At 37.1% G+C, this 72,089-nt stretch overlaps 2 long non-coding RNA genes across 2 annotated transcripts; both read right to left on the bottom strand.

Moving 5' to 3' along the window:
- Nucleotides 1-14,249: 14,249 nt before the first annotated feature.
- Nucleotides 14,250-18,184, bottom strand: LOC147000079 (uncharacterized). Its single transcript, XR_015046261.1, has 3 exons — nucleotides 18,071-18,184; nucleotides 17,144-17,242; nucleotides 14,250-14,427 (listed from the first exon to the last, which is right to left on the bottom strand). It is a non-coding gene; the product is annotated as an uncharacterized LOC147000079 (long non-coding RNA).
- Nucleotides 18,185-31,438: 13,254 nt separating this feature from the next.
- LOC147000078 (uncharacterized) lies at nucleotides 31,439-45,250 on the bottom strand. The gene is made up of 3 exons (XR_015046266.1): nucleotides 45,206-45,250; nucleotides 43,621-43,755; nucleotides 31,439-31,502 (listed from the first exon to the last, which is right to left on the bottom strand). It is a non-coding gene; the product is annotated as an uncharacterized LOC147000078 (long non-coding RNA).
- Between the last annotated feature and the right edge of the window lie 26,839 nt (nucleotides 45,251-72,089).

The following is a 72,089-nucleotide window of genomic DNA, read 5'->3' as shown; positions in this document are numbered from 1 at the left end:
TTTAAGGCTTTTAGTATCTGTTTAGTGTTTTTTTTTTTTTTTTCTTTGTTTATTAAGAATTTTAGGATTTTTTCTTGATTTTTGGTTCTTATTAGAGTTTAGTTCATGTTTTTAATGTTTTACTGTTTTATGATTTTTTGTGTGTGTCTGTGTGTGTGTGTGTTCTTGAATATTTAAAAAATAAAATAAAATTTATTTTGTAGTTTAAGAATTTTATTGTTGCCAGTCTGTGGTGACCCATGCCTTTTATCCAAGCATTTTACAGGCAGAGGTCTTGGATTTCTGAATTCATGGTCAGGCTAGTCTACAATGTGAGTTCCAGGACAGCCAAGGATACAAAGAGAACCCCTGTCTAAAAAACTTAAGAAAAAAAAAACTAAGAGAGGGAGAGAGAGAGAGAGAGAGAGAGAGAGAGAGAGAGAGAGAGATAAAGTTAGAAAGAAAGAAAACAATTACAGAAAAGAAAGAAAGAAAAAAGAAAGAGTAGGAAGAAAGATAGAAAGGAAGAAAGGATAGAAGGAAGACTGTAAGTAAAAAACTTATTGTATGGAAATTTTTGCGTTCTTTTTTATTATGTTTTTTATATTATTAGGTTTTTTATTTTTTAAGTGTTCTTACAAGACTGTTGTACAGTTTTTGTTTTTGTTTATGATTGTTGGATTTTAGTGTATGTTTAGTTTTTTAAATATTTTAGAGAGTTTTTTTGGGGGGCCTTTATGGATATATTTTAGGGTTTTACTTGTGTGTGCTCTTGAGCATTTTTCAAAAAAAAAAAAAAGTAAGGTTTTATTTTGAGGTTTAAGGATTTTAAGGTTGCCTGACAGTGGTGATCCATATCTTTTATACCAGCCTTTTGAGACAGAGGTCTTGGATTCTTAGTTCATTATCAGGCTAGTCTACATAGTGAATTTCTGGACCTCCAAGGATACATAGAGAAACAGTGTCTCCAAGAACTAAAAAAAAAAAAAAAAAAGGTAATTTTTGGATTCCTCATTATGTATGTATATATATATATATACATATATATGTATATGTATATAATATATATATGTATATGTATATATAATACATATACATACTCTCTCACACACACATATTTTATAAGCACATACATATACACAAACATATACACATACACAAACATACACATACATATACATACATATACATATATTTATGTGTGTGTGTATATATATGTATGTGTATGTGTGTATATATATGTATGTATGTTTGTATATATATGTGTGTGTGTGTGTGTGTGTGTGTGTAGGGTGTTTAGAACAGCATTTTAGAGATTTTTGGCATTAAATGTTTTAGAATCTGTTTAGTTCTTATCGTGGGAATTTATTAAGATTTTAGGGCTTTTTCTTGATTTTTGGTTCTTATTACGGGTTAGTTCATTTTTTTAAAGATCTGCTGTTTTACTTCTCTGTGTGTGTCTGTGTGTTCTTGATTTTTTTTTTTTAGTTGTTGTTGTTTTGTGTTTTTGTGTTTTTTGTTTGTTTTGTTTTGTTTTAATTTGTTTTGTTTTAATTTTTAGTCTTAATTTTCAGTTTTAAGAGTTTTAGTGTTTCCAGGCAATAGTGACCGATGCCTTCAATCCTACACTTGGTAGGCAGAAGCAGGCAGATTTCTAAGTTGAAGGCTTGCCTGGTCTACAGAGTGATTTCCATGACTGCCAATGTAAACACAAAGAATTCTAGTCTCCAAAACACACACACACACACACACACACACACACACACACACACTCACCCAAAAAAAAAAAAAAAAACAAGAAAGAGAAAAAGAAAGAGTGAAAGAAAGAAAGAAAGTGAAAGTGTGTTTAGTTCATTTTTCAATATTTTACTGTTTTATTGATTTTGTGTGTATGTTTCTTTGCACTTAAGTATTTTTTTCTTTTAATTTTTAGGGGTATATTTTTGGGGGTTTAAAAATTTTAGTGTTGCCACTGCATTGTTCTCCATGCCTTCTATCACACACTTGGTTAGGAACAGGCAGGTGGATTTCTGAGTTCAAGGCCAGATGGGTCTAAAGACTGGTTTCCATGACTTCAAGGGTATACACAGAGAAACCCAGCCTCACACAAAGAAAACAAACAAACAAACAAGAAAGACAGAAGGAAAGAAAGAAAGAATGAATGAATGAAAGAAAGAAAAAAAAGGAAGAAAGAAAGAAAGAAACTTACAAACAAATAAATAAAAAAACAGAAAAAAGAAAGAAATTTATACATAAATGTATTTTATCGACATTATTGGCTTTATTTTTTTTAGAATAGGGATTTTTAAAAAATGGTTTTTATTGTTTTTAGAAGAGTGTTTTAGAATATTGGTTTTCCTGTATTTTTTTGTTTTTTGTCTTTTAGATTTTTCAGGGATTTAGTGTATGTTTAGAAATTTTTAAAGCTTTTTAGTCTGTTTTTTTTTCTTTTTTTTTTTTTGATTTAGGGTTATATTTTATGGTTTTACTATTTTTGTCTGCATGTGTCTGTGTGTGAATGTTTTTTAATAGATTTAAAAAAAATTAAGGTTTTATTTTTGGGTTTGAGAATTTTAGGGTTGCCAGTCAGGGGTGATCCACACGTTTTTTCTCAACTTTTTAGTGAAAGAGGTCTTGGATTTCTGAGTTCATGGTCAGTCAGGTCTGCAAAGTGCATTCCAGGACAGCCAATGATACATAGAGAAACCCTTTCTAAAAAACTAAAAAAACAAAACAAAACAAAAAGCAAAAAAAAAAAAAAGGAAGGTCAGAGCGAGAAAGAAGTTAAAAAGAAAGTAACAGTGACAGAAAAGAAAGGAAGAAACAAAGAGAGAGAGAGAGAAAAGAAAGAAAGGAAGTAAGGAAGAAAAAGAGAAAGGAAGGAAGGAAGGAGGAAGGAAGGAAAAAGAAAGAAAAGAAAGAACGAAAGAGAGAGAAAGAATGAAAGAAAGAAAGAGAGGAAGAAAGAAAGTAAGTAAGAAACAAAGAAACAAAGAAACAAAGAAAAAAGAAAGAAATTTTAAAATTACAGTATTTTATCGACAGTTTTGACTTCTTTTTATTTATTTATTTTTTTTTTTAGAATAGTAGGGATTTTTTAAAATGTTTCTTAGTTTTTTTAGAAGAGTGTTTTAGAGTTTTTTTGTTGTTTTGTTTGTTTTGTTTTGTTCTGTTTATTTGTTTTTGTCTTTTTAGGTTTTCAGGGTTTTAGTGTATGTCTAGGATTTTTTTGTTTTCTTTTTTTTTTATTAGGTATTTTCCTCATTTACATTTCCAATGCTAACCCAAAAGTCCCCTATTCGCTACCCCCCACTCACCTACCCCCCACTTCCTATTCATGGCCCTGGCTTTCCCCTGTACTGGGGCAAATAAAGTTTGCAAGAACAATGGGGCTCTCTTTCCAGTGATGGCCAACTAGGCCATCTTTTGATACATATGCAGCTAGAGTAAGAGCTCCGGGGAACTGGTTAGTTCATAATGTTGTTCCACCTATAGGGTTGCAGATCCCTTTAGCTCCTTTCCTATTTTCTCTAGCTCCTCCATTTGGGGCTCTGTGATCCATCCAATAGCTGACTGTGAGCATCCACTTCTGTGTTTGCTAGGCCCCAGTGTAGTCTCACTAGAGACAGCTATATCAAGGTCCTGTCAGCAAAATCTTGCTAGTGTATGCAATGGTGTCAGCATTTGGAGGCTGAGTATGGGATGGATCCCTGGATATGGCAGTCACTAAATGGTCCATCCTTTTGTCTCAGCTCCATACTTTGTCTCTGTAACTCCTTCCATGGATGTTTTGTTCCCAATTCTAAGAAGGGGCAAAGTATCCACAATTTGGTCTTCGTTCTTCTTGAGTTTCATGTGTTCTGCAAATTGTATCTTATATCTATGGTATTATAAGTTTCTGGGCTAATATCCACTTATTAGTGAGTACATATCATTTGAGTTCTTTTGTGATTGGGTTACCTCACTCAGGATAATTTCCTCCAGGTCCAACCTTTTGCCTAGGAATTTCATAAATTCATTCATTTTAATAGCTGTGTAGTACTCCATTGTGTAAATGTATCACATTTTTGGTATCCATTCCTCTATTGAGCAGCATCTGGGTTCGTTCCAGGTTCTGGCTATTATAAATAAGGCTGCTATAAACATAGTGGAGCATATTTCTTTCTTACTAGTTGGAACACCTTCTGGATATATGCCCAGGAGAGGTATTGCAGTATCCTCTGGTAGTACCATGTCCAATTTTCTAAAAACCGCCAGACTGATTTCCAGAGTGATTGTACAAGCTTGCAATTCCAAAACAATGGAGGAGTGTTCCTCTTTCTCCAAATCCTTGCCAGCATCTGCTGTCACCTGAATTTTTTATCTCAGCCATTTTGACTGGTGTGAGATGGACTGTCGGGGTTGTTCTGATTTGCTTTTCCCTGATCATTAAGGATGCTGAACATTTTTTCAGGTGCTTCTCAGCCATTCGGTATTCCTCAGGTGAGAATTCTTTGTTTAGCTCTGATCCCCATTTTTTAATGAGCTTATTTGACTTTAGTGTTGTGAAAAAATTGCCCAACTGCAGTTTCCTGCCAGGAATCAACTATTCACAAACTGATTGTATGCGGGTCTAATCTATGCATAAAGACAAACATAGCTAGATAACTCTGTCTAAGTTTTGTATGAAGTATTAGCACAATTATAGGATGATTACTCTTGTAATAATCTTAATTAACAATATATGGGTGAGTAGAAAATCTTAAATTTGCAATCAAACTGCAAGCTGCAGTCAATGGAACACTGGCAGTTTTAACCATAATTTTCAAGTCTCTTTTGCAACGTTAGGATAATATCTACAAACTTGGGAAAACAAAACCCACGTTTAAAACAATTTATCATCTTTAAAATCAATAATATTAGAAGCATTACTATCATATTACTAAGTTTGGCTGCCAATTAATACCTATGAATATATGTAAGCTTTACTGCTTTAATAAAGAGCCATTGCTTTAAACCTTATCTTAAATTTTAGTTTTTAGAATAGAAACCACATTCATTAATATTTAAACTAGAAATATCTTTAGAGACCCTGTCTCTTGGCCTTCCTTATGTCACATGTTAGAAGAACTCTGAAGTTGAGTTATGAAATTTAAGACTATCTTTAGCAATGTAACAATTATTAATCTTAACCAACAACTTTTGAGCTGATTGTGAAAACACACAGAACACATTTCCAATAAAAAAGCACCAAATGAAGCAGTTATATTTAGACCAATCAGAGAATATTGATTTTTGTAGCTACAATCATAGAATAAAGAGCACTTTATAATTTGTCAAATTCATTAATCACGAACTATTTATCAGCTTTTTTACCCTGAAACTAAGAGATTGTAGACTCGCCCTTTTTTCCTAAAACGAACAGTTTTCCAGCAGGGACCCTCCTGCCATATGACTAATTCCTGGTTGAGGCACGTGGCAGCTCTTGGCTTTGCAGATAAAATTTTTTATACCATTATTATTATCCAACATAAAATATAGAACATTCATTCATACAGACTGGACACAAACATACATGAATTGAACCTGAGAACAGATTGGTGCACCAGACATTAGACAACACACAAAAGGGGCCAGAGTACTTTTGTTATAAGGCCCAGAGAGAACAAATCATGGCACTCCTGAAATTAACTGTGCTTTTTAGGACATTTTCCTCCCTCCTCATGATGCAGTTTTTTTATTTTTTATTTATTTATTTATTTTTTTGACTGTGGCTTATTCACCTGAACATTAATTCCATTTTTAATAAATCCTTTCTTTTCTAATGCCTAAAAATTTAGCTTCTGGGAGCTATGTCTAATTGCCTAACAGTTCCTAGTCCCTGATAAACTTCACTGCTGAAACTAAGTAAATTAGCATTTGGGTTAATGCTCTTTCAACTTAGCCCATACCGACCTTCTCCGGTATAAATTTCCTTTAATTATTTTCTTCTTTTATGGATATCCAAACCAGCAGTGCTTCTTCCAAATGTCCTCTGCCGTTTCTCAGTCCTGTGTTGGTTTGCCAAATGTTGTCTCCACCCACATGACCATATGTGTGGGTTCTAGGCTGGAAATGCACCTTAAAAACCTGGAAGAGAAGAAGGGCTAGAGAGTATGAGATAAAAATGGACCTAAGACAGTCATCCTGATGAAAGCTCAATTTTACTATTCTGCACGCAGTTATGGAGCAGGGGAAGTGGGCCCAATTCCTGCCAAATAATAATCTTGGGGTCCAGTAACAGGGAGACCACGTGACGGCTTTGGAAGAGCAAATCAGCAAGCTCCAGCAGTGGGCTAGGCAGAATAATTGAGCAGCACACTCCACCACTGAGCATGCAGGTTTCAGGCTTGGGGACGGGAGACTACAGTTGTTGTTTTGTACTTGATTTTTTTCTAAAAAAACATTAAAGGTTTTATATTTGTGATTTGATCATTTGGGTTTGCCAGGCAAAGTTGGTCCAAGACTTTAATCCCAGCAATTCTGAGACAAAGGTAGGTGTTTTTTTTTTTTTTTTTTTTTTTTTTTTTTAAGTATAATTCAGGAAGGTCTCCACAGGTCTCCACAGGGAGGTAGAAGACAGCCATTGATACACAGAGAAACGCAGTCTCCAAAACTCAAAGACAGAGAGACAGAGAGAGACAGAGAGAGACAGAGAGAGATAGAGAGAGAGAGGTGAGAGAGAGGAAAGGAGGGAGGGAGGGACAAAGAGAGTGAGAGAGAGAGAGAGAAAGAGAGAGAGAGAGAGAGAGAGAGAGAGAGAGAGAGAGAGAGAGAGAGAGAAAGAGAGAAATAAACAAAAAACCAAAAAATGAAAGAAGAAAGAAAGTAAGGAGGGAGGAAGGGAGGGAGGAAATGAGGTAGGGATGTAGGGAGGGAGAGAGGGAAAGAAGAAAGAAAGAAAGAAAGAAAGAAAGAAAGAAAGAAAGAAAGAAAGAAAGAAAGAAAAGAAAAAAAGGAAGGAAGGGAAAAAGAGAAAGAGACAGATAAAAACATAGTTAAAAAGACACAATTCATAAAATATCCAAAATTAATTAAAAATTAATGAACAAACAAACAAACAAATGTTTTAGGGATTTTTTGTCTTCATGTGTATTCTTTTTAGATTTTTATGTTATTTTAAAAAAAAATTGTTGGGTTCTTAGAAAAGCGATTTAGAGTTGTTTTTTTTTCAGGCTTCTATTGTATTTTTAATTTTTTTTTCTTTTTATTGAGTTTAGTGTATTTAAATGTTTGAGTTTTAATTTAAGCTTTAATTGACTTCAGCCTTTTCCAGGGTGATCAGATGAAATGCATGGGATTATTTCAAAATATTTATATCTGTTGAGAAATTGAGAGAAAGTAATAAAAAAGGAACAAATAAACAATAAAAAGAAAAAAAAGACAGAGAGAGTGAGAGAGTGTGATAGGAAGGAAGGAAGGAAGGAAAAAATGAAGTGAGGAAGGAAGGGAGAGTGAGGAAAAGATAGAAAAATAGGAAAAAACAAATAAAGACAAGAAATAAAGAAAGAGGGAGACAGAGAGATAAAGTAAGGAAGGAAGAAGTAAAGGGAAACAAAGAAAGAAAGAAAGAAAGAAAGAAAGAAAGAAAGAAAGAAAGAAAGAAAGCAAGCAAGAAAGAAAAAACAAAGAAAGGAAGGAAGATAGAAAAAAGGAAGAAAGATAGAAAGACAGAATGTATAAAATAAATAATTATAAATAAATAAATAAATGAATGAATAAATAAATGAATAAATAAATAAATAAATAAATAAATAAATAAATAAATAAATAAATATATATTTCGGGTTCTTGTGTATTCTTTTCTGATTTCTAGGGTATTTCAAAGTTTTGTAGAGTCTTTAGTGATTTAGAGTTTCTTGGATTTCAAGCTTGTAGTGTACTTGTATTGTTTTTTATTATTATTTTTTAATGTTGTTAGTGCATTTTAGTGTTTCAGTTTAAATGAATACTTTAACTTTTTTACCATTTTAGTATATTTATTATGGTTTTGTTGTTGTTCTAATTCTTGTTGTAATTATTGTTGTTTCTTTTTTTCCAAAAATATTAGGGTTTTATAATTGTGTTTTCATTGTTTTGGTTTTGCCAGTCAGTGTTGACCATGCCTTTAATTCCAGCTCTTGAGAGGCAGATGTAAGTGATTTTTTTTTTTTTTTTATTTAGAGTTCAGCATGATATCTACAGGAATCTGGAGGACAGTAAGAGATACACAGAAAATCCCAATCTAAAAAACTAATAAATAAATAAATAAATAAATAAATAAACAGAGGAAGGGAGAGAAAGGAGAGAGACAGAGAGAGAGAGAGAGAAAGTAATACACACACACACACACACACACAGAGAAACAAAAAAAAACAAGGAATGAAAAAGAAAAAAGAAAGAGAGGGAGAGAGAAAGGAAGGCAGGATGGTAGGAAGGAAGGAAGGAAAGAATGAAGGAACGAAGGAAGGAACAAAGGAAGGAAGAAAGGATGGAAGAGAGAGAGAAGGAAAGAAAGAAAGAAAAAAGAAAGAGAGAAAGAGAGAGAGAGAGGAAGGGATAAAGATAGTAAGATTCAGAAATAGAAACTTAGGGAGAAAGAGATAATTTAAAAAATATACAAAATTTATTTAAAATAAATAAATGAATGAATGAATAAACAAACAAACAAACAAATAAATAAACAAACAAATAAGTAAATAAATAAGCAAGCAATTATTTTAGGGATATTTCGGCTTCATGTGTATTCATTTTAGATTCTTATGGTATTTTAAAAGAATTTGTAGAATTTTTAGAAAAGTGATTTATAGTTTCTTCATTTTGAAGCTTCTATTGCATTTTTAGTGTTTTCTATATTTTTTTAAAAAATGATTTTATTGTATTTAAGTGTTTGATGTTTAATTTAAGCTTTAATTGACTTCAGTCTTGTCCTGGTGATCAGATAGGATGCATGCGATCATTTAGTTATATTTATATCTGTTGAGAGATTTAGAGAAAGTAATACAGAAAGAAACAAAGAAATAAAGAAATGAATGAAAGAGGAATAGAGTGAGAGGGAGTGAGAGGAAGGAAGGAAAGAAGGAAGGAAGGAAGGATTGGAGCAATGATGAAGGAAGAAAGAAAGAAGGAAGGAATGAGAGGAGAGTGAGAAAATGATAGAAAGAAAGAAAAAACAAAGACAAAATATAAAGAGAGACAGAGAGATAAATTTAGGATGGAAGGAGGAAAGGGAAACAAAGAAATAAAGAAAGAAAGATAGAGAGAAAAAGAAAGAAAGAAAGAAAGAAAGAAAGAAAGAAAGAAAGAAAGAAAGAGGAAAGAAAGGATGGAAGAAAGATTGAAAGAAAAGAAGAAAGATAGAAAGACAGAATGTATAAAATAAATAAGCAATCATAAATAAATAAATAATTAAATAGATAGATAAATAAATATATAAATAAATGAATAAATAAATAAATAAATATTTTAGGCATATTTCGGATTCTTGTGTACTCTTTTCTGATTTCTAGAGTATTTCAAAATCTTGTAGAGTCTTTAGTGATTTAGAGTTTCTTGGATTTCAAGCTTGCAGTGTACTTTTATTGTTTTTCATTATTATTTTTTAATTATGTTAGTGTATTTTAGTGTTTCCGTTTTAATGCATACTTTAATTAACTTTTTTTTTTACCATTTTAGTATATTTATTATAGTTTTGTTGTTCTAATTCTTATTTTAATTTTTTTTGTTTCTTTTTTTCCAAAAATATTAGGGTTTTATATTTGTGTTTTTAATGTTTTGGTTTTGCCAGTCAGTGTTGACCATGCCTTTAATTCCAGCTATTGAGAGGCAGATGTAAGTGATTTTTTTTTTTATTTATTTAGAGTTCAGCATGATCTCTACAGGAATCTGGAGGACACTAAGAGATACACAGAAAATCCCAATCTAAAAACTCAAAAAAAAAAAAAAATAAACAGAGGAAGTGAGAGAGAGGAGAGATTTTTTAGTTGGCAGCTAGCTTGGTCTTCAGAATAAATTCCAGAACAGTGAGGGATACACAGAGAAACCCACTCTCCAAGAAATTACAAATAGATCAATGAAAGAAACAGAGGAAGAGATAGAGAGAGAGAGAAAGAGAGAGACAGAGACAGACAGAGAGAGAGAGAGACAGACAGACAGAGAGACAGACAGAAAGACAAACAAACTTACAGACAGACAGATAGATACAGAGACAGAGACACAGAGAGAGAGAGAGAGACAGACAGAGAGACAGAGAGAGAGACAGAGAAAAATAAAGGGGGAGAGGAAGGAAGAATGAAAAAGAGAGAGCGAGAGCGAGGAAGAGAGAGAAGGAGGGATGAAGGGGTGAGGGATGAAGGAAGGATCAAAGGAAATAAGGAATGAAGGAAAGAATAAAGAAAAAAGGAAAAAAAAAGAATTGTGATACAGGGTCATTTTTGGTCTCATGTGCACTTTTTTTTATTTTTAGATGTTTTATTTAAGATTTTGAAGTGTTTTTAAAGGATGTTTCAGAGAGTTTTTTTGTTTTCAGAATTTTAGTGTATTTTTCATATATTTTTTTTTAATTTTTAGTGTTTTGTAATTTTCAGGTTTCATTTAGACTTCAAGGATTTATTCATTTTAATATTTCATTGTTTTCTTTATGTTCTTTTTTGTGGGTGTATTCTTGAATATTTATTTAAAAATTGAGGGTTTTTATTTTAGTGGTGCATAATTTTAGAGTTGGTAGGCAATGGCTGCCCCTTTCATAAAAATGCTAGCCCTAAGGTGAACTGGTAGTGGATCTTTTATTTGGAGGCTATCCTGATCTTGAGATTGATCTCCCAGAAAGCCAGGGATAAACAGAGAAACACAGTTTATAAAAATTAAAAAAATATAGAAAATAAAAGGGAGAGAGAGAGAGAGAGAGACAGAGACAGAGAGACAGAGAGAAATAGAGACAGAGATACAGAGACAGAGACAGAGACAGAGACAGAGACAGAGTGAAAAGATAGATAGATACATAGAGAGAGAGAGAGAGAGAAGGAAAAGGAAAAAAAAGGGAAGGACGGAAGGAAGGAAGGAAGGAAGGAAGGAAGGAAGGAAGGAAGGAAGGAAGAAAAAGAAAGAAAGAAAGAAAGAAAGAAAGAAAGAAAGAAAGAAAAAAGAAAGAAAGAAAGAAAGAAAGAAAGAAAGAAAGAAAGAAAGAAAGAAAGAAAGAAAGATAAAGAAAGGATAGTTCTTTAAGTTCTTTAACTTCATTTGATTTCCCGGATTTTTAGAAGAGTGCTTTTGAGGGTTTTTTGTTTTCAGATGTCCAGTGTCTTTTTTTGTTGTTGTTGTTTTTTTTTTTTTTTAGTTTTTTAAACAATTTTACTGTGTTTTAAGATTTGGGGGTATTATTTTCCCTTCAGCAATTTATTTTTTATTTATTATTTTTTTTATTTTAATTCACATTGGGATTGTGTGTGTGTATGTGTGTTATTGAATATTTATTTAAAATTTGTGGGATTTAACTTGGTTTTTCATGGTTTTAACGTTGCCAGGCAATGAGGGTCATTGTCTATAAAACCTAGCCCTAGGGATGAACAACTAAGGAATTTTTAAGATGGAGGCTAGTTTATTGCATGGAGTGACACCCAGGATGGCAAGGAAAGACAGAGAAAGTCATTTTCCAAAATTCAAAAAGAAAGAAAAAGAGAAAGAGGGGGGGGGGCGGAAGGAAGGAAGGAAGGAAGAAGAAGGAAAGAAAGAAGGTAGGAAGAAAGGAAGAAATTAAGAAAGGAAGATAGCAAGAAAGCAAGAAAGGAAGAAAGGAAGAAAAGAAGAAAGAAAGAGATAGAAAGAAAGAAAAAACGAATAAATAAATAAATAAATACATAAATACATAACAAATAAACAAATAAACAAATAACTTTTTGGACATTTTGGACATTTTTGTCTAAGTGTGTTTTTTTTTGGTTTTGTTTAAAACCAAATTTCTATATGTTTGCTGAACATCGAAATAGAAGACATCCTTGATCATTTATGTTTGAAGACCCATGTGAAGTATCCTTAATGATTAGGTAAGTTTAGGTGTAATTTATCTGAAGGCCAATCCAAATGAAATGATGTTTTGATGCTTTTATGAGAATACAAAAATCCATGTCTCAAACAAAAATTTATAGATTTTGTCAGTTGCATTTAATGTGTTAGTGTTATGAACTATAACATGGCAAAGGAATACCTTTGGTGGGCTTATGCAAGTGTTGCCCTTGAGAAATTACACCATGCAACAGACCTACTATGAAGGGATTTATTGGGAGACGGTAGAGGAGTGAGGAACTGGGAGAGGTACAAAGGCATACAGACAAAAGCAAAATCATTAGGTCAGAAAAAAGTGGAGCAGAGAATAGATAGATGGGAAGCTGGGAACAAAGAGAGAGCCAGAGAGCTACAGAAACAATAAAAATGGGCATAGAGAGGCTGGGCCTGGAACAGAGAGAGGGGGCTAATCAGTTCTTTTATTCTGTCCCACAGTTAGTAGTTTAGTTTGTTTCAAGAAAGAAATATAATTTCTTTCAATGAATTTTGTAAGTAATCAGAAAATATTTTCATCTCTCAGAGCTGGTGGTGTTAATTTTATAGTTTTTATAAGTTTTTTTTGTTGTTGTTTTTGTTGTTGTTTTGTTTTGATTTTTTGTTGTGTTTTTTTTTTGGTGGGACTAATTTCTTAAGAACAATATAAGCCAGGTATGTTGTCACATACCTGTAATAACACCTACATGCAATGGTGAGATCACTTTGGCCCTAAATATTCTAGACCTCCCTGGACAATACACAACATACTAAGTGCCTATCTCAAAAATGAAATAAATCAATCCAATTTATCTTCTATATTTGTATCTTGTACCTTTGGAAACTAATAAGATAATGAATCAAAAACAAATTTCAATTATCTGTATGATTAAAAACAATAAGAAATGTTAAGAAGTTTAAAAAAAAAACACGGCAGTGATGGGGAGGGAGGAGCCTGGGTGGGAAAGTGGACAAGAAGGTGAAGAAAGGAACATGATCAGGTATTGGGGTGTTGAACAGGACTGAAGCACTGAGGACAAGCACAAAGAATGGAAACAGGCAACTTTGTCAGATAGGAGGTGAAAAAACCCTCTAGAATATATCAGAGACCTGGGAGGTGAGAGACCCTAAGGACATGGAGGAGGGATCTAAGAGGAAATGCCCTACAAGGGGGAGAGGGAACTTGTAGAGTCCTCCTCCAGTGGAGGTACAGGACATCAAGTTGAGAGATGGGATTATCATCCCAAAGTTAAAAGTTCTAACACAGAATTGTTTCTGTCTGAAAGAACTGTAGGGGAAAAAAATGGAGAAAAGCCTAAAGAAAAGGAGATCCAGTGAATGGACCAAATTGAAATCCAGCTCAAGGAGAGGCATCAAGGCCTGACACTATTACTTATGCTATCATATGCTCACAAAAAATGAGCTTATCATGACTGCCCTCTGAAAGACCAAACCAACAGGCGAAAGAGTCAGATGCTGAAATTTATATGCAACCAATGGACAGAAGCTGGGAACACCTGTGGATGAATTGGGGAAAAAAGCTGGAAGAATCTGAGGAAGAGGCCTACCCAGTAGTAGGACCAACAGTCTCAGATTTCCCAGGATCACTCAGACACTGAGCCAGCACCTAGGCATCATACACCAGCTGATATGAAGCCCACAATAAATATACAGCATAAGACTGCCGGGTCTGGACTCAGTCAGATAAGGTACATCCAATCCTCAAGGGAAAGGAGGCCCCAGGGAGAAGGGAGGTCTGGTGAGGTAGAGGCTGGATGGTGGGGACATACTCTTGGAGATGGGGTGTGGGGGCTTGGGGGCATGGGGGTATGGGGGCATATGGGAAGGGGGTATGGGATTTGTAACAGTCAGAGGGTGGACTAGGGGGGCGATAAAGTCTGGACTTAGAAGAAAGATTAAAGAATAAATTATAAATAACTCACTACAATAGTGTGGGGAAGTTTGGTCCAACGGGCTATTTTCAATTCACATATTCTTTTAGATTTTATTTGGAAGTTAATATAAATATGCTCTTATAATTAAACAAGAAAATGATTAGAGATGTTAAAAAATAAAGGAGTTGTATTTTGACTCTAAAGGTATACCTCCTAGTTAACTTTGTAATCACATCATTGAGATTTAACTTCCTTCAGAGAAGCACCAGAATAACAAGGATGAAAGAACCTTTCAAACTCTGTTTTATAGGAGACAAAAAAGTTAGCAATTTTTTTTTAATTTGGTTACAAATGTACAAGCAAGTGAAAAATGTGCATGCTTCATTAGTTTGAAGATTGGAAATTAGAAAAGTACTTCAGAGTATTCTACATGATGTCTCTTTTAAACACAGACATTTTTTCTCCATTCACCATCTGTATCAAAAAGCATATCTTAGTTGTTGGTCCCCAAGTTCATCAAACCCTAAAACAGAAAAGAACTTCATTAAATAAACTCCCAAGAATACAAATATGAAAGATTCTGTGAAAATGATTTATAGGGTAAGGGTTAGGTAGGGTTGGGATTAGGGTTAGTGTTAGGGTTAGGATTAGGATTAGGGTTACTTTCAATGCTTGTTTTTCTTTTTGATAATTGTTCTACAAAGGTAAAAGGAAAACATTACTATAACAATTCTGTTTATTTTTGGTGTTACTGCCATGCAGCATGAATGCTAAGCTAACAATCAAGCAGTTATGTATCTCCAATAATAAAATATATACATGAGCAAAAATAATTCCATATGAAACATAAAAGGAATAATCTTCCAACTGACTTAAATTTTTGACAACGATTATGTCTAAATATACTTATATTTTTAAAATAACATGAAATAAAATTATGCTACCAATTGTGGGGTAAGAAAACTTTTTTTTTAATGAAAAAGAATTTTCCATAATGCACAGAATGACCTTAGCCTCCCAAATACTTATATTTATAGGCATGCACCATGCAAACATGAACTTGGAAATATCCTAGTCTGGGAAGCTTAACTCTAGCTAGCGTTAATGCTTTTACCATATAATGTCATCATTTTGCTAAATAGCATAAGCAATCCAAGGAGGTAGTTCACTACATCATCTCCGTATCTACCTCCCCCCCCCCACACACACATGTGTATGTGCCATGTCTTCTACCTTCTCTTCCATTCTTAAGGATGACATATACTTGTTTTTTACTAACTCCAAGGTTTTCCTTTGTCTCAACTATTGTCAAAAGTTACAGCAATTGTAATTTTGATTTTACATTTATGACTCTAGCTGGCCGTCAATGTAATGCCTATAGAACTAAGTTTTATAAAGTTTGATTTAGAATGATCACAAGGTCATGAATACTCATGATCAATAAAGATACACTGCCTCAAAATAAAGTATAAAAATATGTCTGAGGACAAATTTTAGTTGCTGATTGTTTTTCTCTAGGTTCCAATCTCAAGTAACACAGGGAAGTAGTAACATAAAGTTCTCTTTGTATTCTTTATGTTGGCACACAACCATGGTAATTTTCATTTTAAAAAAAAATATTAAGACAATCTTTTACACCTTTTCTCCTTGGGCTACTACATACCTATTTTGTCCTTTATTCACTGTGATCAGTTTTGTACCTCACATTTCCACTCAAATCATCTTTATTAAGTAAATTGACCTCCAATTTGTTAAGTTTACCTTTAAAAAAAAATACACCTGCATACATATGGAGACAAAGGGTTAATATTGGGTGTCTTCTTCGGTTGCACGCTACTCTTTCGGAGACAGAATCTCACTGAACCTAGAATTCATCCATTATGCTAAACCTGGTTTCTACGAAGATCTGGGAATCTTCTTATCTCTGAATTAAATCTGAGTTTGGTCTTTGTAAAATGCTCACCAATACACCAACTTTTTTTTGTTGTTGTTGTTGTGTTGGTGGTGGCTTTTCTTAGTTTTGCTAGTTTGTTGTTTTTGGTGATGGTGGTGGTGGTGGTGGTGGTGGTGGTGGTGGTGGTGGTGGTGGTGGTGGTGTGTGCATGCATGCTGATCAGCGAATATAAGCTTGGGTCTCCATGCCTACACAGGAGAAAAATTACCAACTAAACCATCTTCCAGCCCTGAAAATCAATCTTATTTTGCCCATTTGCAGAATATGACACAGTTAGTGATCTTTTCTTCTTCAAAATTTTCCTTCACTCATGGTAGTTTTCTTTCTACCAATTGTTCTCTTCCATTAATGGCTCCCACTCACCAGCTGCCTCATGCAGATTTACAAATATTGAAGTACTCTGAGGGGCTGTCTTTAGACTCCTCATTTACATGGATGATCACTCATCCTTGAAATTTCATCCCGAGGTCAATGTTTAAAAATTGCCTTCAATTGGAGTATTTATTTGTTTGTTTGTTTGTTTGTTTGTTTGTTTATTTATTTATTTATTTATTTATTTATTTATTTATTTAGTCTTTAGTTCCCATCTCTTTCCTGAACTGACTCATAATGGTACCTTCATCAATGCCTTCGGAGGCAAGAATTGTTTTACTGTTCATTTCCAATTGAATACTTTCCAAACTATTAACCAATCAAGTAAAAAATAAAATTAGTTAATAAGATCATCGTTGTCTCAGATCTTACTTGGAAACCATGTGATGACTGCAGTTATTGGTACAGTAAAGGAGAGATGATATAAAATGTTTTGGTGATATTCTTCCAAAGGAATATTCTGCCAGGACTGTTGAGAAAGGTTGTTTCCATCCACTGTTGTTACTAAATTTGTACTAAGTTTAAGATTGTAAGAATGTATTTGCCAATTTGAGTTGGTTTTCTAATATTAACAAAAGAGTCCAGATGACATCAGTAAATAAGCTTTCTCTCTCCTTTCAGCTCTGGTGTATTGTGCTTCATTTTGTAGACACTGGTAATCCTCTCTTCATCTTTCTGCAAATGTCTGTCTCTTGAAAATTTATGATCTGGTCTACCATAAAACGCCTAGTGTTTTTCATTGATATAGTATGTGATCAGTGGTTTACATCTCAGTAGGACTACAACAGAGCCAAGTATAGATAGATAGTGAAACTTAATTTAGTTTCATGTGCCCAAATCAAGGCTTGTTTCTCCATTCCTACTTGATACTTAGTTATACTAGGTTAAATATAAAGTTAGTTATGGTACCAACCGCTGATTTTCTTTTTCTTCATTGAATTTCTATACATCCATATCAGACTTCTGAAATGTAGTTATATACTGATCACATATTTTTTTATTGATGTTCTTCCTGTAAAGCACAGTAATGAAAGCAGTCATATTTCATACCAATATGAAAAAGAACACTCAAAACAAATTAAATTGATCATTTCATATTATAAAGAGAAAAATAGCAGTATAAAATTATCTAATGGGAAATCATTATAGATTTTTTCCCATAACATATTATGAGAGAAGTATTCTTTTATATTTTACCTTTTCAAAATTAAATTAGTTTGTGTGTGTATATATAAATATAAATATATATAAATAAAAATAAATATAAATGTAAAAATATGAATGTGAATATGAATATAACTATAAATATAACTATGAATATAATGATAAATAAAAATGAATATAAATATAAATCCTATATATATATGAGAAATAATTATATTTCACAGTGTTTTTTCATTATTTCCTACCAAATATAAGGTCTAATTTATTTTTCATATATTGCCTCAGTTAAGACATAGTGTAAAACATAAGTCAATTAAAATATAGATAATGCCCACATATGTAACTGTAGTTGTTGTTTTTCCATATTGTTAAGCATAATAATCCATAAATTACATTTCTAAGACTATGTGCAGGACTTCTGTATTTCCACAATGAATGTAAATTAAATTTAAAATCTTATTAACAGTTACTTAAAGAAGAAAATAAAATTTTCACAGATTTCTAAGAATTTGATTTAGTTTCCTTGAAGGCAATAAGTTATAGGGTTAACTGTTTAGACAAAATCAAAGCCACATATTTTTACTAAAGGATCAGACGTGATATATTTTTTTAAACTTCAGCCATATATAATTTTTAAAATGATACACATGTGGTCCTACAAATCTAACAACTCTACCTCTTTCGATTTTTCTTTTTGCAAAGCTTTTCTAATTTCTGGTTGCTGCCATTGAAAGAATCTTTCATATACATTTCCATCCATTTTTTCTTTATGTGAAGCTTCTTATAAATGTCACCTATATTAAAAATTAAGGGTCATTTTGAAGAAACTTTAGTGATTCCATGTATTCATAAAAATAGATATAGATAATAGATAAAATCCATTCAATAATGCCAAGAAAACTTAAAATTAAATGAAAGATATCACCAACATGATTCATACTTTAGAATACTTTAGGGTTTTGTATGTTCAGATGAAGGATGTTCAACCAGTAAAGTCTACAGAAATATTCCACAACACAGGAAAAAAAAAAAAAAAAACACTCCATGTATTTTAGACAAGAAATATCTAATCTTATCTGAATTTTAATTTCTGTAAGTAAAATAATTTTAAGCTTCAAGAACAGTTTCCAAAGAACAAATGCACGAAACAAAGGATCAAAGGTGGGCTTTAATTCTTCATAGGGAAACACTTTTAATACAGGCTAATTCTTTTCTAAATCTACAAAAGATAATGCAACTGAAAGAACAAACTTGACTGTGGAATTGTTAGACACATTATTTAAAATATTCAATTTCAAATAAGATGGCAGCCAGGCATATTGGTTCCATTTTAATCCTAGTACTCTGGAGGCAAAAACAGGCAGATCTTTGTGAGTTCCAGGTTAACCTGGTCGACATAGTGAGTTCCAGGACAGCCTGAGCTACAAAATGAGACCCTGTCACAATCAAACCTGAGTTTGAATCCTAGCACCTACATGATGTGCACAAATATCTCCAACTCCAGTTCCAGAGGATGTGATGCCCTGTTCTAAATTCTGCATGCACCATAAAAACCAATGAGAGTATTGGAAAGATAATTCAGTAGTTAAGAACACTGGATCCCTTCCAGAGATCTGAGATTGGATTCCCTGCACCCACAAGGTGGCTCACAGCATATAACTTCAGATGCAGGGGATTCAATGGTTTCATCAAGACTCCACAGGTACCAGACACACATGTTGTACACATACACACGTGAGAGCAAAACAACCATACCTATAAAATAAAATGTAAAAAAAAGTAATAAGGGTTACTTTAAAGAATTCAGTTTTCCACTGTGCCATATAAAGAAAGAAGCACAGAGGCATCCTAGAAAAGGAACTGACTAAATATAAAATTAAAACTGGGTCAATGAAAATATGTTTCATGTACAGAATTTTGTATACATATCACTTAGGTTTAAGTACATGGAACTGTAAAAGTGTTTACATCAATTTTTTCCTCTTAAAATCCCTTCAAAGAAGTTATGAAGTTGCCTCAAAACTTGAGGGCCTACTGTGAAAAGAGGAATTTCACAAATTAGAATCTAGTACCCATCTACAAAACCAACCATGGATGGTTGTTTCTACAAGAACAGCACTGTGGTTGACAGAGTGAGAATTGCTAGGTCTTGCTGGATGCTTGTCTACCTGCATTTGGTGAAAGACCTGTCTTAAGGAAATAAGATGAAAAGTAATAGAGCATCACCCAACATCCTCCTCTGCCCTCCACATGTGTATATATGTACCACAGACAAGAACATAAAAAAAATAAAAATTAAGTTTCATTAATGTCACACCAAAGCACCATTTTCATTTTCTGTATCACAGGAAAAAAATATTCCACGATGCTAAATCAAAAATATTTGCAAGAGTCTGTGTCATGAGTAGACCTTGGGATCTGACTCTGCACCTAATCCCACAAGAGCCAGAGGAAACTCAACTTCCAGGTGCTCTACCACTCGCAGGATCATAGTAAAGGCCCCCACATCAGGTGTAACTGAGTCCCAAAAGATCTAGGGACAGAGGAAATCCTGCCAGGCCAGTGGCCTGGATTTCTTCCTGACTGAACCTGTACATAGGGCAGACCTGAGATCCTGGCTCAGAAACCACTCTTAAGACATCCAGAGGGAGTCCCACTCCAATGTACTCTGAAGTGCCCAAGATCACATGATCACAAAGGAAGCTTGACTCTCAAGAGATGTGAAAACCCACCCAGTAACACTGGAGTTCTGACAGACGATCACAGCTGAGGACTCAGCATCTTTTGCAGCACCCTGTGTAACTAGGACCACCACAAGATCCAGGGCAACAAAAACAACCTCCCAGGCAGAGGCACGGGTTCCTTGTGGCTTGCATCTCTGTCCAGAGAAAACCTCGGGATCTGGCACCCCACCAAACCTTGCAACACACAGAGAAAGCTAAACTCCCAAGAGCTCTGACACAGCAGGATCTCAGGAGATTTTTCACACCAGGATTTCAGGATTCAAGAGGCAACTTGAGGCCAGCACCTGGGCACTTAGGCATGGAATCTGCAGACACCAACAAGGTCCCCACAGGACTCTCCACAGAATCTTAGAACCTCTGGTGAATTGAACACAACTTCTTCTCCAATCCAATCTCGAAGGACCTGAGACAGCATTAAGGAGGGAAGCAGAAAACCCGGCCTGACCAGAGTCACAAATCCCTTCCAGTTGACACTAGCACTGGGGCAACATGGGCTCCGAGTCTACGGACACCCCCAAAGTCCCCAGAGAACTTTCCATGGGATCTTAGGCCCTCTGGTGAGTGGAACACAACTTCTGCTAGGAGGCAGATTTGAACACCACATATCTGGGCACCTTCCCTGCAAGAGGAGAGCTTGCCTGCAGAGAGTACTCTGACGACTAAAACTCAGGAGAGAGCTAGACACCCAGGTTTTCTGATAGAGGCTAACATAATAACCTGAGGAACAAGCTCTAACCAGAGACAGCTATAACAACTCACTCCACAGATTACCAGATCGAAAAAGGCAAACATAAGAATTTTTTAACAGAAACCAAGACCACTCACCATCATCAGCACGCAGTACTCCCACCCTACACAATCCTGGGCACCCCAAAAAACCCAAAAAGATAGACCAGGATTTAAAAGGATATCTCATGATGATGGTAGAGGACATCAAGAAGAACTTTAATAACTCACTTAAAGATATATAGAAGAACACTGCTAAACAGGTTGAAGACCAAAAAAAAAAAAAAAAATCCCTTAAAAAATTGCAGGAAAACACGACCAAACAGGTGATGGAATAAATAACATCATCCAAGACCTTAAAAGAGAAGTAGACACAATTAAAAAAAAAAAAAAACCCAAAGTGAGGCAACGCTGAAGATAGAAACCCTAGGAAAGAAATCTGGAACCATAGACTTGAGCATCAGCAACATAATACAAGAGATGGAAGAGAGAATCTCAGGTGCAGAACATTCCATAGAGAACATTGGCACAACAATCAAAGAAAATACAAAATGCAAAAAGATCCTAACTCAAAACATCCAGGAAATCCAGAACACAATGAGAAGACAAAAACTATGGATAATAGGAGTAGATGAGAATGAAGATTTTCAACTTAAAGGGCCAGCAAATATCTTCAACAAAATTATAGAAGAAAACTTACCAAACCTAAAGAAAGGCATGCACATGAACATACAAGAAGCCTACAGAACTACAAATAGACTGGACCAGAAAAGTAATTCCTCTTGACACATAATAATCAAAACAAAAAATAAAGAGAGAATATTAAAAGCAGTAAGGGAAAAAGGTCAAGTAACATATAAAGGCAGGCCTATCAGAAAAACACCAGACTTTTCACCAGAGACTATGAAAGCCAGACGATCCTGGACAGATGTTATACAGACACTAAGTTAACACAAATGCCAGCCTAGGATACTATAACCAGCCAAACACTCAATTACCATTGATGGAGAAACCAAAGTTTTCCATGACAAAACTAAATTCACACATTATCTTTCCACCAGTCCAGCCCTTCAAAGGATAATAGCAGGAAAAAACAAAACTAAAAAACAAACAAAACAAAACAATACAAGAACAGAAACCACGCCTTATAAAAAGCAACAAAGTAATTCTTCAACTAACCAAAAAGAAGGCAGACACAAGAACAAAATGCCAACTCTAACAACAAAAATAATAGGAAGCAACATTTACTTTTCCTTAATGTCTCTTAATATCACTGGACTCAATTCCCCAATAAAGAGACATAGACTAACGACTGGCTATAAAAACAGGACACAATATTTTGCTGTTTAGAGGAAACCCATCTTAAGGAAAAAGACAAACACTACCTCAGAGTGAAAGTCTGGAAAACAATTTTCCAAGCAAATGGTCTGAAGAAACAAGTTGGAGTAACCATTCTAATATCGAATAAAATCAACTTCCAACCCAAAGTTATCATAAATGAGAAGATGGGACACTTCATACTCATCAAAGGTAAAATTCTCCTAGAGGAACCCTCAATTCTGAATATCTATGCTCAAATACAAGGGCAGTCAAATTCATTAAATAAACTTTAGTAAAGCTCAAAGCACACATTGCATAGTGTGAGACTTCAACACACTTTCATCAATAGACAGATTGTGGAAACAGAAACTAAACAGGGACACAATGAAACTTACAGAAGTTATGAAACAAATAAACTTAACAGATATCTACAGAAGATTGTATCCTAAAACAGAAGGATATACCTTCTTCTCAGCACCTCATGGTATCTTCTCCAAAACTGACCATATAATTTGTCACAAAACAGTATTCAACAGATACAAAAATATTGCAATTGCCCCATTGCATTCTATCTGACCACCATGCACTATGGATGATCGTCAATAACAACATTAATAAAGGAAAGCCAACATTCATGTGGAAACTGAACAACATTCTTCTCAATGATACCTTCGTCAATGAAGGAATAGAGAAAGAAATACAAGACTTTTTAGAGTTTAATGAAAATGAAGCCACAACATACCCAAACTTCTGGGACACAGTGAAAGCATATCTAAGAGGGAAACTCATAGCTCTGAGTGCCTCAAAAAGAAACTAGAGAGAGCACACACTAGTAGTTTACAACACAAATAAAAGTTCCAGGACAAAAGGAAGCAAATTCACCCAAGAGAAGTAGAAGGCAGGAAATAATTGAACTCAGGAGTGAAATCAACCAAGTGGAAACAAGAACTATTCAAAGAATCAATCAAACGAGGATCTGGTTCTTTGAGAAAATCAACAAGATAGATAAACACTTAGCCAGACTCACTAGAGGGGACATGGACAGCATCCTAATTGACAAAATCAGAAATGAAAAGGGAGACATAACAACAGATCCTTAAGAAATCCAAAACTCCATCAGATCCTTCTACAAAAGGTTATACTCTGGAAAACATGGACAAAATGGACACATTTCTAGACAGATAGAAGGTACCAAAGTTAAACCAGAATCAAGTTAATGATCTAAACAATCCCATATCCCCTAAAGGAATAGAAGAAGTCATTATTAGTCTCCCCACCAAAAATAGCCCAGGACCAGATGGGTTTTGTGGAGAGTTCTATCAGACCTTTAAAGACGATCTAATTCCAGTTCTTCACTAACAATTCCACAAAATAGAAGCAGAATGTACTCTACCCAACTCAATCTGTGAAGCAACAATTACTTTGATACCTAAACCACAGAAAGATCTAACAAAGATGGATTACTTAAGACCAATTTTTCTTACGAATATCTATGCAAAAATATTCAATAAAATCTTGCTAACTGATTCCAAGAACACATTAAAATAATCATCCATCATGACCAAGTAGGTTTAATTTCAGGGATGCAGGGATGGTTTAATATATGTAAATCCATCAATGTAATCCATTATATAAACAAACTCAAAGACAAAAACCACAGGATCATCTGATTAGATGCGGAGAAAGCATTGACAAAATCCAACACCGTTTCATGTTAATAGTCTTGGAAAGATTAGGAATTCAAGGCCCAAACCGAAACATGATAAAAGCAATCTACAGAAAACCAGTAGCCAACGTCAAAATAAATGGTGAAAAGCTGGAAGCAAACCCACTAAAATCAGAGACTAGACAAGGCTGCCCACTTTCTTCCCTCCTATTCAATATTGTACTTGACATCTTAGCCAGAGCAGTTCGACAACAAAAGGAAATCAAGGGGACACAAATTGGCAAGGAAGAAGTCAAAATATCTATTTTTGCAGAGGATATGATGGTATATATAAGTGACCCTAAAAATTATACCAGACAACTCCTAAACATGATAAACAGTTTCGGTGAAGTAGCTGGATTTAAAATTAACTCAAACAAGTCAATGGCCTTTCTCTACACAAAGAATAAACAGGCTGAGAAAGGAATTAGGTAACAACACCCTTCTTAATAGTCACAAATAATAAAAAATACCTTGGCGTGACTCTAACTTCTGGGATCAAATTAAATGGAGAGAAACTTGATGCAATCCCACTAAAATAAGACAAGACAGGACTAGACAAGGATTCTCAGTCTCTCCCTACTTGTTCACTATAGTACTAGAAGTTCTACCCAGAGCAAATAGACAACAAGAGACGTCAAAGGAATAAAAAATTGGAAAGGAAGAAGTCAAAATATCACTATTAGAAGATGATAAAATAGTATATTTAAGTGACCCCAAAAATTCCACCAGAGAACCTGTAAACCTTAAAAACAACTTCATCAAAGTGGCTAGATATACAATTAACTCAAACAAATCAGTAGCTTTCCTCTACTCAAAGGATAAACAGGCTGAAAAGAAATTATGGAAACAACACCTATCAAAAGTCACAAATTATAATACCTTGGTGTGACTCAAACCAAGCAAGTGAAAGATCTCCATGACAAGAACTTCAATTCTCTGAAGAAAGAAATTACAAATCTCAGAAGATGGAAAGATCTCCCATGCTTCATAGATTGGTGACCCGATTAATTTAGTAAAAGTGGATGTCTTGCCAAAAGCAATCTACAGATTCCATGCACTCTCCATCAAAATTCAAATTCAATTCTTCATAACGATAGAAACAGCAATATGCAAAATCATTCGGAATATCAAAACCCCAGAATATCGAAAAACAGATCTCAACAATAAAAGAATTTCAGGGGGAATCATCCGTGACCTCAATCTGTATTATACAAAAATAGTGATTAAAAAAAAAAGTGTATGGTAATGGTACAGAGACAATGGCTTTATGAAATTCACAGGCAAATGGATGGATCTAAATTATATCATCCTATATGAGGTAACAAAACCCCAAAGTAAAAAACATGGTATGCACTCACTGATAATTGGGTATTAGCCTAAAATCTCAGAATACCCAAAATGTAATTCACAGTCCACATGAAGCTCAAGTAGAAGGAAGACAAAAGTGAGGGTGTTTCGGGCCTTAGAATGGGGAACAAAATACTACTGGGAGGAAATATTGAGACAAAGTTCAGGGCACAGACTGAAGGAATGACCACACAGAATCTGTACAACCTGTGGAACCATCTCATATACAGACCCAGTACAGACACCAGACCAGTCACCATTGTAGATACCAACAAATACTTGCTGACAGTAGCCTAATAAGGCTGTCTCCTGAGAGGCTCTGCCAGAGCTTTGTAGGAACAGAGACTGAATCTCACAGCCAGCAATCAGATTAATCATGGGGTTCCCAGTGTAGGAGTTAAAGGAAGGACTGAAGGAGCTGAAGGGGTTTGCAACCTGTCTTAGTCAGGGTTTCTATTCCTGCACAAACATCATGACCAAGAAGCAAGTTGGAGAGGAAAGGGTTTATTTGGCTTACACTTCCATGCTGCTGTTCATCACCAAAGGAAGTCAGGACTGGAACTCAGACAGGTCAGGGAGCAGGAGCTGAGGCAGAGGCCATGGAGGGATGTTCTTTACTGGCTTGCCTCCTCTGGCTTGCTCAGCCTACTCTCTTATAGAACCCAAGACTACCAGCCCAGGGATGGTCCCACCCACAAGGGGCCTTTCCCCCTTGATCACTAATTGAGAAAATGCCTTACAGTTGGATCTCATGGAGGCATTTCCTCAACTGAAGCTCCTTTCTCTGTGATAACTCCAGCTGTGTCAAGTTGACACAAAAATAGCCAGTACAATTGACCCCTTGTCAACTTGACACACAAACACATCACTAGTAAGCCTCAACCCTTACATTCTTATTCATCCCCAAGATCTAAATAACTTTAAAAGTCCCACAGTCTTTACATATTCTTAAAATTTCAATCTCTTTAAAATATCCATCTCTTTTAAAATCCAAAGTCTCTTAACTGTGGGCTCCACTAAAACAGTTTCTTCCTTCAAGAGGGAAAATATCAGGGCACAGTCACAATCAAAGCAAAAATCAATCTCCAACCGTCCAACGTCTGGGATCCAACTCACGATCTTCTGGACTCCTCCAAGGGCTTGGGTCACTTCTCCAGCCATGCCCTTTGTAGCACACACGTTGTCCTCTGGGCTCCAGATGCCTGTACTCCACTGCTGCTGCTGCTCTTGGTGGTCATCTCGTGGTACTGGCATCTCCAAAACACTGCGTGACCCCTTCAGTCCTGGGCCTTCAATTACAACTGGGGCTGCACCTTCACCAATGGCCTTCCATGGCCTCTCACAGTGCCAAGCCTGAGCTGCTGTGTGACCCCTTCATGCCTTCAAAACCAGTACCACCTGGGTGACCCTTACACATTACCAAGTCCCACTGCAGAAGGAGTACAACCTTGCCTATCTCTGGAACACAGCCTCTTTGTGCTTTCAGAAAACACTTCCCAGAAGATGTCACCTCAACGATGCTGGTCTCTTCTTAATCACCGCTAATTTCTTAGCTCCAGCTAACCAGCATCAATAGTCCCAGTAATGCAAAGTTTTTGCTTTAGTAGTTCTGGTATCTTGTTAATCACAGCTGATTCTTCAGCCCCAGCTAACCAGAACTACAAAATCTTCACAATAAAAACAGCAATGGCCCTGAAGAGAGTCTCTAATTTTCCCCCTGAAATTTCACAAACCAGGCCTCCATCTTCTGCACTGTTCTCAGCATTATCTTCCAAGCTCCTACACAACATCTGACAGAGCTCTTAACAACGAATGGATCTTCAAGCCCAAAGTTCCAAAGTCCTTCCACAGTCCTCCCCAAAACATGGTCAGGTTGTCACAGGAATACCCCACTCTGCTGGTACCAATTTGTCTTAGTCAGGGTTTCTATTCCTGCACAAACATCATGACCAAGAAGCAAGTTGGAGAGGAAAGGGTTTATTTGGCTTACACTTCCATGCTGCTGTTCATCACCAAAGGAAGTCAGGACTGGAACTCAGACAGGTCAGGGAGCAGGAGCTGAGGCAGAGGCCATGGAGGGATGTTCTTTACTGGCTTGCCTCCTCTGGCTTGCTCAGCCTACTGTCTTATAGAACCCAAGACTACCAGCCCAGGGATGGTCCCACCCACAAGGGGCCTTTCCCCCTTGATCACTAATTGAGAAAATGCCTTACAGTTGGATCTCATGGAGGCATTTCCTCAACTGAAGCTCCTTTCTCTGTGATAACTCCAGCTGTGTCAAGTTGACACAAAAATAGCCAGTACACAACCTTATAGGAAGAATATCGATACGAACCAAACAGACCATCCAGGGTCTGCCCAACATATGGATCCATCCCATACACAGACAGCAGACACATTCACTATTGTCGATACCATGTGCTTGCTGACAGGAGCTGAATATGACTGTCTTATAAGAGGCACTGCCAGAGCTTGGCAAGAACAGAGGTTGATGGTCACAGCCTGATCATGGGGTCCCCAGTGGAGGGGATGAGGAAGGACTGAAGGAGCTGAAGGGGTTTGCAACCTTACAGGAAGAACATCAATATGAAACAAGTAACCCCCCAGAGCACCCAGGGACTATGCCACCAAACAAAGAGGGGGACCCATGATTCCAGCTACATATATATTAGAGGATGGCATTGTCAGACATCAGTGAGAGAAGAGGTCCTTGGTCCTGTGATCCTGTGAAGGCTGTATGCCCCAGTGCAGGTAACTGCCACAGTAGAAATGTGGGAGTGGGTGGTTGGGAGAACATGCTCATAGAAGCACAGGGAGGGTCGAATGGAATAGAAACTTTCTGGGGTGAAATCAGGAAAAGGCTAATATTTGAAATGTAAATAAACACAGACACACACAGACACAAACACACACACACACAAACAAAATTATGGCTTTAACTGTGACTTCAAGTAGGTTTATATGTAATCTCAGGATGATATAAATTTTGGTACCATTCCTGCTAAGTTTTTGATAAATTAGAGTAAATGTCTCTGCATCTCAGTCTCCAAATGAAATCATGGTTGCTTTTATCACAACCAAGCTCCTCAATCTGTTTCATCACAATACAAACCTAAAGCAGATCTAAAATATAAAGTTCTTCCTGTTTGGACAAATATTTTACTGCTACAGCAAGAAGTACTGGTTTCAAACTTCAACAATGAAAAAAAAAAGGATAAAAAAAAATTAAATATAAAAAAATAAAATATACATGTTTCCTCAGGTCCAGGTACATTTTGTAAGGATGGGGACTTTAGGTTCAAGGCTAGTCCAAGCTGCAATTGAGGATTCAGACAATCCTGAGATATAGAGTTACAGCTTACTTCCCTAAACCAAAACAACATATAAATAAAGACTGCCTGGCCTAAATTATGTCTGAAGTCCCAGTACTTCTGAGGCTGAGAGCAGCCTCTGTATTTTGAGGCAGTTTGGAGACTATATATAGAAATTTCAGCAATCTGGCATTTTAACAACAGGTAGAAGAAAATGAAGACTGGTCTTTAGTTTATTTATAATGAATTCCTGTTGGGCAGCAGCAGCAAAAAGAAGGTTTTAGTCTGTTGGTGTCACTAACTGACATCCAGTTTACTCACACCTCACATCTCCAGGCCCCAAGAAGACTTTCAGGGTCTGCAATACCCTGGCATTCCTGCTTTCTGCTAGGAACTATTCTGTGCAAACTCCTGCCCTTAGTGAAGTTCTCTGTTTTTCTCAGCAGATGCCGATGGGAAAGTCAATTGTGAACTTGGAAGCAGTACCTTCCTGAGTCCAGTGAGAGTCACCTCCTCTCCTTACTCTTGAAGTAACACGTCCACCCTTCCACCTTCATCCCAACACAGACCTCCAGCTCAAACAGGATTAACCATCTTTCAACAGACAATTGACTACCTCCACTGAGACTTCTCCCTACCATGCTTCCTCACGCACATATCATCCTCAAGAACTGGGCTTCCATGACCACTACAAAGCATACTGGTTAACAGGGTTTGGATAGCAGGAAAGCAATCTCAGCACAGCCCCTTGCTGATTGGTCGTGTTTTCACATGTGTACTAAGGGCGAGTTAGGCTTTATCACTCATCTGTCATCCAAGCAGCAAAAGGGAGGTAGTATTTTAGCTGCTACTAATACCCAGAGGCTTTCCATTTTCCAAGTTTGCAATACTAACTTGAAAGTTAAAATAAATGAACCCCTAAAAGACTCTCCTACTTTTTTTTTTCAGATGAAGGGCCTCTTGATTGTAATTTAAATTGTTTTATTTTTTATGTAATGTGTTTTTGCATGTTTGTATTTATACAACCTGCATGTATGTTGTTCATAGAAACTAGAAGAGAATTCCAAAACCCCTGGATATAGAATTAAAAATGGTTGTGAGCCATTATGTGGGTTCTAGGAACTAAAACTTGGTTCTGTCCAAGAACAACAAGTGCTCTTAATGTCTAAGCCATCTTTCCATCCCTGTCCTTTGCATGTTTTAAGGTGTGCTGGATCATGTCTCTCAATAGATGTTCATTTTTACTATACAGGAGAGATCATAAAATTATGACACTTTCTTAATATTATCTATTTCAAGAAAGAGAAAAAAACACCATAATTTTACCGGATTGTGTAAATCTTAAAAAGAGTTTCAGCAAAAAAAATGATGTGTATATATTTCAGTATGAGTGTACACAAGAAAGCCACAAATAGACATCTACTGCATTCTAATCATATTCCAACTTACTTTAATTTTATTTTTTTATTCAAGACAGGGTTTCTCTGTATAGCCTTGGTTGTCCTGGAACTCACCCTGTATACCAAGCTGGCCTCAAACTCAGAAATCTCCCTGCCTCTGCCTCCCAATTGCTGGAATTAAGGCATGTGACATCACTAGCTGACCAAACTTAAAACTTGAGACATGGTCTCTCAGAATCTGCAGCTCTCCAATGCCACTAGCCTTGCTAGCCAACAAGGTGTCTCCACCTACTCAACACTGGGTTGCAGCCTGCATTTTTTAAGTGGATTCTATGTCCCCACCTTAACTCCATATACTTTCAAGGCAAGCATTTTACCAAAACAGCTTGTAGCCACTCTCTTCATTTTTCCCTCTCTCTCTCTAATCATGCCTAAGTTTAGGCTCCTAAAATGCTTAATGCCGGTTTTGCTCGTTTCCTTACAACAAATTGGGTTTCTTGCTCACTTTACAATCTGAAGTTGATTTGGAAAACTGCACAAACTAACATTTCATTGGAGAGGCTTATTGCAGTGTTTTGTTTGTTTGGTAGTTTTTTTTGTTAATTTGGTGGGTTGGTTGGGTTTTGTTTTTTTGTTTTTTTGTTTTTTGTTTTTTTTTTTCTTTTTTTGTTTTGCCCACTGAAGATGAAACTCATAACTTTTACATGGTATTTTACCACTGAGCTACACCTTCAGCTAATCATTCATTCTGAATGTTGGTTGAGAAGTCATCTCATATGGGTTTTAAAGAGAACTACAATTACTGTGAAATCTAAAATTATCCCCTATGGTATAGGGGTTATAGAGATCTGATTCCCTCTTCTGACCTCTTCAAAAATCAGGCAAAAACCTCCAAAAACACGTACCTCCAGATTTATCCAACATACTGTCTAGTTCATCTCTGTTAAGAAAGGAATATAAAAATTAATGTAAGAAATATCGTGAACTGGTAGGACATTTTTCTTCCCCACAGAAAACTTTAAACAGAACCTTTTTTTAATTATTTATAATAAATATATGTTTGGTTCGGAACAAATGACATATACATATAAAATACATGGTGGACTACCAAAGTGAACTTGTATGATTTACTTTTTACAATTCATACATTTACACCCCACAGTAGTTTATTCATACCTCTACGACTCCTGCTGAGACCCTTCTTCTTCCCAGATGGCCCCCTCTTATTCTTTTGATGTTTTTCCTTTTCTTTTTGTGTATACCTGGGAAGATCTCATGCAGGTGGTCCTACTGTATGAGTTGCTATGTGTTTGTGATCACAATGTCTCAAGGACCTCAATCTGGGCTTGAACACAACATATAGTAGTGTCTGACTTTGAATTGTTCATCTTCCTAAATCTACTTCTCCAGTGAAGGGATCACAAACACTACTTATGAAGTACTCTATTGAACTCTATTGAAATACTCTATAGAAAATTTTACCGCATATCTCCATCCTTTTTTATGTGAGTCGATATATTCTCATCTTTGTCAAATGCTGGGCTCTTCTTTACTATATTGACAAGAGAAAATAGAAACATTTGAATGGATGCTATATAAGTAATAAATAATAAAGTACTAAAGATTTGAATTTCTCTCAAGAAACTGCCCATGTGAGTTTTTGAAAGAGATTTTAGAAAGGAAATAATTACATCGATGAAATCCAGGACACAAAGAGATGACGAAACTTAAGGATAATAGGTATCGATGAAAAGTAATTTTTCCAAACTATAGGGACAGTGAGTATATTCAACAAAATTATAGAAGAAAATTTCCCTAACCTAAAAAAAGTGTTTCCCGTGAATATACAAGAAGCCTACAAAACTCCAAATAGTTTAGACCAGAAGAGAAATTCCTGCCATCATATAATAATCCAAACATCAAATGCAAAAAAAAAAAAAAAAAAAAAGGTAAAAGAAAAAAGAACAGAATGAAAGAAAGAATATTAAAAGCAATATGGGAAATTTCAAGTAACTTATAAAGGAAGACTTATCAGAACTATACCTAACTTAACCTCTGAGACTATGAAAGCCATAAGATCCTGGGCATATATCATACAGAAATGCCAGCCAAGGCTATAATACACAGCAAAAATATCTTACCATAGTTTGAGAAAAGAAGGTATTCCATGAAAAAACAATATTTACACAATATTTTTGAACAAATCCAGCCCTCCAAGGGATAATAAAGGGAAAACTCCAATATAAGGAGGGAAATTATACTCTCGAAAAAGCAAGACATTTATCTTGAAGCAAACATAAAAGAAGATAGCTACATGAAAAAATTCCACCAAAATATCAGGAAGCAACAAAGACTTTTCCTTAGTATCTCTTAATATGAGGGGATTCAATTCACCAATAAAAAGACATAGACTAACAGACTGGATTTGTAAGCAAGACCCATCATACCAGAAACAAACCTCAGGGACAAAGACAGATATTACTTCAGAGTAAAAGGCTGGAAAACAATTTTCCAAGATAATGTTCCAAAGAAACAAGCTTGAGTAGCAATTCTAATATCAAATAAATTTGACTTTCAACCCAAAGTTATCTAAAAAGACAAAAAGGGACACTTCATATTCATCAAAGTTAAAATTTACTAAGATGAACTCCCAATTCTGAACATTTATACATCAAATGCAATGGCATTCACATTCCTATAAGAAACTTTAGTAGAGCTCAAATCACACATTGTACCCAAGACAATAATAGCAGAACTCCCCTCCCTCATTAATAGACAGATACTGGAATCAAAAATTAAATGGGACTCAGCGAACCTAACAGAAGTTATGAAACAAATAGATTAGTTGATATCTATAGAACATTTTACCCTAAAACAAAATGATGCCCATTCTTCTCAGCACCTCATGATGCCTTCTCCATATAATCAGTCCCAAAACATGCCTTAACAGATATAAAAATGTTGTAATAATCCCATGCATCCTACCTGATCACCAAGGACTAAGGTTGATTTTCAATAATGTTATAAATAATTGAAAACACACATAAACATTGTAGGTGAACAACAATATAGTGAGTGATAACTTGGGCAAGGAGGAAATAGAAATAAATTTAAGACTTTTTAGAGTTTAATGAAAATGAATCTGCAACATACCAAAAGTTATGGGACACAATGAAAGCAGTTCTAAGAAGGAAACTCATAGCTATGAATGCCTCCAAATAAAAATTGGACAGAGGATATAGGAGTAGGTTGACAGCACACCTAAACATTCTAGAACCAAAGGAAGTAAATTCACTCAAGAGGAGTAGAAGGCAGGAAATAATCAATCTCAGGGTTGAAATCAACCAAATGGAAACAAAGGAATTCTACACACACACACACACACACACACACACACACACACAAATCAAACAAATTAGGAGCTGATTCTTTGAGAAAATCAAGAAGATAGATAAAATATTAGCCAGACTAACTACAGGGCAAAGAGACAGTAACCAAATTCACAAAACCAAAATTGAAAAGGGAGCCATAACAACAGAAACTTAGGAAATCCAGATCAAATCTTATAAAACAAGCATGTATTCAAAAAAAAAAAATGAAAATAACGAAATAAGCAAAAAAAATGCACACTTATCTAGAGAGATAATAGGTACGAAATTGAAATCAGTATCAGATAAATCCTGTAATTACTCCCATAACCCCTAAAGAAATAGAAGCAGTCATTAATAGTCTCTCAACCAAAAAAAGCCCAGGATCTGATGAACCCATCAGATTTCTATCAGATCTTCATGTGTGAGACCTCCACTTAGAGCGTTTCTCCCTGGAAGGTAAAGCCCCTGGACTTTCCCCAAGCTTGTTTTCCCTAATCTCTAAACATACAGCTAGAAAGAAGCTCTTTGTTAACTATAGCCTGCAAAAAGCCTTTTTTGTTTCTGAGCCTTACAGCCAGAGATGTGATAATCGTAATTTTACCAAAGACATCTGGGCAGAGAAGAACACTCCTCCCAACTCTTTCCATCTCCTCCCAACTGCACCCAGTTCCTCCCAACTCCTCCCAACTCCTCCCAACTCTACCCACCTCCTCCTAGCTATCCTCCCAACTCTTCCCAATTCCTCAGCTAGCTGTTAAAAGCCCCCCACTGTCACCACTCGGGGTTGAATTCCCCACCCTGTTCGGTAGAAGGACATCATTCTCAGCTAGCTGATAATAAAACGTCTTGTAGTTTGCATCAGGTGTGATTATGTCTCGAGTTTGCTGTCCAGCTCATTCCGGCACATGAGTGGAAGCCCAACTTCGGGAGTCTTACATGTGCGTTCTCATACACCAGGAGGCCTACCCCAGTTCTCAGAGACCCCACTAGGAGGTAGGATCCTGTCTTTGCTATGTCTTTGTCTGTCGGCTCTGTTTGAATTCAGCATTATGGTTTGCAGTTGTCTGCACTCCTGAGAGCAACCCTGTTCTGGATGGAGGGCAGGGATACTGACAGACATGTTAGTCGTAACCACCTGCTGCACTGGGAGACGTCCCAGAAGGTCTGAGGGAGCTCCAGGGATGCATGGAGATCTCCAATCGAGGTGCCAAATGAGAGTGTGCTCACTTGGCTGTCTGTTTCTGTTACTGGGTGCCAAGTGAGCATGTGCTCACTCAGCTGTCTGTATCTGTTTATATATATATATATATATAAACATATATATATATATATATATATATATATATATATATATATATATATAAACACTATATATATATATATATATATATAGTGTTTGTCTCCCTGTATGTGACTCTGATGATGGGACAGACTATTAGCACTACTCTTGGACTGACTCTTGAAAATTGAACTGAAATTACTACTAGGATTAACAGTCTGTTTGTAGATGTCAGAAAGAAATTTTGGAGAACTTTCTTCTCAACGAAATGGCCGGCTTTTGGTGTTACTTGGCCAACAGAGGGCACTATTGAACTGATTGTGATTTCTGCAGTTAAAGATGTTGTTGCACAGAAGAGACTAGGGTCTCAACCAGAACAAGCACCCTACATTGACATCTCGGAAATTTCCGCGCAGGAAGCTCACCTGACCCCATCCTGGTTGAAGCCTTGGGTTCAGAAAAACAAGCTGGACTCCCGAGTCCTAGCTTTCCACCACTCACCAAAAACAAAACAAAACAAAACAAAACAAACAAACAAACAAAAAACAAAAAACCCTAAGATAAATATGTTGGGGGGTGAACTGCAACCCTTGGCTCCTCCCAAGATCTATCCAGAGATAGAAGAACCTCCAGAATATTGTAACACCTCACCCTCATAACACTAAACGGTCTCTCCCAGATACCTCACCAGGGTACCACTGGAGACACGGGGGAGGGTCCAGCTGCTGGAACACAAGACAAATGAGCATGGAGCCCAGAGAGACTAGACTCAACAACCTTGCTGGCTTTAGGTACTTATGGCCTACTCCAGCAGACCTCGGAACTGCAGCCTCTTCATTACTGGTCTTTTTCCTTCTCTGATCTTTATAATTGGAAGGCAAATCACGCCGCCTTCTCTGAAAACCCCTCTACCCTTACTAATCTAATGGAATCTCTCATGTTCTCTCATCAGACAACTTGGGATGACTGTCAACAGCTTTTAAGGGTTATTTTTATCACACAGATAAGAAAAGGATTCTGCTGGAGGTAAGAATGAATGTGCTGGCGGCAAATGGATGGCTGACACAACTTCCAAATGAAATAGATGCATGCTTCCCCCTCTGAAACATAGTGACTGGTACCCTAACAGGCCTGAAGGTAGTGAGCAGTTGAAATTTTGGCGCAGGGATACATTACCAGGAATGAGAGGAGCTGACAGACAACCCAGCAATGTGGCCAAGGTAAGAGGGATCCTACAAGAGGAAAAGGAGCAGAGTTTCTAGAGTGCCTCTTAGAAGCATACAGGCATTACACTCCCTGTGTCAGAGAGCCAGCAGGCCGCTCTGGCCATGGCTTTCATTGGGCAGTCTGCTTCTGCCATTAGGAGAATGTTACAGTGTCTAGAGAGTCTGTAAACACTATCTTTGCAAGATCTGGTTAAGGAGGCAGAGAGTGTACCATAAGAGAGAGACTAAAAAGAAATAGGAGAAAGAGAATAGAGAGCAGCTGAGGCAAGAGAAAGTAGATGAGATGGAAGGCAGGCAAGAATTTTAAATAGGATTTTGGATACATTTGCAAGTGATAAGGAAGTTTATAAAAAAGTTGGAGGGAGAAGGCAGACAGGGTACCTGGGCAACACAGGGCCAAAAAGACCTCAGAACTCCATAGGACCTTTACGACCACCTCTACATAAGGACCAATGTGGGTACTGTAAAGAAAAGGGACACTGGGCAAGAGACTGTGCCATGAAAGAGACAGATATCAGAACAACTAAGTCCTTACTCCAGAGGATGATGACTAGGGGATATGGGGCACAGACGCATTCCCTGAGACTAGTGTAAACCTAACTGTGGAAGAAACCCCTACGACTTCCCTTCTTGGTATCAGAACAGTTTTTTCAGTCCTGACAAAGTCACTAGAGAAATTGAGTAACCAGAAAAACGAAGTAATTGGGGCTACTGTTCAGAAACCATTCTCACCTTGCGTGGTAGCACATGCCTTTAATCACAGCACTCGGGAGGCAGAGGCAGGCGAATTTCTGAGTTCGAGGCCAGCCTAGTCTACAGAGTGAGTTCCAGGACAGCCAAGGCAACACAGAGAAACCCTGTCTAGAAAACACACACACACACACACAAAAAGACAGAAACCATAATCTTGGACCACTGATATGAAAATTAATCTAGGAGTAAGCCAAGTAACTGATTCCTTCCTCATCATTACTGAATGCCCCTCCACATTGTTTAGAAGAGACATAGTAGCAAATTTAAAAGTCCAAATAAGCTTTTCTTTTGAAGGAACTTCAATCCCTTGGCAAGCCTCTATCTCTATAATTTGAACTTTAAGATTAGAAGAAGAATATAGATTACATGAGCCTCAATCCCTGTTAAGAAAAGTATTAGAAGGGACCAGGTAAGGGAGATATCCTAAATGCTGGGCAGAGACGTGGGATATAAGAGAGGCAAAGAGGGTGCACCCCATCATTGTGACACTGAAAACTGATACAACAATACCCCATGAGCAAAGAGGCCCAAGAGGGCATCAGACCTCACATTCATAGTCTCTTAGAACTTGGTGTTTTGGTCCCTTGTCAGTCTTCCTGGAATACTCTGTTGCTACCAGTTAAAAAGCCAGGCTTTGCCACCCTGGCACTCTCTACCATACTCCCTTACTAAAGAGACTGTGACTTTCTCATGGACCCCCAAAGACCGGAAGCCTATAAAGAGATTAAAAAATCTTGCTTAGTGCATCAGCTCTAGTCCTGCAAGACCTGACCTAGCCTTTCATTCTCTATGTAGACAAAACAGCAGAAATAGTGAGATGGGTCCTGACCCAAGATCTGTGGAAATAGAAACAACCTGTGGCCCAATTGTTAAAAAAAAAAAAAAAATTAGACACAGTGGCCAGTAGATGACCATCTTGCTTAAAAGTTATCGCTGCTGCTGTGTCAGTATTTTTCAAAGAGGCTGACAAACTGACTCTAGGTCAATGAACTATAGTAGTAGCCCCTATATCCCCATGCCTTAGAAAGCATCATTAGACAGCTGCCTGATTGCTGGATGACTATTGCTCACAGGACCCATTAACAGAGCCTTTTACTGACTGAAAGAGTATAGTTTGCACCCCCTCCTATCCTGAATACTGCCACCTTGCTGCCGGAAGCCTACGACTTCCTACAAGTACACCAAGGTATAGACATCCTGGCAGAAAAAAAACTGAAATTAAGAAAGACCTCACTGACCAGCCATGGCCAGGCTGCCCTAACTGGTACACAGATGGTATCTGCTTTTTGGTTGAAGGTAAAAGAAAAGCAGGGGCAGCAGTGGTCAATGGAAAAAAAACCGTTGGGGACAGCAGCTTGCCTGAAGGCATGACAGCCCAGAGAGAAGAGCTAATCACACTCACCCAAGCCTTGCAGCTGGCCAAAGAGAAAAACATCAATATCTACAGAGACAGCAAGTATGCTTTCACCACTGCTCACATACATGGGGCGATCTATAGAAAACAGGAGTTACTCACATCTGATGGGAAAGATATTAAAAATAAAAAAGAAATCTTGAACCTATTAGAAGCCAAACACTTTCGAAAAAAAAACTAACTGGCCATCATACATTGCACCCATCTCCAAAAAGCTCATGGTGCCATAGTGAAGGGAAATCAGATGGCTGACCTTGCTGCCAAACATGCAGCCCTAGGAAAAAAAAATAAAGAACTTAAAATCCATTATAAACTCAAAGACGCAGGCTTGGACTACATGCTAGAAGATCAAGAACAGAAAAAAAAATACCTCAGATATGTGTATATACTACCCAAGGAGTGGCTAAGACCCAAGTTGGTCACTGGATCCTGCCCACCAGAGAAGGGTTACAATATGTAGCCAATTTACACAGGCTCCCCCACTTGGAAACTAAGAAGCTAAAGAAATTGTTAAGAGCTCAAACTACTATGTTACTAGATTGCCAGATGTTGCCCAGGAGTTTGTTAATGAATGCCAAGCCTGTGCCCTCACCAATGTCAGGCACCGGAATAATGCTCCCCAGAGGGGGTTTAAGAGGTGACAGCCTGGTACATTCTGAAAAGTAGATTTCACTGAAGTTAATTTCACCAAGTACAGTAATAAATATCTATTACTTTTTATAGACACCTTTTTAGGCTTGGTCGAAGCCTTCCCCACTAAGAAGGAGACCAACAATGTTGTGGCAAAGAAGATATTAGAGGAAATGTCCCCATCATTTGGCATCCCTAAGGTACTTTCATCAATCAAGTGCCCCTTCTTCTTTGCCCAGGTAAGCCAAGGGTTAGCCAGAAAATTGGGGATCGATTGGAAGTTACATTGTCCCTATAGACCCCAGACATCAGAACAGGTAGAGCAGATGAATAGAGAATTAAAAGAAACCTTGACTAAATCGGCTTTAGAGACATGCAGAAAAGATTATGAAGCTCTCCTTCACTTCACCTTATTGTGAGTATGGAACACCACAGAAAAATTTAAACTTACACCCTTTCAACTCCTCAATTGGGGACCACCTTCCTTAACAGAAGCAGGGGGAATGTTTGACCCTGGTGTTCCTTTTTTTGAACCCCTGCTAGCTCGCTTAAAGACTCTAGAACTGGTCAGAAAAATGCCTTGGAATTGCTGAAAAATAAAACAAAAAAAAAAAAGCAAAAAACAAACAAACAAACCAAAAAAACAAAAACAAACAAACAAACAAAAAACACCTACCTGCTGCTTTTGGCAAGCCCCACCACCGCTACTCCAGCAGGTGCTGGGCTCCTGCACCCAGCCCACCATGGCTCACTGGCCCAGTGCTGCTCATATTCACCAGGCAGTGCACAGGAACCTCCTCCCTCCCTTGTACCACGGCAAGAGAAACTTTTGTCTCATTCAAGTGCATTTTGAGGCTCTCAAGGTTACAAATCCTAGAGCTGTGACCTCATGTTGGCTTTGTTTGGCAGCTGGGCTAGCGGTTATTTTTCCTAGTTTTAAGACTAGAACTATGTAGAAGAAGTAGTGGGGAATGTGAGACTCCAACTTAGAGCGGTTCTCCCTGGAAGGTAAAGCCCCTGGATATTCCCCAAGCTTCTTGTCCCTGATCTCTACAAATGCAGTCAGAAAGAAGCTCTTTGTTATTTATAGCCTGCAAAAAGCCTTTTTGTTTCTGAGCCTTACAGCCTGAGATGTGATAATTGTAACTTTACGAAAGACATCCAGGCAGAGAACCACATTCCTCCCAACTCTTTCCAACTCCTCCCAACTCTTCTCCCAACTCCTCCCATCTGTTCCCAACTCCTCTGAACTTTCATCCCAATTCCTCAGCCAGCTGTTAAAAGCCCCCTTCTGTCACAGCTCAGGGTCAAACTCCCCTGCCCTGCACGGTGGGAGGAGTTTGTCCTCAGCGAGCTGATAATAAAACCTCTTTCTGTTTGCATCAGGTATAGTTTTCTCTTGAGTCATTGTGGTGCTGACCAGCTCATTCCGGGACTTGAATGGGCTTTAGTGGAGGTCCAGTTTCGGGGGTCTTACACATGGAGACCTAATACCAATATTCTTCAAACTATTATGCAAAATCAAAAGAGAAGGAATACTATTGAGTTTATTCTATGAAGTCAGATTACAATTATATTCAAATGATACAAAGACCCAATGAAGAAAGGAAACTTCAGACCATTTTCCTGTATGAATATCAAAGCAAAAATACTCAATAAAATCCTTACAAACTGAATCAAAGAATACATCAAAACGATCATCCATCATGGTCAAGTAGGCTTCATCCCTGCGATGGTTTAATATATGGAAATCCATCAAATTAATCCACTATAGAAATAAACTCAAAGACAAAAACAACATGCTCAACTCATTAGATGCTGAGAAAGTATTTGACAAAATGCACACCCATTTATAATGAAAGTCAAAGAAAGATAAGGAATGTAAGGCCCGTATCTAAACATAAAAAAACAAACAAACAAACAAAAAAAAACAAAAAAAACAAACAAACAAAAAAAACAATGGACAGCAAACCAGTAGCCAGCATTAAACTAAATGGTGAGAAACTTGAAACAATCCCACTATATCAGGGACTAGACAAGTCTGCCCACTGTCTCCCTACCTATTCAATATAGTAGTTGAAGACCTATCCAGAGTAATAAGACAACAAAAGGAGAACAAATGAATAAAAATTGGAAAGGAAGAAGTCAAAATATCACTATTTCCAGATGATATGATAGCATGTATCAGTGACCCAAAAATTTGCCAGAGAAATCCTAAACCTGATACACAACTTCAGTGCTGTAGTTGAATATAAAATTAACTCAAACAAGTCAATGGCCTTTTTCTACACAAAGGAAAAGCAGGATGAAAAACAAACTAAACAAAAAACAAACAAACAAACAAACAAAAAAACACCCTTCACAATAGTCACAAATAATATAAAATACCTTGGTGTGAATCTAATTTATGAAGAGAAAAATACATATGATAAAAACTTCAAATCTCTGAAGAAAGAAATCAAAAAAGATCTCAGAAGATGGAAAGATACCCCATGCACATGGATTGGAAGGATTAATAAAGTAAAAATGGCTGTCCTACCAAAAGGAATCTATAGATTCAATGCAATCCCCATCAAAATACCAACTTAATTCTTCACTGAGTTAGAAAGGGCAATTTGCAAATTCACCTGAAATTAAACAAACAAACAAACAAACAAACAAACAAACAAACAAAAACAAAAACAAAACAAGACAAAAAAGATAGGAAAAACTATCCCCAACAATAAAAGAACCTTTTGTGGAATAACCATGCGTGAACTCAAGCTGTACTACAGAGCAATTGTGATAAAAATGGCATGGTACAGGTAGAGTGATGATAGACAAGTAGATAAATGAAATAGAACTGAAGACAGAGAAATAAACCCACACACATATGGACACTTGATCTTTGACAAAGGAGCTAAAACAATCCAGTGGAACGAAGACAGCATTTTCAAACAGTGGTGCTGGCTCAATCGGCAATTAGCATGTAGAAGAAGGCATATTGATCTATTCTCATCCCTTGTACAATGCTCAAGTCTAAGTGGATCAAGGAACTGTACATAAAACCAGAGACACTGAAACTTATAGAGAAGAAAGTGGGGAAGAACATGGAACATGGGAAAAGGGGGAAAATTCTTGATGAAAAGAAAAAAAAAGAGCAGCAATGGCTTGTGCTGCAAGATTAAACATGGAAAAATTGAACCTCATAAAATTGCTAAGCTTCTGTAAGGTCAAGGACACTATCAATAGGACAAAACTGCATCCAACAGATTGGGAAAAAAAATCTTTCCCAATCCTAAATAAGATAGGGGTCTAATATCTAATACATATAAAGAGATGAAAAATCTGGACTCCAGAAAATCAATTTTCTCTATTTTTAAAAATTGGGACAGAGCTAAACAAATAATTCCCAACTAAGGAATACCGAATGATTTAGAAGCACCTAAAAAATATTCAACATCCTTAATCATCAGAGAAATGTAAGTCAAAATAACCCAGAGATTCCACTTCACACCTGTCAGAATGGCTAAGATGTAAAATTCAGATAACAGCAGATGCTGGCAAGAATGTGTTGAAATATGAACACTCCATTGCTGGTGGATTTGCAAGCTGTTACAACCAGTTTGGAAATCAGACTGGTGGTTCCTCAGAAAATTGGACATAATTCTACTAGAAGATCCAGCAACAGTCCTCCTGGGCATATACCCAGAAGATGTTCCAACTTGTAATAAGGACACATGCTTCACTATGTTTATAGCAGCCTTATGTATAATAACAAGACTCTGAAAAGAAATCAGGTGACTCTCTTTAGAAGAATCAATATAGAACATCTGGTAATTTTTCTATAATGTATTACTACACAGCTATTAAAAAGCAATGATTTAATGAAATTCTTAGACAAATGGATGTATCTGGATGATATCTTCCTAAGTGAGATAACCCAATCACAAAAGAACACACATAATATGCAATCATTGATAAATGGATATTATCCCTGAATCCCAGAATGACCAAGGTAAAATTTGCAAAACCCATGAAACTCAAGAAGAAAGACCAAAGTGTGATTATGTTGTTCCTTCTTAGAATGGGGAACAAAATACCCATGGGAGGAGTTACAGAGACAAAGTTTGGAGCTTAGACTGAACGAATCCATACACTGCCTCACTTGGGGATCCATCCCATAAACAGCCACCAAACCCAGATACTATTGAAGATGCACCAAGAGCTTGGGGACAGGAGACTGATATAGTTGTCTCCTGAGAGGAACTGCCAGTGCCTGACCAATAAAGAAGTGGATGTTCACTGACATCCATTGGACTGAGCACAGGGTCCCCAAATATGGAGCTAGAGAAAGTACCCAAGGAGCTTAAGGAGTTTGCAGGAACTTTGGAGGAAAAAATAAACATAAACTAACAAGTACCCCCACAATTCTCTGGAACTAAACCACCAATCAAAGAAAAGAAATAGTGGGGCATATGGACCCAGCTGCATATGTAGCAGAGGATGGACTAGTTGGTCATCAATGGGAGGAGAGCCACTTGTTCCTATAAAGGTCCTATGCCCCAGTATTGGGAAATGCTTGGGCTAGGAATTGGGAGTGGGTGTGTTGGGGAGCAGGGGGAGAGGGGAGAGCAGGGGATTTTTGGAAGGGAAAGTAGAAAAGTTGATAACATGTGAAATGTAAATAAAGTAAGTATATAATAGAAAAAGAAATGAAATAATTTATTTGCAGGTTTTATGAAATAAATTCATGTATGGCAAAGATATTATAGGAACTATGTCAGGTTTTTTCCTGGGGCAAAAACATAGCAAGTTATTGTTTCTCAACATATTGTGACTATAGTTTCAAGAGTAGGTATATGTGCTGCTAAAACTTGTGTATAAAATAGATAAATATAGGGAAAATTAGAAATGAAGTCTATGAAAACTCTTAACAAAGATTTCTTCCATTTTAGGAGACTAGGTAAAGGTCTAATGAAATGCAGGACACAATTAATGCCCAACACTGGATATACCTTTAGTAAGAGATTCCTCTGAAACACTTATGTCATCTTCTTCATCATCACAGTCCAAAAGTAATAAGTAACCTTCCTTTGGTATCACCATCATTTTCTTAAGCGCCATTCTTCTCTTAAGAACTTAATAGTCCTCTTAGTTTAAAAAAAAATAAATAAAAATTAAAAGGAAAAAAAAGAACTTAGTTATCTGAATAAAAGGTATCATTTAAATAATTAAAATGACAAAAAGTCAAATAATTATCTTAGCTCAATGAAAGATCATTTCTTTTGTTTTTTAACATATAGTATTTTTAATCATTTGTCTTTATCAGAGAGTTCTGTATACATATTCAATATGGTGATGCATATATGTGTGTGTGTGTATATATACACAAATATACACATACACACACACACATACACACATATACCCATACACACACTATATATATATATATAGTTCCCAGGAACATTTTCTCCATGTATCCTATTTATCATGTCCCTTTTCCTCACAACTTGTTTCAAAAACTTCTTTAACTTATTTAAAAAAAAAAAAAAAAACTCCTTCAGAACCAAAGTTAACAATCTGCCATTTCTCAGTTTAAAAAAGACATAACCTGGCCACACTTCAATATGTGATTCCTCCCCTCCTTCCAGAAAACGATGAGCAAAATTTGTTCGCCTGTAATCTTTGAGGCATCTGAATTTTGGTCGAATCTCCCATACATTCTTTTTAAACAAAACATAAGCAATTCTTTTTATCAGTTTATCTCAGTCTAAGGTAAACTCACAGTTCTATCCAGAAAGATAACGAACATGGTAACTTTATGTTCATATCAAAAAGACCCAACACTTATTCTACAAGAAACACTCATCACCACCACCCAAACATAAAGGCCTTATATTGGAGAAAATGGGGATTTGGGGAAGCCGAGGATTTCAAACATCTGAAGATTGTAAGTTCGAGGCCAGCCCAAGACAGGGCAGCCGGAACTACAAAGATAGATCCCATCCTACAGAAATAAAATTGAGAGAAAAAGCTGAACATGGTAGTGCAAGTCTTTAATCCCAATAAATGGGCAATTGAGATGGAAGGATCCGTGGTCAGAATCCATCCCAGTTGACTTATGAATCTCTTGCAATATCTCCTCTTCTTCTTTTCATTCATTCTTCTTATACAACACTACTGTCTGCAATGTCCATAAAGTGTATATCAAAGGAACACACCGTAGACAAGACAACGAGGAGGGAGGAATCCTCAGTGTGTTTCTAATGGATCCTGAACAGCACACAGGACAAGCGCCAAGGCTTCTCACCCATGGCTCCCTGGCCCCCGACCCCTAGTCCTGCAGCCGGCTCTCTGATCCTATCCCAAGGCCCCAAGCTTTTCTCTTCAAAGGGTTCCCAATCCTCTATGCCCCTGACCTGTTCAATCCTCTTCCATGAATACGGTCCTCCACCTTCCATTCACCCTCAGATCCCAGAGGAAATGACTATGAGGAGCCTTTTCCTCACATAATGGCCACCTGGGCCTGAGATGCCCCACCCGGTAACACCTCGATTAACTGTCCAACAACCATGATCAGAGCCAACTGTCACTTACAGATCATCTAAGAGATGAACACCTTCCAATCGCACCCTTCCGTGCTCAGATCCTCAAAGGAAAAAAACCGTTGTCAGGAGCCAGGCCCGGATGGAGGTCTCTAAGGACCCTTTGTGATGCCAAATGGACAAAAAAGGTCTCACCCAAGGCCTGCGCTGATTGGCTGAATATACCCTGCGCATGCGTACATTGGAGTACCAGGTACCATCACTTTGAAGTGAGTTTTCAGGAGGTGGGAATAAGCTACTGGCTTTAAGACAAATGATTTCCTGTTTATAGGTTGATAAGCCCTTACAAACTTGAAAAACTTGAACAAATGTGTAACATATGAAACACTGCAAATGACACTAGTTAATTTCAACTGTAGAGGCTCTTGTAAGCATTTTTGGATTTTATTTATTTATGTGCGAAAGCATTTAATGTTGTGGACTTCTGCATGTACATACGCAAACCAGAAGAGTCTATGCTGTCCTAAGAGTTCAGGAAGGAGCATCCAGAATCCCTACAACCTCTGGTACCCTCCTGTCTCCACCTTCCTAGTATTGAGCTGGATTAGAAGAGTGTGCTAGGCAGTGCAGGCCCTCTCTCTCACTTATGTGCTTAGCCTCTCTGGCCCTCTCTCTCACTTATGTGCTAGGCAGCCCAGGCCCTCTCTCTCACTCATACATTAGGCCTTGCAGGCCCTCTCTCTCACTTATGTGCTTGGCTGGGCAGACCCTCTCTCTCACTTATGCCTCTGTTGCATACAGAGGCTGGAATAGAGCACTGATTCTCTGAAAACGTGACTGTGCACAAATTGTGAGCCACTATGTGGGTGCTTTGTGCACCGTCCTCTGCATAGAACAGGTGCTTTTTTTTGTTTGTTTGTTTGTTTTTGTTTTTTGTTTTATTTATTATTATTATTATTTTTCTAAACCGGGTTTCTCTCTGTAGCCCTGATTTTCCTGGAACTTACAACAGGCTGTCCTTGAATTCAGAAATCTTTGGCTTCTGCCTCCCAAATGCAGGCATGAACCACTTCTGCCGAAACAACAGTTGCTCTTAATAGCTAGTTTTTCTTTTCTTTTTTTCAACTAGACTAGTGTGTATTTCATGCATCCTAAGGCATTCTGCCCATTTACTTTCAATCTTTTCCTACTTGTATATTAGTTTTTCAAAAAGGCTATAACTTTAAAAAAGACCAAAGTGGGATATATGGGCTGGTTTGGTGGAAAGAAATGGAAGGAAGAAGTTAGGCATAATAATAATAATAATAATAATAATAATAATAATAATAATAAACAATAATAGAAAAATTTTAAAGTTTTTAAGTCTATCATTATTAAAATGTGTGAGTGCTCTCTTTATGTGGTCACCTACATGACAGAAGGCGGCATCAGATCACTTTATAAACGGTAGTAAGCCACCATGTTTTTGCTGAGAAATGAACTCAGGATCTGTAAAATATTAGCAGTGCTCCTAACTGCTGAGCAATCCCACCATTTCTAGAAATAGTTTTGATTTAAGTTTTAATGCATTATGATAAGAAAATATACATAATTTCAATTTATCTGAATGTGTTAACATCTAAAAGCATATTTTAAGTAAACAGACTTACATCACATTCTTATTTTTCTTTTGTACCACAACTCCTCTAGCTGATGCCCACTCAAAACCTATTAAACCTTTCATTTTTTATCATATTCCTTAATATTTATAAAATATTGTAACAATAAAATGAATATTATAAAGTTTTTTTGATATAAAACAATAATCAATTGAATAGTCTTATGTAGACGTTTGTCTGCAGCAATACTGAAAATACATTTTTCTCAATATAAATTATAAGTAACTCCAAATATATTAACTGTATTATATTTTAAAATAATATATAACTATTTTTTTAATGAACATAAATAGTATTTTTTTGTTTTTTTGTTTGTTTTGTTTTTAGTTGAGCTTAAAAATCTTGACATACAGATTATGCTAAGAGGACTCTGAAGCTGTCTTGTGTGAGGCTAGTCCAGTGGCTGGCAAATACAGAAGTAGATGCTCACAGTCACCTATTGAGTGGAACACATGGCCTCCAATGGAGGAGCTAGAGAAAGTACCCATGGAGCTGAGGGGATTTGAAACCCTAAATAAGGAACAAATTATGAACTAACCAGTACCTCCAGAGCTTGTGTCTGTAGTTGAATATGTAGCAGGGGATAGCCTGGTAGGCCATCTGTGGGTGGAGAGGCCCTTGGTTTTGAGAAGGTTATGTGCCTCAGTACAGAGTACTGCCAGGGACAGGAGTTGGGAGTAGGTGGGCTGGGGAGCAAGGACGGGGAAGGGTGTAGGGGAATATTGGAATGTAAATGAAGAAAATATCTAACAAAACATGAAATTAAAAAAAAAAATCTTGGCTTACTGTGATTCAAACAAAATAAGAACAGTTTATGAAAACTGGATTTCATTGTAATAAGGATCTACTTGAATTTCCCTCACATCACCAAAGAATTTTACCTACATAGTAGCTAAGATAAGAGTTCACATTTCTGCTGCACCAAGGAATGAATTGAAGGCATGATTTTGGATACTAATTTCCTGCTATGGTCAAAGCTATTTGACTTGAGTTTTTGTTGTCATTCTCACAATACATGTTACAGGGTACATTCACTTAAGGAATGGTGTGTGTATTAAGATGGTCTATCCCTGAAGTCATTCATCAACTGTTTCAATGAAGAATGGTTCTGCTTGGAGGGTGTCACAGAAGTTAGTTGAGGGTAGGATTCAGTTTCATTGGATGTGATTTTTTTTCAAAAGCATTCATCTCAGAATAGTAGTAACTTATAAAGTCCTCTTCTTCAGAATTGATACAATAATAACAAATATCAAGCAAAACCTTCAGTCTCACTCTTTGTTTTTCTCTTATAAGCCACCTCCCAAATTAATTGTCTACATTAATTTTGGTTTATAAACAGTTTTGAAATATATAACCTGTTTTGAAAACCATAGTATAGTGTAAAAACAACAAATAAACAATCCTACAAATAGAGAGGCTGAGATAGGAGAAGTATAATTTCAAGACCATTATGTGGCACACAGCAAGACTGTGTTATGTACAAAAAAACAGAAAGACTATATGGATTGTACAACATTGGACCTATTAATCCCATTTTCCAAATTAGGGACAACAGAATGACACAAGGCTAATTTCTAAATACTCACATTTATGAATTTCAATTAATTAGGTTATGTTGGTAATATTAATTTTCATATTAACAGATATTAAGGTATATGATTACTTCATATTAATTTTCTTGTTAGAGGTGGAAGTATGTTTATGTGGATTTGTTGAAAGATTACTTTCTTGCTTCTTCTAGGGTGTAGTTTCACTCCTTCAGTGGGTGTTTTCCATCTATTATTCTTTCTGGGGCTGGATTTATGGAAACGTTATGTGTAAAATTGGTTTTGTCATGGAATATATTATTTTCTCTGTCTATGGTGATTGAGAGTTTTTTTCAGTATAGGAGCATGGGCTAGGATTTATGTTCTCTAGAGGCAGAACAGATACTGGGATTCGTATGCTTTTATGAAAATACATCCATGAGTTGAGAGAGGAGGACTTCCACTGGCCTGTGTACCCTAGTGCCATGTTCTAGGTGCTGCTAGTGATGGAGGAACTAAGTGACAACAGAAACCACCTCTTTCATAAACCAACCTAAGAATGTCAGGCGGAGTTTATTTTGGCTGACTCATGGTAACAGGATCTTAAATAGAGAGGTTGGGACTCATGTATCACTTCAGATAGTGCTTTTAAGTTCAGTCTTTTATATTTTACAGAGAAGAAAAAGAGAGAAATCACTTCATGAAGGATAACACCCAAGAAAGCAAATGATCAGGGCAGCTTTATGGCAACACAACAATGTGCCCAACACTAGTATTTCCTAGTGGTTTGGTGGTGTTAAGTAGCCATGAAGGCTACTGGACCTTAGAGGGGCTGGAGAAAGTCAGATTGCTTTTTGTTATTGTTTTCTTTTATTTTAACATTTCCCCTTTTCAGGCAGTCTCATTTAGTTTTTCCCTGCTGCTAAGACACCAAATGTTATCGGGTACATTCGACCTTACTGATCTCCATGGGACTATACTTGGCACGATCAGAGTGGAAACTGGGTATTTTACAACCAATTAACTTGTCCACTTGCCTACCTCTGGTCATCTCAATTTCTCCACCTAAATCCTTTACTGATAATTTCTTCAGCATGCAGCCTATGACATGATTCACAGGCAGGTACTAGAACTGCTTCTGCTTCAGTACGAAATTCAAGTCCTTTCTTTTCTTTAGGACTTGTTAACATTTGAAGATATACAAATGCATTTATCTGAGGAAGAATGGGCTATACTTAACCCATCCAAGGAGGCACTATACAGTGCTTTAATGCTGGACATCTACAAGCTAACCACCTCTGTAGGTAAAAATAACTCCTTTCCTTTGTGTATGCACTGTGTTACCTGGACTGTGCTCATGAAAAATACACCTTGGGAGAAATTACGTTTTAGGTTATAATTGATTTAGATTGCTTCTTCACTGTTGAATCAGGAACTGCTACAGAAAAATATTTCTTTTCTATGTTACTTTTTGTTTTTGGGGTTGTTTGTTTTTCAAGATATATTTTCTCTGCATAACCCTGGCCATCTTCAAGATAACTCTGTACACAGGCCTGACCACAAACTCACCTGCCTTTGCCTCCCAAGATCTGAGTTTAAAACATGTACTACCACCACCACCACCACCACCACCACCACCACCATCACCACCACCACAACCACCACCACCACCATGATCCAGCTCAGCATAAAAGTTCTTAGTTTTAATGAGGATCAATTATTCCTTTTAGAATGAATATTTCTTCCATGAAATCTAGAACTCTTAATTCACTTAGTCATAGATATCTTCCAGTTTTCCTAAATCTTTTATTTTGTTCTTACATTTAAATCCATGCCCTTGTGAATTAATTTAAAAACAGTTTGAAGTTGAGATTGAGGCTGATTCTTTTACCTATTATGTGTCATGGCTCTCTAGGGAAACAAAACGTACAGCAAAAATAATTAAGTAAATAAATAAAAAAATAAAAATTATATATATATATATATATATATATATATATATAATGCATGATTTTATAAAACTATGATGTATATGTATATATTATATATTATTTATTTATTTATTTGTTTGTTTATTTATTTATTTATTTATTTTTACTAGGTATTTTCCTCAATTACATTTCCAATGCTAAACAAAAAGTCCCCAATACACTCCACCACCAGTCCCCCACCAACCCACCCCCACCCCTTGGCCCTGGCATTCCCCTGTACTGGGGCATATAAAGTTGGCAAGTGCAATGGGCCTCTCTTTCCAGTGATGGCCGACTAGGCCATCTTTTGATACAAATGCAGCTAGAGTCAAGAGCTCTGGGGTACTGGTTAGTTCATAATAATGTTCCACCTATGGGGTTGCAGTTCCCTTTAGCTCCTTGGGTACATTCTCTAGCTCCTCCATTGGGGGCCCTTTGATCCATGCAATAGCTGACTGTGAGCATCCACTTCTGTGTTTGCTAGGCCCCTGCATTGTCTCACAAGAGACAGCTATATCTGGGTCCTTTCAGCAAAATCTTGCTAGTGTATGTAATGGTGTCAGCGTTTGGAAGTTGATTATGGGATGGATCCCTGGATATAGCAGCCTTTAGATGGTCCATCCTTTCTTCACAGCTCCAAACTTTGTCTCTGTAACTCTTTCCATGGGTGATTTGTTCCCAATTCCAAGAAGGAGCACAGTGTCCACACTTTGGTCTTCGTTCTTCTTGAGTTTCATGTGTTTAGCAAATTGTATCTTATATCTTGGGTATCCTAAGTTTTTGGGCTAATATCCACTTCTCAGAGAGTACATATTGTGTGAGTTCCTTTGTGAATATGTTACCTCACTCAGGATGATGCCATCCACATCCATCCATTTGCCTAGGAATTTTATAAATTCATTCCTTTTAATAGCTTAGTAGTACTCCATTGTGTAAATGTACCACATTTTCTGTATCCATTCCTCTGTTGAGGGGCATCTGGGTTCTTTCCAGCTTCTGGCTATTATAAATAAGGCTTCTATGAACATAGTGGAGCATGTGTCCTTCTTACTGGTTGGAACATCTTCTGGATACATGCCCAGGAGAGGTATTGCTGGATCCTCTGGTAGTATTATGTTCAATTTTCTGAGGAACCACCAAACTGATTTCCAGAGTGGTTGTACCAGCTTGCGATCCCACCAACAATGAAGGAGTGTTCCTCTTTCTCCACATCCTCGCCAGCATCTGCTGTCACCTGAATTTTTGATCTTAGCCATTCTGACTGGTGTGAGGTGGACTCTCAGGGTTGTTTTGAGTTGCATTTCTCTGATGATTAAGGATGTTGAACATTTTTTCAGGTGCTTCTCTGCCATTCAGTATTCCTCAGGTGAGAATTCTTTGTTCAGTTCTGAGCCCCATTTTTTAACGGGGTTATTTGATTTTCTGGAGTCCACCTTCTTGAGTTCCTTATATATATTGGATATTAGTCCCCTATATGATTTAGGATAGGTAAAGATCCTTTCCCAATCTGTTGGTGGTCTTTTTGTCTTCTTGACAGTGTCTTTTGCCTTGCAGAAGCTTTGCAACTATATGAGGTCCCATTTATCAATTCTCGATCTTACAGCACAAGCCTTTGCTGTTCTATTCAGGAATGTTTCCCCTGTGACCATATCTTCGAGGCTTTTCCCTACTTTCTCCTCTATAAGTTTCAGTGTCTCTTGTTTTATGTGGAGTTCCTTAATCCACTTAGATTTGACCTTAGTACAAAGAGATAGGAATGGATCAATTCTCATTCTTCTACATGATAACCGCCAGTTGTGCCAGCACCATTTGTTGAAAATGCTGTCTTTTTTCCACTGGATGGTTTTTGCTCCCTTGTCAAAGATCAAGTGACCATAGGTATGTGGTTTGATCTCAGGGTCTTCAATTCTGTTCCATTGGTCTACTTGTCTGTCGTTATACCAGTAACATGCAGTTTTTATCACAATTGCTCTGTAGTACAGCTTTAGGTCAGGGATGGTGATTCCACCAGAGGTTATTTTATCCTTGAGAAGAGTTTTTGCTATCCTAGGTTTTTTGTTGTTCCAGATGAATTTGCAGATTGCCCTTTCTAGTTCGTTGAAGAATTGAGTTGGAATTTTGATGGGGATTGCATTGGATCTGTAGATTGCTTTTGGTAAGATAGCCATTTTTACAATGTTGATCCTGCCAATCCATGAGCATGGGAGGTCTTTCCATCTTCTGAGATCTTCTTTAATTTCTTTCTTCAGATACTTGAAGTTCTTGTCATACAGATCTTTCACTTCCTTTGGTAGAGTCACGCCAAGGTATTTTATATTGTTTGTGACTATTGAGAAAGGTGTTGTTTCCCTAATTTCCTTCTCTGCCTGTTTATCCTTTGTGTACAGAAAGGCCATTGACTTGCTTGAGTTAATTTTGTATCCAGCTACTTCACCGAAGCTATTTATCAGGCTTAGGAGATCTCTGGTGGAATTTTTAGGGTCACTCATGTACACTATCATATCATCTGCAAAAAGCGATATTTTGACTTCTTCTTTTCCGATTGGTATCCCCTTGATCTCCTTTTGTTGTCTAATTGCTCTGGCTAGGACTTCAAGTACAATGTTGAATAGGTAGGGAGAGAGTGGGCAGCCTTGTCTAATCCCTGATTTTAGTGGGATTTCTTCCAGCTTCTCACCATTTACTTTGATGTTGGCTACTGGTTTGCTGTATATTGCTTTTACCATGGTTATGTATGGGCCTTGAATTCCTGATCTTTCCAAGACTTTTATCATGAATGGGTGTTGGATTTTGTCAAATGCTTTTTCAGCATCTAACGAGATGATCATGTGGTTTTTGTCTTTGAGTTTGTTTATATAATGGGTTACATTGATGGATTTCCGTATATTGAACCATCCTTGCATCCCTGGGATGAAACCTACTTGGTCAGGATGGATGATTGTTTTGATGTGTTCTTGAATTCGGTTAGGGAGAACTTTATTGAGGATTTTTGCATCAATATTCATAAGGGAAATTGGTCTGAAGTTCTCTATCTTTCTTGGGTCTTTATGTGGTTTAGGTATCAGAGTAATTATGGCTTCATAGAAATGAGTTGGGTAGAGTACCTTCTGATTCTATTTTGTGGAATAGTTTGTGAATAACTGGGATTAGATCTTCTTTGAAGGTTTGATAGAACTCTGCACTAAATCCATCTGGTCCTGGGCTTTTTTTAGTTGAGAGACTATTAATGACTGCTTCTATTTCTTTAGGGGATATAGGGCTGTTTAGATCATTAACCTGATCTTGATTCAACTTTGGTACCTGGTATCTGTCTAGAAACTTGTCCATTTCATTCAGGTTCTCCAGTTTTGTTGACTATAGCCTTTTGTAAAATGATCTGATGGTGTTTTGGGTTTCTTCAGGGTCTGTTGTTATGTCTCCCTTTTCATTTCTGATTCTGTTAATTGGAATAATTTCCCTATGCCCTCTAGTGAGTCTGGTTAAGGGATTATCTATCTTGTTGATTTTCTCAAAGAACCAGCTCCTCGATTGGTTGATTCTTTGAATTGTTCTTCTTGTTTCCACTTGGTTGATTTCACCCCTGAGTTTGATTATAAAAAATAAAAATTATATATATATATATATATATATATATATATATGCATGATTTTATAAATCTATGATGTATATATTATATATTATTTATTTATTTATTTATTTATTTTTAATTTTTAATTTTCCTCTGTAGAGTTCTCTAGAGATGATATTAAATAGATGCTGAACCTCAACTGGCAGTTTTGTTTTCTTTTTTTTTTTATTACATATTTTCCTCAATTCCAATTCCAATGTTATCCCAAAAGTCCCCCATGCCCTCTGCCCCACTCCCCTACACTCCCATTCCCTCTTTTTGGCCCTGGCATCCCTGTACTAGGACATATAAAATGTGTTTGTCCAATGGGCTTCTCTTTCCAGTGACGGCCTTCTAGGTCATCTTTTGATACATATGCTGCTAGAGTAATAACTCCGGGGTACTGGTTAGTTTATAATGTTGTTGCACCTACATGGTTGCAGATGTCTTTATCAACTTGGATACTTTCTCTAGCTCCTCCACTGGGGGCCCTGTAATCCATTCAATTTTTGACTGTGAGCATCCACTTATGTGTTTGCTAGGCCTCGTCCTAGTGTCACAAGAGACAGCTATATCAGGGTCCTTTCAGCAAACACTTGCTAGTTTATGCAATGGTGTCATCGTTTGGAGGCTAATTATGGGATGGATCTCTGGATATGGCACTCTTTAGATGGTCCATCCTTTTGTCTCAGCTCCAAACCCTGTCTCTGTAACTCCTTCCATGGGTGATTGTTCCCAATTCTCTCTTTTTTTTTTTTTTTTTTTTTTTGGTTTTTCGAGACAGGGATTCTCTGTATAGCCTTGGCTGTCCTGGAACTCACTTTGTAGACCAGGCTGGCCTCGAACTCAGAAATCCGCCTGCCTCTGCCTCCCGAGTGCTGGGATTAAAGGCGTGCGCCACCACGCCCGGCTGTTCCCAATTCTAAGAAGGGACAAAGTGTCCACACTTTGGTGTTCCTTCTTCTTCAGTTTCATGTGTTGTACAAATTGTCTCTTATATCTGGGGTATACTAAGTTTCTGGGCTAATATCCACTTATCAGTGAGTACATGTTGTGTGAGTTCTTTTGCGATTGGGTTACCTGACTCAGGATGATGCCCTCCAGGTCCAACCATTTACCTAGGAATTTCGTAAATTCATTCTTTTTAATCGCTGAGTACTCCATTGTGTAAATGTAGCACATTGTTTGCATCCATTCCTCTGTTGAGTTGCACATGAGTTCTTTCCAGATTTTCCACATCCTTGCCAGCATCTGCTGTCACCTGAATTTTTAATCTTAGCCATTCTGACTGGTGTGATATGGAATCTCAGGCTTGTTTTGATTTGCATTTCTCAGATGATTAAGGATGCTGAGCATTTTAGAGGTATGTAATATTTTCTACAATTTGTAATATTTTGTTATATAATATATACTTTACATATACTTTAAATATACTTTAAAGTTACATGATGTGAATCAACAATTGCTTTCTACCAACTGATGTTCAAAGAATCTAATAGTTGTTCAGTCAATGAGGCTGGATGTCTCAGGTCATGTTCAGTGTCTTCTGTAATTCTGAAAAATGGCCTGTAATACCAGGGAAGGAATGGACTTGCCAATGAGGGCAAACAGGCAAAAAAAAAAAAAAATCAAAACAAAACAAAACAGAAAAAAAAAAAACAAAAACAACAACAACAACAAAATAACTTTCTTTTTCCATGTCTTTTATATAGGCTGCAGAACTTTTATATAGCTGTGTGCCAGGTTGAAGGTGACTTTTCCCATTTGAAAAATACAGATTTAAAGTGGATCTTACCATTTCAAATTATAAAGAAGAAATTCCTTTACAGTCTTGCCCAGTCAGTTGGGTTTTAGATAATTCTAGATGTAGTCAAGTTCAAAACCAAGAACACTCATCCCCATTTCCAATTGGTGCCGCATCATTTATTGAAATTTCTAGCCTTCTTTCATTGAATTTCTTGTGTGTTTTGTTGAAAGTTACTTGGCATCTTGTATATATATGTCTAGACTAAGATGTTTTACTTTTTGTTGTGATTATTGAACTCTTATACAATTATTGATAAGCGCTCATATCCATTATACATAATTTTTCTACCTGATACATCCTTGTTATTTTTTGCATTGTGATGGGAGAGATGGCTCAATGGTCAACAGTACATGTTAAATTTCCTGTTCTTTTTATAGCCCCAAATATAGTTAAAAAAATAAAATAAAATAAAATTGCCTGATGCTAGGCAGTGGTGACACATGCCTTCAATCCCAGGAATTGTTGAGGGCAGAGGCAGGGAGATTTCTGAGTTTGAGGCCACCCTGGTCTACAGAGTGAGTTTTAGGACAGCCAGGTGTAAACAAACAAGCCTCGTCTAGAAAAAAACAAACGAAACCAAACAAACATACAAAAAACAAAGACATAAAAACCACTTGTATCTCCAGATCTTCTGTTCTCCTTGGGCCGTGCACACATATCAAACACACACACACACACACACACACACACACACACACACACACACATGCAGAAGAACACAATTCAGATTTTAAAACGCATTACCTGACTCACCAATAAATAAAAATACATCAGTGTTCCTACTGCCAGAAAACCTTTAGTCATAATACAAACTTAGTAAAACACCAATGATTCCATACAGGAAAGAAGCCTTTTAACTGTATTGAATGTGGGAGACTATTCCTTCAGAAATGACACCTCAATAAACACCAGCTGACCCACATTGCTGACAGTCCCTATACATGTAACCTGTGTGAGAATACATGTAACAGATGATGGACTCATCTCACTATGAACATACATAGTCAGAAAACTCAGACAGAATTCCCAGGCTAAGGAAGATTAGCATATTGCAGGGACAGAATGTAAAGAAAGTTAAAAGTCTAGAAAATTTGGAAGAGTTATATTTCATATCATAAAAATGATATGATAGAAAATCTATGCTGCTTCCCACTGTCTTTCATTTTCAGTGTTATCTACACAATTTTTGTTTCTGTTAGGAATAAAAGAAATGGATATTTGTTTGACATCTGTGTCCATAGTTATGTTTTTGTTTGACATCTGTGTCCATAGCTATGCTTTTCTAAGACCCTATCCTCTGGTGTTATGTTTTTGTTTGACATCTGTGTCCATAGCTATGCTTTTCTAAGACCCTATCCTCTGATGTCAGGTATCATTCTACACACTTTCTCAGAAGGGCCCTTGAATTCAGAAAGAATTAGTATTCATTGCATAGTTTCAGTGGCTATAATTTTGATTGCCATAAAAGACCAAAACAAAGAATCGGGTAACTTTATGTACAAAATGAGAAGACTGTGTCTTCCTTGAGTGTTACCACTGTAGTTGTTACCCAGAGTTTTTCCTGTGACATTGATTATTTTCAAGGAAGCTTGAGGAACACAAGAAGACGTGAAAGCCAACACAAACCTAAGAAACTTGTAAGCATTTGAAGTCCACTTGCAGTTCTGTCAACACTAGTTATCCATCTGTGTGGAAAAACAAGAAAGCAGTAAAGTTACTTTGAAATTTTTGACTTTTAATACACACAATGAAAATTTTTAAACAGGTGCATACCACTCCCTTTACTAATGGGATATCCACTTTGTGATTTCTTCATTCTATAGGAGAATAGTAGGTTTGTCTATAGAAAAGTTTTAGCATTTAATTTACTGATAAGGGCAATGCATGGGAGCTTATGTACCCTCACCAACATGTTATGCATCTGACACTAGAAGGGCTCATCCACTAGTAGTCTGGTAGAGAAACACATGTAGCTTATACTTATGATCCCCATTAGCAATAGGGTAGATCGAATCCCAGGTTTATGATAAAATAGTAACTGCTTGGCCAGGAGGATTGTTCAAAAGATTGACATGGAGTCAGGGAAGTGAATCCAGGCTTGTGAGTTCATGAAAGATGGATTATATTGTGCTAGATACTTTAAGTGACAGGGTAGGTTCACACACACAGACTCACAGACACACACAAAATCACATACACAGACACACACACACACACAGACACACACACACACACACACACACACACACACACAAACTAGTGTGAATTCACTCCAGGAACTCAGAGAATAATAAGCTCCTTTATTAATAATTGTGTGAGATGAGTTTTCTCTAACAGCAGAAAAAAAAATCTGTTCTGGAGCTGAATTTTTTAAATTAATTAACCAATTAACATCCCAAACCTAGTTTTCTTTCTCTTCTCTGCTCCCTGTTATCTCCTCCCCTCCTGCTACCCCAATCCACTCTTCCTCGTTTTCTCTTCAGAAAGGAGTAGATCTCCCATAGTAACACCCAGTCTTGGCAATTGTAGTTGCAGTAAGACTACTCATCCTCTCCTATTGATGATAGAAAAGGCCTGGCAGAATTGCATCCCATTTGTTATGGAAATAGAACACAGTGGAAGGCAGGCTAGGTGAACAAATCTTAACAAAAATTTACCCTCGGTAACCATACACTCATAATTATATTTCAAGTACAGCTTTACGTTTATCTCTTTAATCTAATTAAAGTGTCTACATTTTCCAAGTCTGGTTGAAACAGTGATCTTTTAGTTAAATTAAATTTTTTCATAACAGTATTGCCCAGAGAGGTATCTTGGTAAGCCCTTTAGAGCATCAGTTTCTTGATTTCAGCTATTCCTTCATCGTGAGGAATAAAGTAAAAACACAGTACCTAGTCACAGTTTCTGTGGATGGTAATAAATAAAATAATGAAAAAAATGAAAAAAAAAAGAGCTGGTGCTTTAGAGCAAAGACATTTGTCTCTGTGGAATATGAAAAGTTTTATACATTTCTTGAATGTCATCTACTGAAATTTAATAAAATTTAAGTTTAAATTATTTAATTACAAAAAGAAAAAGATGAAGATGAAGATGAAGAAGGAGAAGGAGAAGGAGAAGGAGAAGGAGAAGGAGAAGGAGAAGGAGAAGGAGAAGGAGAAGGAGAAGGAGAAGGAGAAGGAGAAGAAGAAGAAGAAGAAGAAGAAGAAGAAGAAGAAGAAGAAGAAGAAGAAGAAGAAGAAGAGCAAGAGCAAGAAAAACAAGAACAACAACAACTAGAACTAGAACAACAACAACAACAACAATAACAATGACAATGACAATAATAATAATAATAATAATAATAATAATAATAATAATAATAATACAGTGAGACTGATAAGCCAGCAGTGACAGGACTTTAGCTCCTATGACAGAATTTGAGTCAGGCATTGTGTACTCACCCATAATTTAATTATGAGGATCTTGCTTAATTTTGTTTATATATAAGTGCATTATCACATGGATGTTTTCGCCCTCTTAAATTCTGAGTGTGTCAAGAAAACTGATGTTTCTCTTACTTATACTATTAAGCAGATTGCATAAAAGCTTGTTTATCTTTTACCATTTCTAAATAAGCATTTTATTTCAATTTGTTTCCATATTGTATGCTTTAACTGTTTGATAGTTGTCTGTTAATTTTTGGTTGATCTTACATAAAAAGCCAATTTGACAAAAAATTTGGTATAGAATACTATGTATTTTATAATTTTAAAATATTTTCCATTCACCTCAAAGTGCTCTGTGGTTATAAATTGGCATCTAAGTTAGCAATAAACAACACATATTCTATTCCACTTAACCCTTCTGGAAATGAACTTGTATGGTATTATCTGATTTGAAACTAATAAGTCTATTTAACTAAACCAGAGCCATGTTCATTAGCAAGGAAACTACTACTGTCTGTTGTTCAGAAAATGGAAAAGATACCTCTTCAGTAAAAGAAAGAAAGGAGGTCCTGCCTTCAGCAGTTGTGGGAAGTCTATGTTGCATGTGCATTTTCCTGATTCTCCAGCATCTAGGACACTCAGAATATACAGAGTCTTCAGGAGATGTGGCAAGAAAAACGAACTCTTAGGAATCTCAAGCAAGTGCTTCAAGGCAAGTCTTACTTGTGGGAAAGTAGGTGTAAAACCTCCCGTCTGCATGGCGGTTTGTGGGAAACAAACACCCTCTAATTCCAATATCTATAGTCGCTCTGAAACTTCTGGTTGGAGGTCTGCTTGTTTTTATATTATTTTATACATTTTAATGTATTCTCATTGTGTGTACACCTGTTTGAGTGTGTACATATGTATGTAACTGTGCACATACCACTGCATATATGTAGAGATTTCAGGAAAATGTGGAAAAACCAATCCTCTTCTTCTCCCATGTCTATGTTTCAGAGATGAAGTTCAGGCACTCACCCTTACACAGTTATCCATCTCATACATTCCTTGAGCTTTACTTCTATATATTCTCTGAAGATTACCTGTTCATTCATCATGTCAAAACTCACAGAGACTATGAAGGTGGTCATGCTGCAAGCCAGCATGAGAATAGAAAATGAAGCAAGCAAAGTTTCAATGAACCATTGATATTTCTTATCATCCTGTTACTTTCATAGATGGATGTGGTTAAAACTCTCACCCGAAGGCCTTCTAAGCACAGGTGCATTGAACTCAAATAGACTGTTGCAGCATCTGCATGCACAGTGCCTGCAAGGTCTCCGACAAAAAGAGTCCAAGCAATGAGAGGGAAGGGGATAAATGCCCCTACCTTTAATTAAGAAATTATTTTCATTCTGTAGCCTGGAAAGGAAAAAAAATGTTCTTCCATTTTTTTCCCATTTTTTGCATATCCAGTGATAGGGTATCACTGGGTATGCAAACCATGCTTAAAACTAAGCCTCTAGTTCAGCATTTCCTGGCAAATGCAAATCAAACTTAATGACAATCTTTGAGGTTCTTTATGTAATAAAGTATTGGCAGGGTTCTTTAAAGAAAACATTAAGGGCCACTTGTTTATATAGTATGGTTTCCAGTTTTATCTTTTTATGGGATTTCAGAGTGTTTGTGAACATGTATATCTCTGTGTCTACATGTGTATTTCTTGTGCTTTTTCTTTGGCTAGTTTTATTCTGTTTGCTTTCTTGTATTCTTGTTCTTTTTTTTTTATTATTGTATCTTAATCATCATTATTGTTGTTATTATTATCATTACTAGTATCATTATTATTTAGATGCCTGCTTGTATTTTAATAAACGGAGAAAGAAAAAGCTGTGAATGTGGGTGAGAGGAGAAATGGAGAGGATGTAGAAGGATTTGGGGGCACTGTAATCAGAATGTATTGAATGAAAAGATGTATTTTCAATTAAAAGTGTCTTCACAGAAATGTTGATCTTATTGTTTGTACAAAGGGCTTAGAAACTTATTTTTTAAAGAATCATATTGTAAACAGAGGACAACTATGAAAGTTTTTCATACTGAGAAGAGTTTCATTTTGAAGGTATTGTGAGGACCCTAGTGTTAATAATCAAGAACACAGAGCATGACACACAGCAGACAAAAGTACAAAGCACACACAAATAGACAGGTAGGCATCAAATTAGTGAATGTATGGACCATTTTCATGGAGCACAAATCCTCTCCCATTCTCCTTAAGAACAAAACAGAATAGCTGTTGTCTCCAAAGCCTTTGAGTAGGAATTCATCCAGTATCCTTTTTCTTCTATTTGATTAGAACTGACTCAACATTGCCAAGATTCCAGGACAGGAAAAGAGACTCCCTCATCCACTTGGGCATGTGTGCTTCCAGGTAGTGTTACAGATGATCACATTCTTAGACAACTAAAATAGAGCACATCTATCCTAGTACAGTTCCGGAAGGCAGAAAGTGTGAAAATCTAGGGACTGGCTAGTTTTACTTGTGCCTGGCACCTTGAATGGCAACCTGTAGGTTGTGAGTCCTTGTGACACTTTCATGGGAGTTGTCTAAAACTATCTTTATGTCAGATATTTATGTTAGAATTTATAACAGTAGGAAATTATAGTTATAAAGTAGCAAAAAAAATTATATTGAGGGGCTCACCATAGCTTAAGGAAGTATATATGTGAAGGAACTACAGCATTAGGAAGGTTGAGAACCATTCTCGGGAAGCTTGAAAACAGAAAGCATGGTGTGCCTCACAGCCTGCGCTTGGCATCAGTATAAGGCCTGCTTCTGACTCTGATCTTGGCTTCCTTTTGTTTCTTGTGACCATGTGGGGATAACCTAGATAGTATAGTAAAATGCCCTATCTGAGAACATGATCAGAATCCATCTTGTGAAACCATGTGCTATAGTATCATTAGGACAGGGCTGTCTTTGGAACCAGTGCTACTCTGCATGCATGTGAGTGCTTTGGTGCTTTGCTCTCTTTCTTTTTCTTTCTTTCTTTCTTTCTTTCTTTTTTTTTCTTTCTTTCTTTCTTTCTTTCTTTCTTTCTTTCTTTCTTTCTTTCTTTCTTTCTTTCTTTCTTTCTTCCTTCCTTCCTTCCCTCCCTCCCTCCCTCCCTCCCTCCTTCCGTTCTTTCTTTCTTTCTTTCTTTCTTTCTTTCTTTCTTTCTTTCTTTCTTTCTTTCTTTCTTTCTTTTTTTCTTTCTATTTTTTTCTTTTCTTTCTTTTTTTTTCTGTTTTTTTTTTTTTTTTTTTTTTTTTTTTTTTTTGAGGCAGGGTTTCTCTGTGTAGCGCTCAGTCATGGAATTCATTCTGAAGATCAGGCTAACCTGGAACTCATAAATTCGCCTGTCTCTGCCTACCAAGTGCAGGGATTAAGGCTTGTATCACCACACTCAGCGTCTTTGATTTTTTATTCTGGTATTAACTTATTGTTCCCAATGTGGTTTATTTAATTTCATTGTTTTATTTTACTCTTCTCTTCTCTTCTCTTCTCTTCTCTTCTCTTCTCTTCTCTTCTCTTCTCTTCTCTTCTCTTCTCTTCTCTTCTCTTCTCTTCTCTTCTCTTCTCTTCTCTTCTCTTCTCTCCTCTCCTCTCCTCTCCTCTCCTCTCCTCTCCTCTCCTCTCCTCTCCTCTCCCTCCCCTCCCCTCCCCTCCCCTCCCCTCCCCTCCCCTCCCCTCCCCTCCCCTCCCCTCCCCTCCCCTCCCCTCCCCTCCCCTCCCCTCCCCTCCCCTCCCCTCCCCTCCCCTGTTCTCTTCTCTTCTCTTCTCTTCTCTTCTCTTCTCTTCTCTTCTCTTCTCTTCTCTTCTCTTCTCTTCTTAAATATTTTCTATTTTTACATTTAAATCCTTTCCTGGTTTCCCCTTCGAAAACACACTATCCCATCCCACCTCCCCCTACTCACCAATATAACCACTCCTGCTTTCCTGTCCTGGCATTCCCTTACACTGTGGCATGGGGTCTTCCAGGGCCATGCTTCTATTCTCCCACTAGTGTCCAACAAGGCCATCCTCCCATACATATGCCTCTGCAGCCATGGGCCCCTCCCTGTGAATTATTTGGTTGTTTCTTTTTTTAATTGGATATTTTTTAATTTACATTTCAAATGTTGACCTCTTCCCCAGTTTCCCACTTTCCCAGAAACCCCCTGTCACATCCCCTGTGCCCCTGATTCCATGAGCGTGTTCCTCCACCTGCGCACCCACTCCCATCTATCAGTGTGGTGGTTAGCAAGGTTACTTCTCTGTCTCCTCATCATTCAACATCATATTGCAGATCCTGCGGCTGATGGGGAAAAGATGTCCAGATTCTGGGCATTGCGGGGCACCCTCCAGGACATCGATTTCAAGTCACATGTGGGTACATCTTCCTCAAAAACATCTTGTCCGGTTCATAGCTGTCAGCTGGCTCTTTAGTACCTCGGCCAATACTGAGGTGTCTGCTGCCTGCACAAGCACTGCCCACTTCACTTTGAGGAGCATCTGTGCCAGAAAGTCAGGGTTGAACTCCACAGGGTTGATGAGGATTTCGGTGGCCTACAGGTACAGATGGAAAACATGCATGCCCAAGCTCCACACATGTGAGTTTAGGAGATTGTAGGTAAGCAATTTCATGGGTTCTGCACATTGGTTTTCTGCACAGGACTAATTTTTTTTCATTAATTTTGGGATTTATTTACATTTTATATGATAGCTCAATTCCCAGGTTGCCTTCAGCCAATCCCCATCCCATCCACTCTTTCCTTTTTTCCCTTTGAAAAAAGGCTTAGTTTGTGTTAATCTTCTAAATTGCACTCCATCACTGAGAGAAATCAAGGCAGGAACTCATGTCAGACAATAGGAAGGACAAATGGATAAAGGCTACTTATTTGCTGGCTTTCTCAGCACAGTTTTCTCAGCTTTTCTTACAAAATATATAAGCTACTTTTAACTTTTATTTTAATAACATTATATATACATTAATGTACATATACATTATTAGAGTGTTTTGCTTGGGTGGATATCTGTGGGCCTTGTTTGTCCAGGGTTCACAGACCAGTATAGGGAACATGGACCTTTGATACTGGAGCTACACATGAGCTGCCACCTGAGTTCTGGGATTCAAACCCTGGCCTTCTAAAAGAGCAGAAAGTGCTCTTAAACACTGAGTCATCTTTCAAGCCCCACCCTCAGCTTGCTTTCTTATTTATTTTATCAACATCTTTGAAGGGATAGCGCCACTCACTGTATACTGGATCCTCTCCCATCAACTGTTAATCAGGAAAATGTCCAATAGGCAAACCAGACACAGAAAGACACAAAATGCCTGCTTCCACTTATGTATGGAATTAGCTTGTAAGTTTTATTCATGTGTGTGTTTCATTTAGAGTAAGAGAGATGAGCTATCTAGTATGGGAACATGAAGGAGGAGGAGCTCTTCTAAGGAAAGGGAAATAGAGTACAGTGGTATAAATAATAAAAAAGAAACTACTAAAGAAGGGTTAATTTGGGAGTGAATCTCAGGCAAGCCTCTGACAGTAGACAGTTCATAAAACCCTAGTTGAAATTTTGCTATTTTTAATTGTGCTAAATGAACACATCAGTATAATGACTTCTAATGAATCCTAATTGCTCTACCCATATGTTTATGTATATTACTCAGCCTTCATCGGAGGTGACTCTTCTACAGAAGGTGGTAATAAACAAAGATAGCCACAACTTGACAATCCACAGAGAGTGAGATACTTGGAATGTTAGGGCTTAAAGAGGATTTCTTCATCAAGCTCTCCCTTTCAAGGTTCAAGAATCTATGCAAAGATGAGTCAGAAAGACAATCCTGATCAGAGGTGTAGGTGATGGATAGTACCAATGAGTTGTATCATGGGTATTCCATGTCCTTTATCTAATATCTACTTAACAGTGAGTGCATATCATTTGTAGTCTTGTTTTAGGGTGAGATGTTCTATAGGTATCTGTTAAATTCATTTGGTTCATAACTTCTATAAGTTTCACTGTGTCTCTGAGTTGAATGGTAGGGAGGTAAAGAAGGGAAAGAATTTGTTAAAACCATATTATATGAACAAAATTTAAATGATTTTTTTAAATCCCAGCAAGCATTCCTATAGACCCATCTAATGTAGGCAGATCCTATTTGATGTATCCTCTTCATAAGTGACTATAGGTTTTTGACTAGTTGGCATAAGATTACTAGCACAATCAGATTAACATAAAGCATTTCTTGTCACGTCTAAAACCATCACACCAAGGGACTAAGATAATCTCTGTACATTCCATTGGTTAAATGTCAGAAAGACATGAGTTTTTACAGTGTGTCTCAGCTTTAAAGTGTAAATCCTGAAAGGATGGCCATGGTCATCCTTCCTACTCCCTGCTTTGAGCCACTACTTCCTGCTCTGTGGTACTACAAAGACTTCATTGCTAACCAGGTACCACTGTGACACAGATATCTTGAAGTCACAGAGTGGACAAGCATCCTTGGAGATCTAGATGCTGATGAGAACACTCCTATACCACCTCCGCCTTCACAATGTACTTGTTAAGATGGGAACATAGTGGGACTGACATGGTGGAAGAAATTCTTTAAAGTCCAGCACATTTCTCAATAGAAATCTCCTGATTTTCACATGGACCGCATATGTTACTCTTTGAAGTCAACCTACACTTTCCTGTTTCTTATGCAAAACATTAGAGATGTCAATTAAAGCTAGACTTTTGAAATATATTGATAAGTCTGCCTTATCTTCATATTCCCTGCCCTTAATTATAGGAACCACGCTAAGACTAGATGTCTGAGCCATTCTCACTGACAGTTTTCCTGGTAAACAGTTGAGAGAAAGAAATTCTTCTAAGGCCCAACTAATCTAATCAGTATATGCAAAGCAGGACTGACATCACTCAGCACATGAGATAAAGAAAGTCTCTTGTTTTGTGGAGAACTGAGAGAGAAGCAGGGACAGGGGCCTGGAGGATAATGACTGTCCTTAAGGATAGTCAGTCCAGACCTTGAGGCTGGGTCTGACAGCATCCAGAGCAATGCAGTCCAATTGCCTGGAGCTTCCTAGAGGAGCACTGGTTCTCTTCAAAATGTGACAGGGATGGCACCCACAAGGGGGCAGAATTCAGTGTGTTCTAAACTTCTTTTGAGCCACCAGTGTACTGATCCCCCTCCCCCACTTCCCTTGCTATTACAGATGAGCAACCTAAATAGGGGACAAGTAAGCCCTGCTGATACCAGAATATCTAATTGGAAAACCCTTACAAGAAAGACCAGTTTCCCTCCACTCTCAGAATAAAAAGTAAGGATTGGGCTCACAGTGATAAGCACTCTCTGACTAGTTTTGAGAGAACAGGCTGCTCCAAAGTCCAAATTTCCGACACACCAAGTAAATGAAATATCTGTACGACCAGAACTTCAAACCTAAAATTTCAATCTCTTTAAAATATCCATCTTTTTTAAAATCCAAAGTATTTTTGCAATTAAAAGTCTCTTAACTGTAGGCTCCACTAAAACAGTTTTTTCCTTCTGTCCAAAGGAAAGACAATGACGAAAAAGGGAACAGAGAATGAAGGGAAGATCATCCAGAGACCATCTCACATAGGTACCCATCCCATCTGTTTTGCAGACATCAAAACCCCTCACTAGTTCTAATTCCAAGAAACACTTGCTGACAGTAGCTACAGATGGCTGTTCCATGAGAGCTTCTACCAGCAGCTGACCAATACAAATGCAGGTATTCACATCTGGCTGAATCCAGGAACTATAACAGTGTAGATAATGGAAGGACTGAAGCAGTTGAAGGGAATTGTAACCTCAAAGGAAGAACAGTATCAACTAGTTGGACCACTCAGAGCCCCCAGAGAATAAACCACCAGCCAAAGAGTGGAGTGTCCCATGGCTCTAGATACATATCTTGCACAAAATGGCTTTATCTGAGGGAGGGGAGTCCCTTGGTCCTGTGTAGGATTGATGCCCAAGAATAAGGGGATGCTAGAGTGGTGAGGAAGGAGAGTGTGAGTGGGTAGAGGATCAACCTCATAGAAGTAAAGGGGAGTATGGAGAGGATAGATGGGATGGGCGGTTTGTGGATGGGTGACATGGAAGGGGATATCATTTGACATGTATATGAATTATAAAATAAAAAATAAACAGAGAAATAAAACCTACCAAAACAAAAATGAAATAAGAGCATACTGTTTTATTTCTACTACAAAACCCCTATAACTATAGCATCTTTAGGGGTTTTGTGTCAATTCGGTCTTGTATATGGTTGTATATAGTTTATAGTTTTCTCAGCTGAGTAGGAATTTTGGCTGCCTTCTTCCTTTCGAAGCTTGCATCCATGGAAGTTTGTTTGTTACCATGGAAGTTAGTTTTCAAAAGGGAGGAATTGAGGTCAATTTCAGCTCAAAGTTTTCATGTCTATTTCTAAAGCTCATGATATTTCAGCTTTAACTGGGGTTTTAACTTTCACCTCTGGTGTAATCAAGTGTACTATTATATTTTTGCACTTAATCACACACACACAAATCTATGGCCTAGTAATGACATGGGATGATGAAACCAAAATGAACTATAATGATTCCAATAGAAACATGAAAGTACAATTTGGAAAGAAAAAGTTCTTCCAAGTGTGCGTGTATGGTTGTGATCCTATGAAGACATTGTTCATACACATATTTTTAATCCTCTTAATCTTACTCCTGTGTAATAAAAATTAAATTAAGTTATATGGTATCAAATGCCTTTATAAAACAGTTATTGAAGGTGTATGGGTTGAAGCAATTTTCAAAAATAGAGTTCATTGCAAAAATTCATATAAGGATGATTATTTGATATTTACTTATATTTTGGGATTGTACTTAATTGATGATTAATTTCTTCAGGAGTAGGTTTTGGAGTGCATGCACTTATGAAATGTTAGGTGAACAATATAGAAATATTCTTGTTAATCTTTATTATAAATCAGTGAAGAATCTAATTATTATTATGATGATGTAGTGTTAAGACTTATGAAGTAGATGGAAGTTAAAATTAAGAGAAGATAATTGTGTTTTATTGTTTATTATGAAGAAAGCAGTTATAAAAAATAATGATTTTAAAAGCCCATCGTTTAATAAAATTGGGTTTATTTTTTTGTATGAATTTTGTGCATTGTGGTAAAGCAAAACATAATCCACTCTTCAATCATGAATGCTTATTATTGTTGATTACATCAGTGAGTTACATTCTAAAATTAGTTAAGATGAGTAGTGTTTAACTGGGTTGAGGTTTTTACTTAGGACACATGTCTGTGAATATAGCAAATAGACAGAATGAAATAGGAAATTAATCATATCATTTTCAAGGAAGTTATTTGCTAATATTTTCATGTAGAGGGACAATGAAGATTCTTGGCTAGTAATTTCTCTTCATTTTTTTATGAACAAAGAACAGTAAATTTACCTGTTTGGTACAGATTTCTGATGTTTATTATTGGAATTCCAACTGTTCTTGTCAGTTTCATATACACTTCTTTCATTTCTTCAGTAAGATTTGTTCCTTTTGCTATATTTAAGGGGGGAAAAGATAAACGTGATAGCCCAGAGAACTTGCCTCAAGTGTTTATTCATCGAACTTTCCAAGGGAAAATCCTTCTGCAAGCTCCAGCCTACTGTGTTCATGCTAGTCATGAAAATCTTAACAAAACTGTGTCACAGAACAGAGGACACACCCAGAATTTATCACTATATTCCTTTTTCTGCTCCTAGTAAATTGATATCTTACAAGGTGATTTTTCTGTATTTTTATTTTATAAACTATTTAGCAGTTAAACACCATTCAGGACTTGTCAATGATTTCTGTGAAATTTCCAAAAGTGAAATATTAGGACATTCATGATACTTCTTTCTCTCACGAAAAATCCAACACAAAATATATGTGTCACAAAACCAAAGACACAGTAATTCAGTGAAATGATCACTTAGCAAAGATCATTCACAGATTTGCCTGTCTTATGGACCTGAATAATTTACAAACCATTACATATAATGTTGACAATATTAAGTTTTAGGAAAATTAAATCAATTAGATTACAGATATGACCAAAGGAAAATATTAATAACTTTTGTGGGTTTTAATGGATATAAATTCTACTGAATGATGGTAAATATTTCCTGCAAAGTTACATCATCCTTATTGGCATTAATGTGATAGCAGAAACGATGGATAGTTGTCTGATGAAGTTGTGATAACCTCTATCTGCTGTTTTCCACAAAACATCAAATGTTTAATTTTACCAGTAGAGTCTCAGGATAGAGTTGCTCAGTTGAAAGCCTGCAAACTCAGAGAAGCAGAAAGCATCCTGATGATCTACTACCTCACCCACCATCACAAAAGTATCGCCTTTCCACGATATCACAAAAACCTTCACAAACTCACCTCAAAATCTGCACAAACTAAATGCCCGTACCTTCTACTTCCTGTGAATTTCTCTATGTGTCCTCCAGGTCCCCCATTATCCTTCTTTTTCTCAGTTTACTCCCTGACAACTGGTTGCTTACACCACCTCTTGAACTAATGTTGACTTTACTTAATCCTGCTTATGCTAAATAGAATGATCTTGAAGGTCTCACCAATCCCTAACACTTTAAATGATACTCTGTTATGTTTTCATACAGGAGAATTTTGACCTCTGAAAGTCTCCACACATTATTTGACTCAGAAAGATACAGACATCCACATCCAAATGTTGGATGGAGCATGGGGACTCTTATGGAAGTAAATGGGAAAGGAATGCAGGCCCCAAAGGGGATAGAAACAAAAGAGGAAGTTGGAGAGAGTCAACTAACCAAATCCTCAGTGCTCTCAGAATTGAACCAACCAAAGAACATTCAAGGGATGACTCTAGGACTCTCTGCTCATATGTAGCAGATTTGCAGCTTCACTTTCCTGTGGGTCCTGAACAACAGAAAAGGGGCTATCCCAAAAGCTGTTGCTGAATGTCAGATATATTCTGCCAGCTGGGCTTCCTTGACTGGCCTCATTGGGAAATGAAGCACCTAGCATCACAGATACTAGAAGTGACAGGTTGGAATGGATACCCAGAAAATATGGTACATTACACAGTTACACTCAGCTATTAAAAACAGTGACTTCGTGAAATTCATACGCAAATAGATGGAACTTGAAAATAGCATCCTATTTTGAGGTAACTCAGTCACACACACACACACACACACACACACACACACACACACACACACACACAGTTTGCACTCACTGATAGGTGGTGGATGTTAGCCCCAAAGTTCAGAATAGGTAAGATGCAATTCACAGACCATATGAAGTTCAAGAAGGATGACCAAAATATGGATGCTTAAGCAATTCTTAAAAGAGGGAACTAAATATTCAAAGGAAGAAATATTAAGACAAAATGTGGAGCAGAGACTGAAGACCATACAGAGACAGCACCACCTAGGGATCTATCCCATATACAGTCACCAAACCCATACTCTACTGAGGTTACCAAAAAGTGCTTGCTTACAGGAGCCTGATATAGCTGTGTCTTGAGAGGCTCTGCCAGAGAATCACAAATACAAAGGTGGATGCTCACAGACAACCATTGGACTGAGCATAGGATCCCCAATGAAGAAGCTAGAGAAAGGACCCAAGGAGCTGAAGGGGTCTGAAGCCCCATATGAGGAACAACAATATGAACCAACCAGTACCCCCAGAACTCTCAGGGACTAAACCACCAACCAAAGTGTTCACATGGTAGGACCCATGGCTCCAGATGCATATGTAGCAGAATTTGGCCTTGTCATGTATCAATGGGTGTGGAGCCTCTTGATTCTGTGAAAAATTGATGACCCTGTGTAATGGAATGCCAGTGTGGGAAGACAGGAGTAGTCGGGTGGGTGGGTGGGAGGGTGGGTGAGAGGGTGGGTGGGGAGCTCCCTCTTGGAGGCAGGGGAGGGGGTGGGATACGAGGTTCCTGACAGAGAGACCTGAAAAGTGGAAAACATTTTAAATGTTGCTAAAGAAAATATCCAATAAAAGAAAAAGAAAATAATGTGTAATTTACCATTTTTTGTTGATGTTTCTTGAAAAATTTCCATGGCAAATTTTAATATTTTTTCTAATTTAAGCTTGATGCCAATTCCCCCACCCTTTTCAATTTGTTTAGATATTTTGTCTTTCTTGCTTGTATAATTTGGTGTAGTTGCTAAGTTGTGCTAGGATTGGCCATTTCCATTAATGCCTCCAGTGACCAGTGATCTTTACCAATTATGTGGAAGTTACTACTTTCCTGTTTTGAAGACTTTTTTATATGAGACATGAGTTGGAGATGATAGAGATAATGTATTTGCTTTCCTTGTTTTATAGGAAGGGGAATAACATGTGAAATGCAAATAAATAAAATAACCAATAAAAAAATCAAAAAAGTCCAGATTTGTTTCTCAAGTAGAGAATATATATGCTCCAGGATTGGAAGATATTTGCAGTAGATGCCAAGAGGCAAATGTTGGTGGACAATTTTTTTTTTTATGAAGAATCACCAGCTGCCAATTTATCAATGATTCTGATATCCAAAATTATTGAGAGTGAGTAGAGGGTGAATAATTAAAATGCAATCAAGATTTGGATACTGTAATTACTTTTGTATTACAGCCAAATATCTCTCAGCTTCAGCTGATAATTTTCTCAGACAATTTTATTCCTCATCAACACATAACATTTGAAAGAAATTCCTTAGCTCTTTAGTAGTTTACTCAATTATGGTTCAAAGCCAGTTCTATGCCCCGACACGTTTGAAAATGCTTAATAGTTTTTTACTGATATCTCCTGGATTTTTGCTTTCTGCCTGCAAAGTTCCTGCAAACCTATCTTATGTCTTAGATAACTGACAGCATACCCTCTTTATATATCATCAT

This window comes from Mus caroli, unplaced genomic scaffold, assembly GCF_978045245.1.
Source record: "Mus caroli unplaced genomic scaffold, Mus_caroli_1 scaffold_22, whole genome shotgun sequence".
In the NCBI taxonomy this organism is placed as follows: Eukaryota; Metazoa; Chordata; class Mammalia; order Rodentia; family Muridae; genus Mus; species Mus caroli.
Note: the sequence above shows the minus strand (reverse complement) of the source record. Positions and strands in the feature narration are given on the sequence as shown.